Genomic DNA, 72089 nt, shown 5'->3' on the forward strand with positions numbered 1-72089 from the left:
AAGAGACATTCAGGGAATGCTACTGGGAGGTGAAGTTGTTCCAGCCACCTCGATGGGTCTTGGGGCACAAGAGGGGTTGACACTGATCTACCTCAGATCTACTGCAAGATTCAGAGCAAAACAATGTAAAAGTATTTCACAGTGGCAAAGGGAGTGGATGGAATATTTTTCATACATGTCAGGCCATGTATATGGTATAAGCCAAATCCTCACAGTACACAACCAACATGAGCTAGCACTACAAAACTATTATCATCATCATAGGCAGTCCCTCGGAATCAAGGAAGACTTGCTTCCACTCCTGAAGTGAGTTCCTTGGTGGCTGAACAGTCCAATAAGAGAGCCACAGACTCTGTCACAGGTGGGACAGATAGTCGTTGAGGGAAGGGGTGGGTGGGACTGGTTTGCGCTTGATTTCTGCATGCTCTTGGCGTTGAGACTCGAGGTGCTCAGCGCCCTCCTGGATGCACTTCCTCCACTTAGGGTGGTCTTGGTCCAGGGACTCTCAGGTATCAGTGGGGATGGCGCACTTTATTAGGAAGGCTTTGAGGGTGTCCTTGTAGCGTTTCCGCTGCCCACCTTTGGCTCGTTTGCCATGAAAGAGCTCCGAGTAGAGCACTTACTTTGGGAGTCTCGTGTCTGGCATGCGGACAATGTGGCCTGCCCACGGAGCTGATCGAGTGTGGTCAGTGCTTCAATACTGGGGATGTTGGCCTGAATGAGGACGCTGATGTTGCTGCACCTGTTCTCCCAGGGGATTTGTAGGATCTTGCGGAGACATCGTTGGTGATATTTCTCCAGTAACTTGAGGTGTCTACTGTACTGTGCAGCCTAGCAACTTCCAACAGGCAGAAAGGAGTAATTTCAATCTCAGGCTGCAAGTGATCTCCATAAATAGCTTTAACTGCATTGAAGGTTTAATTGCAATACTTAAAACACCTCGATTAAATTACTTCTTTGTTACTCATTCCCATTCCTACATTATTCAATATGGAACGAACAGGTAGATTGCGTGTTGATGTGAGGAGGATCATTGACATTAAGAGTGAGACAAAACTTCTATACAAAATCATTTTTCATTAAACAACGGAATAAAAACAAACGGATAAAAAGAGCAAAAGTGCAGAAAATCTGAATTCTTAACCTTCAAGATAGGCAGAGTTGATTGTTCAACAGTATACCTTTAGGTTGGATGTAAACAGATGATGTCACACAGACACCGAGACATTCACATACGCACTCACAATAGTTGTGCTCATTTTTCATTCCCGTAACCTTAGTTCCAATGCTAAGGTTCTTATTAGCTTAATGAGCAGTTAGTCAAATTAATCCAAGGGTCACAAAACAATCAAGCATAAACAGAGCTGATTGGAAATTAAGTGAAAAGAACACTTGGACTTGAAAGCAACACAAAAGTTAAACTACAAAAGCAAAATATTGCAGTTGCTGGAATAAAAGTAAAACTGTTAAGTCAGGTCACTGGAGGCAGAAATTCAGCTTTATGTCTTTTGAGCATAAGATTGACGTTGGGTCTCCGAATCTCATGATCTTCCATGTCCTATCTATCCAGAAGCCCCATGGTCGCCATATTGAATCGGGCACCTTTTAGTCGTTCAGGACAGCTGCTTCAAAGGAATGGAGGCTTCATGAAAATATCAAAATTAGGGTATGTCGATACAATTCCATGGGGGTGGGATACCGTCCAGTGTCCCACCCTAGTGGCCATTACTCATGTGAAAGAAAAGAAAGACTTGCATTTATATAGCACCTTTCACGACTGCTGGACATCTCAAAGCGCTTTACAGCCAATGAAGTACTTTTGGAGTGCAGTCACTGTTGTAATGTGGGAAAATCTTGATAGTGAGTGTCAGTAGGTTATTCAATAACAACAACAACACCAAATGTATTTATATAGCATCTTTAATATAGTAAAATGTCCCAAGGTGTTTCACAGGAGCGTTACAAAACAAAATTTGACACCGAGCCACACAAGGAGATATTAGGGCAGATAAGCAAAAGCTTGGCCCACAGCTTTCCCCACCCGACAGAGAGCCAAGCCTGTCAATCAGGCTGGCTTCTGGCAGAGAAGAAAACACACACGGAGTTAACATTCCACAGTGTTTGGGGAAACTTGGATTCCCTCCGCTTGGAAATCCCGCTTCAGTAAATATCGGAGCTCGACTGTCTTTTGATCTCAAATGACCCCAATCCAGTCTTTGCATGACATCCACACATGCACTTCAAGGCAGATTACTGAATAGTATTTAGAAGTGGGAATCCTGGCCGAGGGATACTGAGAACAATTGTCTTGTCCCTACCTTTGTCCTGGCTGAGATCAGCGAACTAATCACAGGTTAGGGATCGAACCTGTTACTTTCCTGATCCAGATCGATAATTTCATACCATTTACTCCCAGAATCATCGAGTTAATATTTTAATTTAAAAGAATGAAAGTAGAAGGAAATGATCATTTCCTCCACCACTACAATGGGATCACCCTGTAATCACCCTCTCAATAGAAAAAAGGTCTTTGGAAACAAAAAGCTGCAAAGCAGCAGGATTAAACAGTGCTTACCTCATCCTGACAGTTATAGTTTTCAACATTAAATTTATAATAATCTTTCCAAGTACCCCATCCTACCAGCTAAATAAATTCTTCATCTTTCCCTTGTTCAATTTAATGGCCTCCCTCCAGTGGTCCAATGTTCATTTCAGGAGCTTTCATCTGTGTTATAAAATTAATCAAACATTTTTGAAGTGATGCGTTATTAAATTCTATGGGCATCTTGTGCAAAAAGGCACCTAAGAAAGTGACTTCTATGGCACGATGGTTTTAGAATTGTTCATATATTGCTGTGAAAATTGAAATAATAGTTGGACATTAGCAATGTTTCAGTGACTCACTGAGATCACCATATAGCTCACTCCAGTTTCAGGAGTAATATAAATGAAACATCAAAAAATATATTTTCTTTAGATTTGTTACTTACATTTTAGTAATACTTTTCTCATCCTATGTTGCCGTTGTCTGTACTACACACCATACCAAGGTGTCAGGGTGCAGCACAGTGCCAAGCCTCTTCCATTGCCATTTGAGGAGTTCACCAAAATGAGGGCAACATGGGTTGACTCATTGTAGGATCTACCCTCCCTCTTCCTGGAGGAGGCTCTGATTAGTGGCTTGTTCTGATGACTGATTCAAGATTGGAAGTCACTCTTTTGGGAATGTGAATACAGTTTTGCATCTTTCAACTCTTGTTTTCTTTTTGAACCAATTTGTTTTTGCTGAGCCACATCCACGTGTTATAAATAAACTATGAAATGTTTATCTTTGAAACACAATTTCCTTTCCATTTGAGATTCTAACATATTCAAAGAAATAAAAACTGTATTCCATAGGGAGCCAGCCACAGTTCTCTATAAAAGGCTTCCCCATTCTATGAAACAACTTTTGTGGAACTTACTTGTAGATGTTAAACAATTTAATTCAATATAAAGGTAGGTCTCACAGATTTTCCTGATTATAACAAAACTATGGCCAAGCAAAACATGTACATGGACAGCTACAGGTGATTGAGACCGAACAACGAGGCTTTAACTTATTCAGGGGGTTTAGATGACCACATAAACCACAAGAGGAAAGCTTGAGTAGTTTATGGATCTCATTTGAACCCATGGCATTAAATTACACCCTTACATGCTACAATTTCTACAATAAATATTAAAGTCTTAATAAAATGAAAACAATTCCAGAGACAATTAGAAGCATCCCTGAAATGACATTGATTGAAGACTGTGATATCCTCGTTGCAGAATATTGTCACATGACTCATAAGAAGGTGTAACCAGGAAATGATTTAAGAGCTCTGAAGCAGAACTACATTGAGGCATGTCATGTTGACCGCCACACATTCTATCCAGAATATTTGTAATAAGTTTTAACTTTAAAGATGGATTCATATTAAGTGTTGTTGTGGTGTTTGTGTCCAGGTACGTCAGTTATTGCAATAAATAGTTAACAGCAGAAATCTTCCATTATAATTATATCCACTGATTGTTCTGATTTATAACACTTGTATAGGGAATTAAAACCCTGGGTTTGATATTCCTATAACTTTGCTTTCTGATTCCAAAACAACTCTTGCTTGTCCTCTCCTGTGAATTATGTGAGAGAATGATTCTGTGAAGCCATAATGATAATCTTGCACTGTGTTCAATTAATAGAATTGATAACATTTTAATTGGGGATGTTCGCTGATGCCTGCACAGTGTTCAGTGTCATTCGCAACTCCCCAGACAATGGAGCAGTCCGTGCCCGCATGCAGCAAGACCTGGACGACATTCAGGCTTGGGCTGATAAGTGGCAAGTAACATTCGCACCACACAAGTGCCAGGCAATGACCATCTCCAACAAGCGAGAGTCTAACCACCGCCCCTTGATATTCAACGCCATTACCATCGCGAATCCCCCATCATCAAAATCCTGAGGGTCACCATTGACCAGAAATTTAACTGGACCAGCCACATAAATACTGTAGCAACAAGAGCCAGTCGGAGGCTGTGTATTCTGTATTCTGTGGCGTGACTCACCTCCTGACTACCTTTCCACCATCTACAAGGCGCAAGACAGGAGTGTGATAACATAAGAAATAGGAACAGGAATAGGTCATACGACCCCTCGAGCCTGCTCCGCCATTTAATAAGATCATGGCTGATCTGATCATGGACTCAGCTCCACTTCCCTGCCCACTCCCCATAACCCCTTATCCCCTTATCGCTCAAGAAACCGTCTATTTCTATCTTAAATGTATTCAATGTCCCAGCTTCCACAGCTCTCTGAGGCAGCGAATTCCACAGATTCTAAACCCTCAGAGAAGAAATTTCTCCTCATCTCTGTTTTAAATGGGCGGCCCCTTATTCTAAGATCGTGCCCTCTAGTTCGAGTCTCCCCCATCAGTGGAAACATCCTCTCTGCATCCATCTTGTCAAGCCCCCTCATAATCTTATACATCACGATAAGATCACTTCTCATTCTTCTGAATTCCAATGAGTAGAGGCCCAACCTACTCAACCTTTCCTCATAAGTCAACCCCCTCATCTCCGGAATCAACTTAGTGAACCTTCTCTGAAGCAAGTATATCCTTTTGTAAATATGGAAACCAAAACTGCATGCAGTATTCCAGGTGTGGCCTCACCAATACCTTATATAGCTGTAGTAAGACTTCCCTACTTTTATGCTCCATCCCCTTTGCAATAAAGGCCAAGATTCCATTAGCCTTCCTGATCACTTGCTGTACCTGCATACTATCCTTTTGTGTTTCATGAACAAGAACCCCCAGGTCCCGCTGTACTGCAGCACTTTGCAATCTTTCTCCATTTAAATAATAACTTGCTCTTTGATTTTTTTTCCACCAAAGTGCATGACCTCACAGTTTCCAACATTATACTCCATCTGCCAAATTTTTGCCCACTCACTTAGCCTGTCTATGTCCTTTTGCAGATTTTTTTGTGTCCTCCTCACTCATTGCTTTTTCTCCCATCTTTGTATCATCAGCAAACTTGGCTACGTTACACTCAGTCCCTTCTTCCAAGTCGTTAATATAGATTGTAAATAGTTGGGGTCCCAGCACTGATCCCTGCGGCACCTCACTAGTTACTGGTTGCCAACCAGAGAATGAACCATTTATCCCAACTCTCTGTTCTCTGTTAGTTAGCCAATCCTCTATCCATGCTAATATATTACCCCCAACCCCGTGAACTTTTATCTTGTGCAGTAACCTTTTATATGGCACCTTGTTAAATGCCTTCTGCAAGTCCAAATACAACACATCCACTGGTTCCCCTTTATCCACCCTGTTCATTACATCCTCAATTAACTCCAGCAAATTTGTCAAACATGACTTCCTCTTCATAAATCCATGCTGACTCAGACTGACTGAATTTTGCTTTTCCAAATGTCCTGTTACTGCTTCTTTAATAATCGACTCCAACATTTTCCCAGCCACAGATGTTAGTCTAACTGGTCTGTAATTTCCTGCTTTTTGTCTGCCTCCTTTTTTAAATAGGGGCATTACATTTACAGTTTTCCAATCTGCTGGGACCTCACCAGAATCCAGGGAATTTTGGTAAATTACAACCAATGCATCCATACTCCCTGCCACTACTTCTCTTAAGTCCCTAGGATGATGAACTACTCTCCACTTGTCTGGATGAGTACAGCTCCAACAACACTCAAGAGGCTCGACACTATCCAGGACAAAGCAGCCCACTTATTGGCACCTCTCCACCACCTTAAACATTCACTCCTTCCACCACTGGGGCACCATGGGTGACTTTAATCTACATATAGATTGGGTTAACCAAACTGGTAGCAATATGATGGAGGAGGATTTCCTGGAGTGTATAAGAGATGGTTTTCGAGACCAATATGTCGAGGAACCAACTAGAGAGCTAACCATCCTAAACTGGGTCTTGTGTACCGAGAGAGGATTAATTAGTAATCTTGTTGTGCGAGGCCCCTTGGGGAAGAATGACCATAATATGGTAGAATTCTTCATTAAGATGGAGAGTGACACAGTTAATTCAGAGACTAGGGTTCTGAAATTAAAGAAAGGTAACTTCGATGGTATGAGAAGTGAATTGGCTAGAATAGACTGGCGAATGATACTTAAAGGGTTGACGGTGGATAGGCAATGGCAGACATTTAAAGATCACATGGATGAACTTCAATAATTGTACATCCCTGTCTGGCATAAAAATAAAACTGAGAAGGTTGCTCAATCGTGGCTAAGAAGGGAAATTAGGGATAGTGTTAAAATCCAAGGAAGAGGCTTATACATTGGGCAGAAAAAGCAGAAAACCTGAGGACTGGGAGAAATTTAGGATTCAGCAGAGGACGCAAAGGCTTTAGGAGGGGGAAAATAGAGTACGAGAGTAAGCTTGCAGGGAACATAAAAACTAACTGCAAAAGCTTCTATAGATATGTGAAGAGAAAAAGATTAGTGAAGACAAATGTAGGTCCCTTGCAGTCAGAATCAGGTGAATTTATAATGGGGAACAAAGAAATGGCTGACCAAGTGAACAAATACTTTGCTTCTATCTTCACTAAGGAAGACACGAATAACCTTCCGGAAATACTAGGGGACCGAGGATCTAGCGAGAAGGAGGAACTGAAGGAAATCCTTATTAGTCAGGAAATTGTGTTCGGGAAATTGATGGGATTGAAGGCCGATAAATCCCCAGGGCCTGATAGTCTGCATTCCAGAATACTTAAGGAAGTGGCCCTAGAAATAGTGGATGCATTGCTGATCATTTTCCAACAGTCTATAGACTCTGGATCAGTTCCTATGGATTGGAGGGTAGCTAATGTAACCCCACTTTAAAAAAAAAGAGGGACAGAGAAAACGGGGAATTATAGACCGGTTAGTCTGACATCGATAATGGGGAAAATGTTGGAATCAATTATTAAAGATGTAATAGCAGCACATTTGGAAAGCAGTGACAGGATCGGCCCAAGTCAGCATGGATTTATGAAAGGGAAATCATGCTTGACAAATCTTCTAGAATTTTTTGAGGATGTAACTAGTAGAGTTGACAAGGGAGAACCAGTGGATGTGGTGTATTTGGACTTTCAAAAGGCTTTTGACAAGGTCCCACACAAGAGATTAGTGTGCAAAATCAAAGCACATGGTATTGGGGGTAATGTATTGACGTGGATAGAGAACTGGTTGGCAGACAGGAAGCAGACAGTCGGGATAAACGGGTCCTTTTCAGAATGGCAGGCAGTGACTAGTGGGGTGCCGCAGGGCTCGTGCTGGGACCCCCAGCTATTTACAATATACATTAATGATTTAGACGAAGGAATTCAATGTAATATCTCCAAGTTTGCAGATGACACTAAGCTGGGTGGCAGTGTGAGCTGTGAGGAGGATGCTAGGAGACTGCAGGGTGACTTGGACAGGTTAGGTGAGTGGGCAAATGCATGGCAGATGCAGTATAATGTGGATAAATGTGAGGTTATCCACTTTGGGGGCAAAAACAGGAAGGCAGAATATTATCTGAATGGTGACAGATTAGGAAAAGGGGAGGTGCAACGAGACCTGGGTGTCATGGTACATCAGTCACTGAAAGTTGGCATGCAGGTACAGCAGATGGTGAAGAAGGCAAATGGTATGTTGGCCTTCATAGCGAGGGGATTTGAGTATAGGAGCAGGAAGGTCTTACTGAGTTGTACAGGGCCTTGGTGAGGCCATACCTGGAATATTGTGTACAGTTTTTGTCTCCTAATCTGAGGAAGGACTTGCTTGCTATTGAGGGAGTGCAGCGAAGGTGCACCAGACTGATTCCCGGGATGGCAGGACTGACATATGAAGAAAGACTGGATTGACTAGGCTTATATTCACTGGAATCTAGAAGAATGAGAGGGGATCACATAGAAACATATAAAATTCTGATGGGATTGGACAGATTAGATGCAGGAAGAATGTTCCCGATGTTGGGGAAGTCCAGAACCAGGGGTCAGAGTCTAAGGATAAGGGGTAAGCCATTTAGGACTGAGGCGAGGAGAAACTTCTTCACTCAGGGAATTGTGAACCTGTGGAATTCTCTACCACAGAAAGTTGTTGAGGCCAGTTCGTTAGATATATTCAAAGGGGATTTAGATGTGGCCCTTACAGATAAAGGGATCAAGGGGTATGGAGAGAAAGCAGGAATGGGGTATTGAAGTTGCATGATCAGACAGGATCATATTGAATGGTGGTGCAGGCTCGAAGGGCCGAATGGCCTACTCCTGCACCTATTTTCTATGTTTCTATGTTTCTATGGCTGCAGTGTGTACCATCTACAAGATGCACTGCAGCAACTCGCCAAGGCTTCTTCGGCAGCACCTCCCAAACCCGCAATCTCTACCGCCTAGAGGGACAAGGGCAGCAGGCGCATGGGAACACCATCACCTGCAAGTTCCCCTCCAAGTTCCACACCATCCTGACTTGGAAGTATATTGCCATTCCTTCATCGTTGCTGGGTCAAAATCCTGGAACTCCACTCCTAACAGCACTGTGGAAGTACCTTCACCACACGGACTGCAGCGGCTCACCACCACCTTCTCAAGGGCAATTAGGGATGGGCAATAAAGTCTGGCCTAGCCAGTGATGCCCACATCCCATGAATGAATTTAAAAAAAGGAGGTTTTAATTGTTCGTGAAACCCATATCTACATTATGATGGAGAATAACTTAATTTAAACTTAAGCTTCAGGTGACATCCCCAACCCACTTCATTTTCACGGTTTATATTTCCAACAGAAACCCTTCAGAAAATTTTAGCCTTATTACCTGCTCTTAACGCTTATGTTTGCCCTTACCCAATATGCATTGCGGCTTTATTATCAGGTGTAGGTGCATCAATTACAAATTTGAAGGGTATGTAAACATCCAGGCTCATTTTAGTTTTAATAAATTCATAAAACAAAATATTTTTGCCACCTACCACCTACCACCTATTGGATTAGTTGTCAAAAATCTTAATCTTCACAAGTCTAAAAATTATCAGCCTGCATTAGTGGTCAAAGGCCATAATAATTTGTGCTGTTATTTAAAAAAAAAACATTTATACAGACTGACATCCTGACATAACAAAGAATAATAAATCAGAAATACTCCCCTCAAGATTACATTGTAAATGTCAAGCTAGACAGTAAATTGCAATTAAAGAAAGGAAATTGCTTCAAAGAAGCACTTGATTTCTAAATGAACAGCGAAGGATTTCTTAAGCATTTAATGATGGTTGAATTTACTCAGCTATTTTTAGGCAGAAGGATGATGATATAATTTTAATGTGCTTTGTAACTATGTTTTGTTCCAAAAGAATCATTTCAGAAACTAACCACCAACTACCTGGGAAAACATCACAACACATCAACAGCTGTTAGAGCTGACTTGAAGGTTAAATATTAGGAACAAATCCAATTTCTCTTGTCTGTTCAGCCCAGCAGTGTGTTATATTACAGTTGGATTGTGCTTATGGAGTGTGGGATATGAAGTAGGCTAATCAATCCCCTCTGCTCCTGTTCTCAGATTCCTCTCATATCAGGTCTGTGCCTTCGGGCATCTTTGTGGTTTCCAAAAGCTAATTCCATAAAAATCAAAATTGCGACCTGCAGCCAAAGGGGGAAGTTCCGTTTTTCCCTCATGATTAATCCCCTCTTGGTGGCTTTCAAAATAAAAACATGCAAGCTGCTGACTCATGGATGAGAGCTTTCCTCTTCCAACAAACCCTGATCTCTGGAGCCAGATCACCAGAAAAAGAGTGCATTTCTGATGGTGCCTCTCCTTGACATTGAGGACATTAACTATAAAATGCTGTTCACCAACTTCTGCCATGCTTAACTTGTGAAGTCAGTGAAGTCAGTATCTATTGCAGCTGCAAATTAGGACTGCTTCAAAAAAAAAACATAGGCAAAAGGAGACTTCACTGGGCAGTTGATACCAGTAATTGGGAAATGTTTAATGGAACATTTTGTTTATAAGGAGATTTTCTCCCCAGTCAGTTTTCTGTGTATTTAAATCAGTTTCACTATATAAATGGGTGTTGATTGATGGGATAATCTGAAAAATAGGGGTCATTTTATTGCCATAAGGATTTACTGACTGACAGATTTCAAGCACATGGTGTTAGACACAATTGAGTTATTTGTGTCAATTTGTAATCAGGTTTATATCTTTATTATTGTAATGTTTTAGTGTTAAATTCAGATATTTCACCAACCAACATACTTGTGACAGAGCATGTCAAACAATTAGAGTTTTATTAGAGTGAGTGATTGGATCTTTTTGGATTTCAGTTTCTGCTTCAGAAGCTAACATGCACCTTCCCAGATCAGGAGGAGCTGGCAAGCAAATTATTCCCTATTAAACCTCCGGGAATTAGATGCATACTGTGAGTCCCAACCTTTTCAGAACAGACATATACCCACCATCAGACTCCCCTTCCCTAACTTGTCCATTAGGGGTAAAACACTCAACAACAAAAAATAAAAGGCCTACTGTTCATAGTTCAGAAAAGGCATCAGATGACCACCAGCCAGGGTAACAGGAAACTTGTCTCAGGAACCGGCTTTGATGAGCACAACATTAATCAAAAATCTAAATTTATAAAAAATATAACCATGTGTATGTGTGCATGGAACATCTTGTTCTTTGGTGTATATGCACTGGTACAGCAAGACTGAAAGTTATTGCATATTATGCAGAGGAATATTTGGTTCTATTGATGTGCAGCTTTACTTCTTTTATTTTAAAGGCATAAGTCCCTCTAAATTCAAAGCTCTGATTTTGAGTTAAACTTAATGCTCTGTAAAGGTACTTGAAATGGTCAATTTAGGACCATCCTAGGTTTGCTACTTAACTCGGCACGCATCACTTGTTTATTTGTGTAAAGAATGAGACCTTTTCCTATATGACTCACTTGGGCATGTGTAATGTATGTAGATTATGTCCTGCAATCATCCTCAGTATGGGTAACGTGAATGCTCTTTCTCCATATAACCCACCTAGTTTTGTGTAGTTGTCCTACATCTGTGTCCAGATAACTCAGTTGGGTATATGTAATGAATGGGTCTTTCTCCATCTTGCTCACTTGGGTGCAGTGGAATGGATGAAGTCTTTCAGCAGCTTCATCCAACAGCTAATTACAATCCCAGCACCACACAAAGAACCTGTTGGCTAGTTATGTGCTGAATGTTAACTAAAAATGGACATTCTACCCTATAATACGATCTGTAACAACTGACACAAATTAAAATTATGAGCACCATGCAGTCACAATGCACGAGAACTCAATAAAAATACACAATATACTCTCACAAAAAACAAAAGGCCAGTTTTATGATGAACGCAACACTCAACACACTACAGAATTTCCAATGAATAATGACACCAGGTTGACACAGGAATACTTAGTGCATCTTCAGATAGAAACACGGACTAGAAAGACAACAGAACAAGCCTCTCATACAGCAGCACAGGATGAAGAAACACAAGGGGCCAGAATTTGCGTTGGGTATGACGGCGTGCTGTCAGAGTATGCCATCAAACCGCTTTTGAAATGGACAGCAAGTTCGGGATTTCCGTATACGCTTGCGCATGTGCTAAATCCCGTACTTACGATCTGTCAAGTTCCGACAGATGATCCGCACCGACGGGGAAATCCTCATTGCTGGCGCAGAGTTGGGCTAATCGCCCACCAACTGCCCGGCAATTACGTACAAACATTTAATGGTTGATGCAAACAAGCATCGAGCCTGTTTGCATCAGCGTAAAGGGATACCTCAAAAGATCCATATGGCATGTTTTAACATTATTTAGCTTACATAAAAGTGCAATTGCAACATGACCACAGCTCCATTTGAATAATTTAGCCGTGAGCTTCGGAGAATTGCGAAGAGCATTTTTGTTACTTTGTTTTTAGTGTCTGTGTGTTTCTGTCCAGTAAAATTGTCAGAATAAGTATCATTCTCACCAAATGGGGATTAATAAAGCAGTTCATCAATTGTTTCAATTTCGTTAAGGACATTCATAATGCACTGGATCCCAACCGTGACCAGAGGGAAAAAGAGCAAGTTCAGCACTTCCACCGAGTGAAACATGTATTCCGTTCTGAAGTCGTGCTGCTGTTACCTGTAGGGAGTTGGGGAATTTGTAATACCCGCTGTATTTTAAGTAACTATGTGTTTATGCTCTAGGAATGAGCCCCTGTGATCCGTGGACCATTAAGTTGCCTTCTAGTATGCAGCGTCAAACAGCAAGTTCGCGAAGGGGGGGTCCCCATCAGGTAAGTGAGCATTCTATCCCGATGCTGGCGCCGTACTCGGTACAGACGGCACCAACCGCAAAATCCAGGTCAACATTACAGGAACAGCAGAAATATACAGGAGGGAAATAGACCAGGGAATTCAATTGGATCAGCTCAGGATGTAGAACAGGTACACAACGTTCAAAGGGTCAATGAGGAGGGGTAACTGGGCTCACCAACAAGTGCAGCCGAAAACAAGACAAAGGGTGTAAGCCATTCTATTACTAACTCAAAACTTGGAAGCACACGAAGAAGGGACAAGCGAATGCTGAGTAATCGCCTCACAGAAACAAAAAGGTCAGTAGTATTAATACCACCTGACCACCTGGACAAAACATTACAACAGTTCATCTTCCCAGTAAAGCAGACAGATGACACAGATTATGAACCTGGCCTCACCGGGAGCAGCACTATGAAGCACAGATATTTGAAAGAGAATCACTAACCATTTGTCAAAGCGCCAGGCAGAGAATTCACAAAAGTCTAGCAGCAAAGAAGAAATGAAGAGAAGAAACAAACTGAAGCTCAGAGGAAATCACAAATGACATAACTGAACAATTATTTCAGAAAGAATAACGAAGCAACTACAGACCAAGACTGGCAATAAATCTCCGGAGATTCATTGCTCTATTTTGTAACAAGGAGCAATGATACATGGGATGACAAACAGTGAATTAAAAGCAGAAACTAAAACAAATTAGATCAAAAGAAAAAAATACCAAGGCTGGAAATCTGAAATAAAACCCCTCCCCTCTCAGAAAATGCTGGTAATTCACAGCAGGTCAGTCAACATCCACCAGAGAAAGACATGTTAACATTTCAGTAGGCAGCCTTGATCAGAATTGAGGTTAGAGTAAATGCAAAAAGCAGCAGAAACAGCCATCATAACAGAGAAAAGATCAGGAGCAGGACAGATTGGATTGGAGCAAGTGGTGTTCCACATACCCTATGAAATTGTCACCATTGGATTCCTTTGATCTGGTGAAAGTGTGTGCAGTTGTTTGGGGCAGAGTCCCACCCACAATATAAACATATCTTCCCTTTAAGATGCCAAGTGACCTACTGTACATTTGCAGCATCTCCTACATTTATTTCAATAAAGAAAATGAATATCTTAAACAAAGCAAAAACAAGTGAAAACTCGACGAGAGAACACATAATATAAAAAAAACATAAGATATACATCCATCCAGAGGAAAAACCATTACAGCATATAAAAGTTACAGAGACAAATGACCAGCACAGAAGCAACACAAGGACACACTATTTTATACATCAATCAAACCACAAAACCCACACACTGGATGGGACTAGTACAAAAAAACACAGGAGTCATGGATAGCAAAATAGAGAAGGACAAACCAACACGAGGCACACAAATCACTCAGTATGCAAATGCCTCTTGAAAAAGTCAAAATATCAGGCAGGCACAGACAATGCCAATCTGCGATGTTTAAAAAACTGAGCCATTAACACTCAGCATCAAACTCCAAATCTAACACAGACACTTAAACATGCTCAGCCACACAAACGTCCTAATTATTAACTATTGTATATTTTTGTATATTTGCTGGCATGACAGCACACCGCTGAAGGCAACTATCTAAATAATTTGAACCTAGCAGTTGGTAGGATTAAAAAAAATGGGAGGAATTGTACCAAAGTACCAAAGAATCAAATCATAAATTTCCTGTAGCTCAAATCATGGCCCAACGTTAGTTTAGCGTACAATAACTGAGGCTACATTTTAACTTCTGCATGTAAGTTTCATAAGTAGAGGTGTTGTGTGAAGCTTCACCACTGGTATTATGAATGAACTTTTGGATTGATAGAATGTTAAGTGCAATTTGGGCAGTAGTTCCTCTTGGTGTAAACAGAGAGGGCTGGTGTAAACACACGCAGCTGTTGTGGCCATTCTTTGCACTGCAGAGTTCAACATACGGCCATACTTATCTGAAAAAGCCTGATCTCGGATGCGAAGCAGAATAAGGCCCGGTTATTACTTGGAGGGGAGACAGACTGGGGCTACCAGGTGCTGTAGACTTTGCGGAGTTCACTGGTACGCTCGCGGCCTTCCGCGAGAGGTGGGCGCCGGAGGGACTGGAGTGCATCATCACCTCCGGCAACCAAATTTGAATTTGATTTTATGTCTAAAGTTTAATTTGTTTAATTTGCCGGTTTTAGTGCCCTCCCCTCTTTTAGCCAGGGGGCACTTGTATAATTTTTCTTTTTAGTGCCCTAAACAACCCTCTCCCCCCAAAAAAGGGGTACTGGAAAAATATGTATTTTGGAGTGTGACCCCCCCCCTTGCAGGGGGCATTTGTTTAAAGTGCACAACTAAAATAGTTGAACTGGTAATGTGTAGTGTGAATGTTAAACCTTTGCTCATACTGCTACAACTACAGTGAGAGTGAGAGTGAACCCAGGACCCTGTGAGAGGAGGAGGAAGGAAAGCTGCACAGAGTTCATGATCAAGAAATGTTTTATTTTCTGCAGTCTGCCAACCAGAGCTACAATGTTCCGTGACTGGGTGAATGTAGGTTGTGCAGAACACGGAATTTTCAACAGTCATAAGTAGACCTGAGTTTTCTTGAGGGTGTCCATGTGCTTATTTAAGTAACTTTGCTCCCTGTTTGACCCATGTCCTTAGGATCCAAGTATTAGATCAAGAAACTGATTACTATAACAACAACTTGTATTTATATAGCACCTTTAACGTAGTAAAACGTCCCACAGAGCTTCACAGGAGTGTTATAAGATTACTTTTAACTGTACAAAACATCGTACCTGTATAGCGTAGTTGAAGATCTGGTGGGGGAGAAGTAGGAAATCGCGGAAGAGAGGTGTGTGTATGTATTTGTAAGTGAAGCACAAAATATATTTTATTTTTTCTGAAGATGTCCTAGATGTCTTTATCATCGTCATAGGCAGTGCCTTGAATCGAGAATGACTTGCTTCCATGTCAAAAAGTTCACAGGTGTTTCCAATGAAGGACCTAATATTCCCAAACTAAATCTTGAAGGGTGTTGGATATAGGTTATGGCGAATATACCACGCAAGGATGTAGTGCGAAGGAAAAGAGATCAGGTATGCGACAGGAGAGAGGGTGTGGTAGCCAGGGCAGGGAAAACGGTATGTGAGCCATTGGGAGTGAGAAAGTGAGGGGAAGCAACAGGGATGGGTGAAGCGGTAAGACATGTGTAAGAGGCCTATCGGAAGATGTGACCGATGGACATTATCAGTTCACTTCTCCATCACTGCCAACCTGAGAGAAAAGAAGACATAAAGATTGAAGCAGATGAATGCAGAGAGAGAAGGAAAAAAGAAAAGAAACTTAATGATGAGCAGAAGAGAAACATAAAAGAAACAGAACCAGATGATGCAAGAAACAGAGAGCAAACAGTAATATAAACATATCAGAGACTGTAAGAGAGACTGCATCCTCTGAAAATTAACTGGTATTCAGTTTTTTTTCGAAGATATCCGAGATATAACTATGGAAAAAGTTGTTTATACTTAGCAGAATAAAATGTTAAACTTCCAGTTAAAAAAAACTTAATTGGAAAACCATGTTCTTATTGAACACCGTAAAAAGTTCAAAACTTTACTTTATAAAAAACACGCTGAGAGAATGCACTGAAAACATGAAGCCTCATGCCCAGTGGTAACGAACATTGCAAATTATCAGCACTTTACAATATGTGCACCTCAATAACAACAAGAGAAGTGACACAGCTTCTAGGCTCTCACAGCAGGCTACCATATTGATAGAACCTTGAAATGGAGTACTTTACTGAATCTCAGACTCCATGATGGTAAGACACACCTTAAAAAGTGTTTTATCTCTTGAGAAACCTTTTACAGATTTATAAAAAAATAACAGCTAAAAACACCACTAGTAAACGAGCAGATATATGACTGTGCTGTATAGAGAAAAAAAACAACACAATACCAGTTCATATGACTCACTCTTTCTTCGGACTTATGGCTCACTGTAGTTTAATGGTTTAAGAGTTTAATGAACCTTTCCACTTCCATTGGGCTCAATTTTCCCTGGTCATTTGCACCGTTTTTTTGTCGCGTGCTGCTTTTTTTGGTGTATTTATTTTTTTCAAAGATTCCCCCTGCGATCTGCGCCGGCGTAACTGACTTAGTTACGATTTTTCTAGGCCAGTTTTTTTTTTACATCGCAGTTTTTTCAATTATTCACAGTTTGGCCAACATTTTTTCCTCCTAGGTCGGCGTATCTGACCATTCCCGAAAAGTCTTCTGGTGAGTTAAGAAAACCAGCGCACACTCACAAATCTGCGCTGAAAGACGCCATTGTTTTTTAATTGAAGATTTTAGAGGGAGTCAAGAAGACTGTCACAATCAATAATAAAGTTCAACTTTTTTTTACCTGTCCACGTAGAAGTGTAAATTTGTTGTATTTTAGAAGTTTTCTCATTTTTTACTCACTCACACGCCACCACTGAATGTCTTGCAGCAGGGCTGGAGGGTTGTAGCTTTGGCCGACAGAATCGGCCCCGTGCCCAGATACAGGGGCTCAGGGCTTGGCTAGAAAACAAGCCGAGGGGGGGGTGAAGGAGAGAGAGCGAGCGAGGTGCCGAACAGAAGGCTTCGAGCCCGGGGAGCAAGGTGCCTTGTGCACTGAAGGTGCAATGAGTGGGGGTGGGGAGGCTGGAGAGAGAGAGAGAGAGAAGGGGAGAAGTCACAAGACTCCAATTAGTTAAGAGGAGGGCAGAGAGAGGAGAAGTCACAAGATCTTTGGGTGTGGTCCATCCATACAGACATTGGGGAGAGAGAGAACTGCAAACCAATCCTGCCTGTCTGCTTTCCTGCCGTTTTGTGCTTCTTTCACTGGGTAAATTTAAGTATGGGGGCTATACTGACAATGCCATACCTTGTGCGAGTCTTCTGCATCATGGTTCTACGTAGGAGACAATTGATTCAACTTCATCGCATCAGGAACATCAGAGCCCATAGGTTGCTGGGCAGGAGGCCTTACCCACCTCGGGTTTGTATCTCCACCTGAGTGATGCAGTCTGTGTCAGAAGGCTGCGTTTCCGCACAGAAATTGTAAGTGAGATCTGTGAGTTGGTCAGAGCAGACCTGCAACCTTGAAGTGTCAGGAGGACTGCTTTGTCAGTTGAAGTGAAGGTTACAGCTGCACTTTCATTCTATGCCTCCGGATCGTTTCAAGCTACAACTGGGGACGTGTGCGCAATCTTTCACCATGCAGCACATGTCTCTATTCACCAGGTCACGGCTGCACTGTATGCGCAGAGGAATGACTTCATAAAGTTCCCCATGACCGCCCAAGCAATCCATGACAGGGCTGTGGGCTTCTCCAGGATTGCTGGCTTCCCAAAGGTACAGGGCTGCATTGATTGTACCCACATCGCCTTGCGAGCACCTTTTAGGATTCCGGGATGTACAGGAACAGAAAAGGCTTCCAATCCATTAATGTGCAGCTCGTGTGTGACGACATGCATCGTATCATGTCAGTCGATGCAAGATACCCTGAAAGCACCCATGATACGTTCATCCTATGCGACAGCGTTATATCAGCCATGTTTCAGCAGCAGCCAGAAGGGCACAGCTGGCTACTGGGAGACTCAGGGTACGGCCTCGCCACCTGGCTCATGATGCCCCTACACGTAACCCGGACGGAAGCTGACCGTCAATACAACATGTCGCACATTGCGACGCACAGCATCATAGAGAGGACCATTGGCATCTTGAAACAGCGTTTCCGATGCCTGGGTCATTTCGGAGGCTACGCGCAATATTCCCCTGAGATTGTTGATCAGTTCACTGTTGTGTGCTGCATGCTGCATAACTTAACCATCATGAGGCAGCAGCAGCTGGTAGTGGAAGACCCATCTGTGGTGAGAGTGGCTGATAACGATGTGGAAGATACAGGTGATGAGCAGGAGGAGGAGGAGGATGAGGAGGAGGAGGAGGAGGAGGAGGATGAGGAGGAGGAGGAGGAGGAGGAGGATGAGGAGGAGGAGGAGGACGAGGAGGAGGAGGACGAGGAGGAGGAGGAGGACGAGGAGGAGGAGGAGGAGGAGGAGGAGGATGAGGAGGAGGAGGAGGAGGAGGATGAGGAGGAGGATGAGGAGGAGGAGGATGAGGAGGAGGAGGATGAGGAGGAGGAGGACGAGGAGGAGGAGGATGAGGATGAGGATGACGAGGAGGACGAGGACGAGGAGGATGAGGACGAGGAGGAGGAGGAGGAGGAGGAGGATGAGGAGGAGGAGGACGAGGAGGAGGAGGACGAGGAGGAGGAGGATGAGGAGGACGAGGACGAGGAGGAGGAGGAGGATGAGGAGGAGGAGGAGGATGAGGAGGAGGAGGAGGAGGAGGAGGAGGATGACGAGGAGGAGGATGACGAGGAGGAGGATGAGGAGGAGGAGGAGGAGGAGGAGGAGGACGAGGAGGAGGAGGACGAGGAGGAGGAGGAGGAGGAGGACGAGGAGGAGGAGGACGAGGAGGAGGAGGAGGAGGAGGACAAGGATGAGGAAGCCATGCAAGTGCCTGAAGCCGGAACATGACGGCGGAGGAGGGCGGGGGCCATTGTGCCCCTATAACGATTGCTCGAGCCTTGCACCAGCAGCTCATCAGTCAGGGCTCAGCGACAACTCTTCCACATGGATATGTTTACTGTTTGAAGCTGCTCCGTAATGTTGTGTTGTGTTAATGGAACAGGATTCAGTTTTAATGTAAAATATATTCTATTCAAAAGTTTCCAATGTACTTAACATTAACAAAATTATTCTTGTCTCAAACTTTACTTTAGGATCACTCTTTAAGATCACTTATAAACTTGTAAATTTACATAACTTACAAAAAACTTTTAAGTTGAGAACAGTTACAACAACAACAACAACAACAGCAGAGAAAGGCTGCGCCCATCTCTCCTCCCCATTATTCTCAGACCGCCCGCTGCGCTTGGTCTTAGACACTCACCACCCCTGCCCGCAGGCGGTGGTGCACTGTTTCTGGGCTTGATACCAAACTTATTCTTGCTAACATCTCAGGTACTGCGCACCTCTTGAAGAGGGGGCGGGGAGGAGGCAGGGTGTCGGTGTCATGCAGCAAGTTGGAGGGCCCGGCTTTGGGCTCTTCAGAGGCTGATGTGGGGATTGCAGTGGGAGTGGCAGTTGATTCTGTCAATGGACGCGGGTTCTGGGTGTGTTCCCTTATTGCAGCAGCTAGCTCCAACATGCCCTCCCTCATGCGCCCCGACAGTGTCTCAACAACCTGCAAAATTCCTCCCTCATATGTTGAGCAAAACTGTCTGAACTACCTGTGACATTCCCTCCCTCATGGTCATGACGTGGTTTGCACGACTTCTCACATTCCCTTCCTCAAGGCCACTACTCCATCATTGATGGTCCCGGATATCATTCCCATTTCTCATGTCATTGCTGTACTTCTCCCAACAATCCCGCTACCTCATCACTCACCCCACTGATGGCGTCCAGGAGTGATCGGGTAAGGTCAATGCTCTCCGCACTCAATGACATCATCTGAACCACATCTGTTAGATCCTGCACATCAGGAGAGAGCGGTCGAGCTCTCCTTTCCCTCCTCCCCACGGGTGTGGCTTGCACCCCAACACTGGGATCCGTAACCCCGGATGGTGGGGCCCTGGGTGTGCCTCTCTTTACCCCACCACTGGGACCTGCAACCTCGGAAGGTGGAGCCCTGGGTGTGCCTCGCTGCACCCCGTTACTGGGATCCGCAACCTCGGGAGGTGTGAAATCATGGAATGTCCCACCAACACTCAAACCACTAGTCACGGAAGGGGCTGTCACCTCCATGAGCGGCACCTCCTCCAAAGTCAGTACAACAATGGGAGCTTCATCCAGCTCCATCCCCTCCCCCTCTCCCCATGTTGGTCTGGAGGGTTGGATTGGAAGATGTTCTCTTCAGGCTCACCCGCATCTGAATTATCTTCTGCATCTTTGGGTTGGCCTCAAGTTCTGCAAAATATAACCGAACAGTCAAATGGTTAACAGCAGAGGAGGGGGCAGGGTGGGTGGCATGTGTAGGCTCACACAGCGCAGGCTGATTTGGAGGACTACGATGAATTTACAGGACTTACTCTCTCCCTCGAGTGTGGGCGCAGCTTGTGCAGTACTGATTGTTTTTTTCCAGGCAGGACCCATCAAAGCAGCGACCCTCTCTTCCACGGGTGTCAGTGGCTGCAGATTTGCCGGGCCTCCTCCTGTTCGAGTTCTTTCCATTTTATTATGTGCCACCTTCCTCTGCAAAGATATGAAAATGCAACTTGTTAGAGAAGGTGTCTTTCTGCTGGGTGGGACATACAGATGGTCACATTTACAATTGCAATTCTATTGAATAAATGAAAATATTACTTACACTAACTACGTCCTGCCATTTTTTTTTACACTGACCTCCAGAGCTCGGGGTGGTCACCATTGTACAGTAATCTTCTGCAACTTGGTTCCAGCGTTTCTTCATTTCTTTGGGTGGAACTTTTATGTGGCCTCTGCTGGTGCCCAGCTCCTGCCATCTGGTCTCAATCACTGTAACTAGTGCCTCCACTTCATCCTGTAAGAAATTCTTGGTCCTTGCACCGCGTTGTATCTTGTATTGCTGCAGCTGCGATTTTTCTAATGCTGTCACACAGCACCCAACATTCTCACACACACAACTGGCTCTTTAAAAATGGCCGATTGCCAACTCGGAGCTGTAGTGAGCATGCGTGTCCGTTGCAACGATGTCAAAAACGTAACTTTTTTTCCTGCGCATGCGCAGAAGATGCGGCTTAGTTTTTTGGCACAGACAGTAGGCTCCACCCCCGTGGTGACTGGGCACGCTGTACGGTACCAAATTCTAACAATACATCGGGGAAACTTTGGCAAATTATTTCTGGCGCATTTCTGGCCTAGAAAAACGTGCGTAACTCTGGCAATACGCCAGAAAACAGGCTTGGGGAAATTTGAGCCCATTGTGTGGTCTTTAAGCCACTTCTATTAATTCTGCCAATGTTTCTGTGATTTGCAGGAAAACAGTTGGGGATGTAGGCCAACCATCAGCGTAATAAACCGACACTCAGTGTTTCAACCCTGATGTCAATTTCTTAATATTTCACAAGGAAAATCACCTTTTCCCATCAGCGTCAAAAGCTGTCAGTATCAACCAAGCAAATTGGTTGGAGGGCAGGACTGGAGCCTCTTTTTTGAGATAAGTTGGATGTCCCCCAATATGAATGTACTAACTGGCTTTATTTAAAGTATTTGTGCCATTGCATTTTCAGAATGATTAGGGTTTGGCTATTAAATACTAAGTGAGATTGCAGTGGCGAAATTGGTCAATGCTAGAAACGTGAAACAGGCTGATTGTGAATTTGCAGCCCATTTTACACCATGCCCAATTTTCTTTTCTATTGAAGTGAATCGCTATGAGCCTCATTTCCGTTACTGGCATAGACCAATTTCACCCACAATGTGTTTTACTTCACATTAAAAAAATTATACTGCGATTCGTATATTTACAATTTTACCACAGTATACGACTGTGATGTTTGATGCAGACTGTGTTTGGTTAAGGTCGTAACTTTGAACGTGTTTCCAATTTGTTTATGTGCTCATGGTGGCTGCCCCTGTGTTACCATGCACCACCTGGGGGAGAGATGCATGGGGCAGAGAAATTGGTAGTTCATTATTGGTATTATCCAACTTCGCATGCAGTGATCAGTTAAAAGTGATGGTTGAAACTTGAGAGTGCTGCACTTTATTTTGATGTCCTTCTCTAATTCTCTCCCCTTGATGGTGAAATTGGTTTCTGGTGGTTGCGTAAAACAGATTTGGCAGCCTGTTTTAACTAAACCCCATTTTCTTTTACACTGACTTAAATCCCCTCCCCCCACCCCCCAACTATCTCTATTAGCACGATCAATGGCCATAGCAAAATATGAGGAGTGGGATTAATAATCAATACAAGTATAATAGATGGTGAGAGGTGGGAGCAGTGTCGGAGAGGCCTATAAAAGGCCCAGTGGGAGCTCGAGTACCAGCGGTAGTTGGGGAGAGGCGGGAGCAGTGTCGGAGCGGCCTATAAAAGGCGTACCGGTGCAGCTACAGCGGGAGAGAAAGCAAAATAGAAGTAGAAAGGAAACAAAAGGTGACGTCGCAGCCAATGGGGTAAGTGATTGGCTGGTGATTGGTGAGTAGCTTTTCTTTTTCTTTTTTATATCAGTAAGTGAACTGTAACATTGTTATTACCAATTTAAGGGTATCTAAGGGTTAAGGCATGGCAGGAGAGATCGGTCACGTGATATGCTCCTCCTGTGCCATGTGGGAACTCAGGGACGCTTCCGGTGTCCCTGACAACTACGTGTGTGAGAAGTGTATCCGCCTCGAGCTCCTGACGGTCCGCGTTGCGGAGTTGGAGCTGAGGGTGGATTCACTCTGGAGCATCCACGATGCTGAGAATGACGTGAGTATCACGTGTAGTGAGTTGGTCTTACCACAGGAGAAGGGTCCACAGCCAGATAGGGAATGGAAGACCAGCAGGAAGAGTAGTGCAAGGAAGATAGTGCAGGGGTCCCCTGCGGTCATCCCCCTGCAAAACAGATACACTGCTTTGAGTACAGTTGAGGGGAATGACTCATCAGGGGAGGGCAGCAGCAGCCAAGTTCATGGCACCGTGGCTGGCTCTGCTGCACAGGAGGGCAGGAAAAAGAGTGGGAGAGCGATAGTGATAGGGGATTCAATTGTGATGGGAATAGATAGGCGTTTCTGCGGCCGCAACCGAGACTCCAGGATGGTATGTTGCCTCCCTGGTGCAAGGGTCAAGGATGTCTCGGAGTGGGTGCAGGACATTCTGAAATGGGAGGGAGAACAGCCAGTTGTCGTGGTGCACATTGGTACCAACGACATAGGTAAAAAAAGGGATGAGGTCCTACGAAACGAATTTAAGGAGCTAGGAGCTAAATTAAAAAGTAGGACCTCAAAAGTAGTAATCTCGAGATTGCTACCAGTGCCATGTGCTAGTCAGAGTAGGAATCGCAGCATAGCGCAGATGAATACGTGGCTTGAGCAGTGGTGCAGCAGGGAGGGATTCAAAATCCTGGGGCATTGGAACCGGTTCTGGGGGAGGTGGGACTAGTACAAACCGGACGGTCTGCACCTGGGCAGGACCGGAACCAATGTCCTCGGGGGAGTGTTTGCTAGTGCTGTTGGAGAGGAGTTAAACTGATATGGCAGGGGGATGGGAACCAATGCAGGGAGACAGAGGGAAACAAAAGGGAGGCAGAGGCAGGAGACGGAGGGGAGATGGGGGGGGTGGGGGGCGGAGAGGCCCGGGGCGGGGAACAGGATGGGCCACTGTGCGGCAGAATTCTAAAAGGACAAAGGGTGTTAAAAAAACAAGCCTGAAGGCTTTGTGTCTTAATGCAAGGAGTATCCGCAATAAGGTGGATGAATTAACTGTGCAAATAGATGTTAACAAATATGATGTGATTGGGATTACGGAGACGTGGCTCCAGGATGATCAGGGCTGGGAACTCAACATCCAGGGGTATTCAACATTCAGGAAGGATAGAATAAAAGGAAAAGGAGGTGGGGTAGCATTGCTGGTTAAAGAGGAGATTAATGCAATAGTTAGGAAAGACATTAGCTTGGATGATGTGGAATCTATATGGGTAGAGCTGCAGAACACCAAAGGGCAAAAAACGTTAGTGGGAGTTGTGTACAGACCTCCAAACAGTAGTAGTGATGTTGGGGAGGGCATCAAACAGGAAATTAGGGGTGCATGCAATAAAGGTGCAGCAGTTATCATGGGTGACTTTAATATGCACATAGATTGGGCTAGCCAAACTGGAAGTAATACGGTGGAGGAGAATTTCCTGGAGTGCATAAGGGATGGTTTTCTAGACCAATATGTCGAGGAACCAACTAGGGGGGCGGTCATCTTAGACTGGGTGCTGTGTAATGAGAGAGGATTAATTAGCAATCTCATTGTGCGAGGCCCCTTGGGAAAGAGTGACCATAATATGGTGGAATTCTGCATTAGGATGGACAATGATACAGTTAATTCAGAGACCATGGTCCAGAACTTAAAGAAGGGTAACTTTGAAGGTATGAGGCGTGAATTGGCTAGGATAGATTGGCGAATGATACTTAAGGGGTTGACTGTGGATGGGCAATGGCAGACATTTAGAGACCGCATGGATGAATTACAACAATTGTACATTCCTGTCTGGCATAAAAATAAAAAAGGGAAGGTGGCTCAACCGTGGCTATCAAGGGAAATCAGGGATAGTATTAAAGCCAAGGAAGTGGCATACAAATTGGCCAGAAATAGCAGCGAACCTGGGGACTGGGAGAAATTTAGAACTCAGCAGAGGAGGACAAAGGGTTTGATTAGGGCAGGGAAAATGGAGTATGAGAAGAAGCTTGCAGGGAACATTAAGGCGGATTGCAAAAGTTTCTATAGGTATGTAAAGAGAAAAAGGTTAGTAAAGACAAACGTAGGTCCCCTGCAGTCAGAATCAGGGGAAGTCATAATGGGGAACAAAGAAATGGCAGACCAATTGAACAAGTACTTTGGTTCAGTATTCACTAAGGAGGACACAAACAACCTTCCGGATATAAAAGGGGTCAGAGGGTCTAGTAGGGAGGAGGAACTGAGGGAAATCTTTATTTGTTGGGAAATTGTGTTGGGGAAATTGATGGGATTGAAGGCTGATAAATCCCCAGGGCCTGATGGACTGCATCCCAGAGTACTTAAGGAGGTGGCCTTGGAAATAGCGGATGCATTGACAGTCATTTTCCAACATTCCATTGACTCTGGATCAGTTCCTATGGAGTGGAGGGTAGCCAATGTAACCCCACTTTTTAAAAAAGGAGGGAGAGAGAAAACAGGGAATTACAGACCGGTCAGCCTGACATCAGTAGTGGGTAAAATGATGGAATCAATTATTAAGGATGTCATAGCAGCGCATTTGGAAAATGGTGACATGATAGGTCCAAGTCAGCATGGATTTGTGAAAGGGAAATCATGCTTGACAAATCTTCTGGAATTTTTTGAGGATGTTTCCAGTAAAGTGGACAAAGGAGAACCAGTTGATGTGGTATATTTGGACTTTCAGAAGGCTTTCAACAAGGTCCCACACAAGAGATTAATGTGCAAAGTTAAAGCACATGGGATTGGGGGTAGTGTGCTGACGTGGATTGAGAACTGGTTGTCAGACAGGAAGCAAAGAGTAGGAGTAAATGGGTACTTTTCAGAGTGGCAGGCAGTGACTAGTGGGGTACCGCAGGGTTCTGTGCTGGGGCCCCAGCTGTTTACACTGTACATTAATGATTTGGACGAGGGGATTAAATGTAGTATCTCCAAATTTGCGGATGACACGAAGTTGGGTGGCAGTGTGAGCTGCGAGGAGGATGCTGTGAGGTTGCAGAGTGACTTGGATAGGTTAGGTGAGTGGGCAAATGCATGGCAGATGAAGTATAATGTGGATAAATGTGAGGTTATCCACTTTGGTGGTAAAAACAGAGAGACAGACTATTATCTGAATGGTGACAGATTAGGAAAAGGGAAGGTGCTACGAGACCTGGGTGTCATGGTACATCAGTCATTGAAGGTTGGCATGCAGGTACAGCAGGCGGTTAAGAAAGCAAATGGCATGTTGGCCTTCATAGCGAGGGGATTTGAGTACAGGGGCAGGGAGGTGTTGCTACAGTTGTACAGGGCCTTGGTGAGGCCACACCTGGAGTATTGTGTACAATTTTGGTCTCCTAACTTGAGGAAGGACATTCTTGCTATTGAGGGAGTGCAGCGAAGATTCACCAGACTGATTCCCGGGCTGGTGGGACTGACCTATCAAGAAAGACTGGATCAACTGGGCTTGTATTCACTGGAGTTTAGAAGAATGAGAGGGGACCTCATAGAAACGTTTAAAATTCTGACGGGTTTAGACAGGTTAGATGCAGGAAGAATGTTCCCAATGTTGGGGAATTCCAGAACCAGGGGTCACAGTCTAAGGATAAGGGGTAAGCCATTTAGGACCGAGATGAGGAGAGACTTCTTCACCCAGAGAGTGGTGAACCTGTGGAATTCTCTGCCACAGAAAGTGGTTGGGGCCAATTCACTAAATATATTCAAAAGGGAGTTAGATGAAGTCCTTACTACTCGGGGGATCAAGGGGTATGGCGAGAAAGCAGGAAGGGGGTACTGAAGTTTCATGTTCAGCCATGAACTCATTGAATGGCGGTGCAGGCTAGAAGGGCTGAATGGCCTGCTCCTGCACCTATTTTCTATGTTTCTATGTTTCTATATACGTGCAATCAGTCAGGTTTACCTGAAGGTACAACATCCAGCTCCCCGTGCTTGTCACATTTTGTGTACTTTTGGTTTTTATAACGATTGCTGTGTGAAATGGTTTTTATTTCCAGTAGAAGAAAATAAACCTTTTGAACAGCAATATAGATTAGGAATCATCATTAGCAATTACAATGGAAATATGCACAATTCATTCACAACATTCCTCTGTCTGATACATTAATGGGGGCATTAACCCAGTTATTTCTAATGGCAGGTTAATGTTAGGAACTCATCAGAACTCAGTTGTAAAGAATTGCATTTGAATTGTGCTTTGTTTGTTTACATTAAGATCTCATAAACAGCAATGAGTTTGAAAACAAGTTAACCTGTTTCCAATGGTGTTTTTAAGGGAGGGATATTGACTGGGAGAACTTTTGTTCTTTTTCAAAATAGTGGCAGGGGCTTTTTGAGGCAATATTTTGCACTGGGAACACACTGATTCAGGGCTGTTAATGGGGGGTGTGGTGGAGAGGAAAATGAGTCGGGGATCTGTTAAATCATGTAATGACCCATTTCCCCATCTGTCAGATTTTCCACCAGAAGTTATGATGGGTGCTGGAAGTGCTCTGAACTTTGAGTGGATGCAGTACAGTATCAGCTGTGCCTCAGTGGGTAGCAATCTCTCCTCTGAGTCATGAGGTTGTGGATTCAAGTCCCACTCCAAAGATTTGAGCACAAAAATAGCCAATATTTATTCCTCAATCAACATCTAAAACAGATGATCTGATCATTATCACATTGCTGCTTGCTGTGTGCAAATTGGCTGCTGCGTATCCTACATTGCAACAGTGAAAAAAGTACTTCATTGGCTGTAAAGCACTTTGAGACATCCGGTGGTTGTGAATGTGCTATATAAATGCAACTCTTTCTTTCTTTTAAGGAAGTGGCAACGATGCTGTGACATCATACACCACATTCTTCATCATTACAGCTTCATTTACCTTTGTTATAATTTACGGCTGTTTAAAATTTTAACCACCATTGCTAAGTGCAACAGTAAAGGCAGAAGTGAGTTTTAAGAGGAGCACCTGGTAAACATTTCACTCAATTTTTATAACATTTTGGCTACTGACAACTACTTTCGAATGTACCTTGGGATCTTTTGCTGTATTGCTCCTAATTTTTAGCCATTTATCTATTGTATAGGATACTATGCCATTCCCTGTGGCAGTAACCCTGTGTTTGTGTTTCATAGAGGCAGAAACTGAGGAGAAGGGACGGAAAGAAAATAGGCTGGCTAGGCATGTGGCAATCACCTACAGAGCTAGCCACCAAAATTAACAGATGCTGGAGCAATGCCCGAGGAGGCCGTGCTTCACAAGGGAAGCCATTAATGAGTGGTGCCACTTGCGGCAAACTGATCTGCAAACCAGCTCTACCAAAGGCACCATATTGCCAGTGACCGTGGAGGCCACCGCCGCCCTCAATGGTTATACCATGGGTTAATTTTGGGGATATTAGTAACATCAGGCAGTCGGCCATGCACAATTGCGTCGAACAGATGCATTGTTTACTCAAGCAAGCGAATTCATCAGCTTCCTCATAGATAACTGACAGCAGCATGAAGGGACTGTATAATTTTACTGAGTGGCAGGATTCCCTAAAGTGTAAGATGTAATAGATTACAGCTACATGACCCTTCATCAATCTGATCGCTTACATCAACAGAATAGGATTTCAATCCCTCCATGTCCAGCTCATCTGTAACCAGCAACTCCACATCATGCAAATCAGTGCTTACTTTCCTGGCAGTTACCACAAATATGTTACATTAAGGCAGTCCGCTCTTCCATCATTCTTTCAACAAGGAAGGTTGAATCCTGGGATCTCAAGGCTACTCTCTGTAGCCTCTGCTGATGATATGTGCACTTCCCCAGGACACCAACTGAACGCTGGCGCAGAAACGCCATTCTTCCACGGGAGTCATCATTGAGCATTCAATTGGAAATTTAATGGCCTGGATTGGTTTGAACAGAGGGGCTCTGCCATATAACCTGGTTCGAGTCTCCAGAATAATGGTGTGCTGCATGCTGTACAATTTTGGTTTGCAGCAAGGCCTCATCATGATGGATGAAGGCAACCAGCAGCATGAGGAATGAAAGCAACATGCAGCAGGAGAAGGATGCTGAGGACAACCTGTTGCTGGTGAGCAGGGACATTCAGAACAAAATATTTAGTCACTGACTCTTGACTGCCACATCAGCCCATGTAATCATCATCATCATCATAGGCAGTCCCTCGAGGCGAGGATGACTTGCTTCCACGCTAAAAAGGGATGAGTTCACAGGTGTTTCAATGAAGGACCTAATATTCCAGATCCAGAACTACATCCTGAAGGGTGGAAGATGCCTGTGCTTGGATTTTTTTAACGTGGAGTGGCCGTTGCACACCAGCCACCACATGGTCTTGACAGAGCCAGATCTTGGTCCAGTGGCAAGGATTACCCAAGACTAACTGGAGACCAGCTCTGCTGCACGGACCTAGTGCGCACACATAGCACAGTGTGAGCTGGCCAGTGCTGCCCCTGGGCCCTCGCCTCTTCTGGGCCAGCACAGGGGCAATGGGTGAACAACAGTTAGTTGCAAATTAGGACATGGGAAGCTGAGAGTGCATTGGAATAGTCAAGTCTGGTGGCAACAAAGGCACAGATTAATCCTTTTATAATATGGAGACCAGAACTGTTCAGCACTCCACTCTTTGCAAGACACACCTGGATTATCTGGCCAATTTTCATGATTTTCCCAGGACTGCTGATGACCAGATCAAAATTAAAAAATATTCTTGAAGTTTCAACCTGTTGAGTGAATACACTCATCTTTTAAACCCATTGATTCCACCATGCAGAGAATTGTTTGTGTGTGCTCCTATGCATGCCACCTTACCCCTGCCAATTTCAAATATTACTAAAAACATTGCTGCTAACCCCATGAACCAAGTCCAACATTAATGTTTAGCCCTGAATATCATTTAGTGCTTTTGTCCATCATGTTTCCCCTTTGTGCCAGTGGCTGATATTTTATATCTTGAACCTAATCCTGTGTTGAATCTAGGTGCTGCTCGAGGGGATGGGATCATGTGAAGTGACTGCTTTCTAAATCTCGAAATGAGCCTCTTAGAACTGAGGTGCCTATTGTCTCAGAGCAGCATGTCCTGAGACAAGCTGTAGGCTGTACCTCTAGTAATAAAACCGTGGCAACTTGGAACCGCCTTCTTTCTGTCATACGTGCAGGCATCTGAAGGGGCTGGCCAGAGCACATACATGAACTCTCATAAGAGACAGAAGCATAATGTGATTGTCATCCTGCCATGCAACTGTTACTGTGCCTGGGCTCTGCATGGCTAATGATTGTGGGTATCGATCAGAGCAGTGAAGCCCTCTGAGTTGCTCTGCTGCATCTCAGCCTTAAGAGTTGGGAGGCTTGAGGATATAAGGAGCTAAAAATTGGGTAGCCCCCGAAAATGGGTGCGGGGATCACAATGTGCGATGAACCGGCACCCGTACAATATAATGCAGGCAGCATGCAAACTTCGTGCTGGTCAAACATAACAGCCACAACAGCCAAATACCTTGAACCACACTCACTGACACACTTCTCTCTCACTTGCAGGACAAGGTTGCACAGAATCGTAGGCAGCGGTAGCTAACCAGAGGGGGACAGGAGCACCTCCATATCCTGACCCCGTTCAAGGAGACAGTGCTTGCCATAATTGGCTGTGATTGAGGCTGTGGGCAGCAGAGGCGTTGAAGATGACGATATGCTCATAACTAATCCGCCTTCTCACATCCCACTTCCCTTTCATCCCAAAATCTCTTCTGACTTACAAGCTGCAGATGGTGTAAGCATGTATTTCTTGCTTTCCTCCCCCTCACCACCCCCCCACCTCACCACAACACTACCCTTGTGCCTTTCCCACTTCAACACCCAAGGGAGTGGAAATTGCGTAACAGCCGTGAGGAGGGAGTTCCTGCGCCAGGTATGGAAGTTCCGTCCCGCGAGCTATAGTCTGATTACCGCCCCGAGAGTAAGTGGAGTGCAAAATATCGCACCCCACTTGCTCAGTGGGGCGGGAGCGGAGCACGAGTGGGGCGGGAAGACTCTTCCCAGTTTACCAGTCAGCCACAAGGTCAATGCTGGATGCTTGGTGATAAAGGATGTGCCTCGCCACCTGGCTGATGACTCCCCCCTGCATAACACCCACACAGAAGCCGAGAAGCAATACTATTATGTCTGTAACGCACTTATGAATGATTCCACGAGGCAATGTGTTGTACTCAAATTGTAATGACCTTGGTCCTTTATTCGTAACTCCAGAGTGAGGCACAAGCATGGTGAGCAGCCTTTTATACTGGGCCCTGCACACCTCTACAGGTGACCCTCAGGTCTCCCACTGCAGTGCCCTCTGGTGGACAGCCTCTGCCACAGGGGCAGGAAACCCCGGTCTCCACCAGTTGCACCCTCTAGTGGTACCAGCATGGTATATACACAGTGTAAATCTTATTGACAGTACATCAGGTAACAAGTCTCCATCTTATGCAACTATACAGTGACTACACAGAGTGTATATCTATGGTTTGCATATATAACAGATACAACGAGAGCCACAGAGCCACACGCAATATCGTCGAGAAAACAATTGGAGTGCTTAAGCAATGCTTTAGATGCCTGGACCACTCAGGAGGCAAGTTACAATACCACCCTGAGCAGGTAGCTCAAGTTGTAGTGGTGTGCTCCATGCTGCACAACTTGGCTATCAGGAGGGGACAAGAATTGCCAGAAAGGACTGCCGGTCCACCTCAGGAGAGAGAGGAAGAGGAGGACGAGGAAGTGGACGCTGACCTTGGGCCTGTCAATCAGGCTGATGCTGAAACCATGACCCTGCCTCCCTCTAGACCGCAGGAAATGGCCCATGGTGGCTACAGAGCTGCAAGATTCTTACGTCAACAGCTTATAAATGAGCGCTTTGCTTGAAATAATGTTGCTGGTATTTACAAAGCTGCAACACTTCTGTGTCTGCAGCTCATACATCAATGGTGTGCATCACCTTGGTGACAGTTAAGGTTTAAGTTGATTCATGTTAAGTTTAATTATCCCCTTTCATGTTAAGGAATCGCCAGTGTGTAACGGTGCAGCTATCTGAGCCAATGCACAATAACGTTATGTGAAATAAAAAAACATTTAATGAGAACATTTGTATGAAATCATAATTATAATTGTAAAAACCACCCCACCCCACCCCCACCCCATCCCACAACAAATTTATAACATTTAGATCAATCAAATGGTCAACATTTTCAACAACACAGAACACAAATGCAAACCAACAAGGTAGCACCCGCTCCCCTTCCCCCAAACCTCCCAACAAAATAGCACCAACAACATAAAAATATGACCAAGACATCCATCATAGGCGGTCCCTCGAAGCGAGGATGACTTGCTTCCACGCCAAAAAGGGATGAGTTCACAGGTGTTTCAATGAAGGACCTAATATTCCAGATCCTGAACTACATCTTGGAGGGTGGAAGATGCCTGTGTGTGGATTGTTTTAACGTGGGGTGACCGTTGCACACCAGCCACCACACGGGCTTGACAGAGCTAGGTCTTGGTCCAGTGGCAAGGATTACCCAAGACGACTGGAGACCAGCTCTGCTGCACGGACCTAGTGCGCAACATATCGCAGTGTGGGCTGGTCCGTGCTGCCCCTGGGCCCTCGCCTCTCCTGGGCCCCAAACTCACGCCTCTCCTGAGCTCCAGTCACTTCCATCTACAATCTCTTGCCGCTCCTTTGCTGCTCCTGCTGTACCTGCCCACACTGCAGTCAGCCGTCGCCCTCCTGAAGCAGCACACGCTGCTCCCTGCAGTGGTATGTCGCATTACGCTGCTCCCTCCAATGGTCCCGACCAAGATAACACCTGCTGCCATGCACCTCACTTTCCTTTCCCCCCCCACTTCTCCTCCCCACCTCTACCCCTTCCCCTCCTGCCTCCAAACCGCCTGGCCGAGGAGCTCCTCAAGTGCTGCTTCATTGGGGGGCTGACGGCAGAACTGATGGTTGGACGGATACGAGAGAGGACGGTCCCAAGGTGGGAACGTGCTCCGAACCAGAAGCAAGATCTTCCTCCTGGCTGTCATGTGTCGTTGACAATAGGAGTGCAACACCTTGGGGTGCAGTGCCGCGCTCCGGGACCACTGGGAGGCCTCTGGCACCAGTGTTCCTGGCTATCAGCTCCAGGGCCTCCGCCATTCGCGGCACGTACTCCATCATGGTGGCAGACATGCTGGCCAGCTGATGGGATATGCCCCCGCTGACCTATGTCAACAATCCTCCTGGACAAGTGTACCGTGTCCCCGTTCAGATCTGCTGCTCATGGAGCAGACCTGCCGCGTCGAACCAACCTCCGCTTGGTCAGCGCCATCCTGGAGACACCTCGGGTGCCCTACGGCAAGGTGCTTGGGCACGGTACCTCCACGGTGGACGTGGGAATGGCCGCAGGAGCACTAGATGTCGTTGGTGTGGATTGCATTATAGAGCTTGGCAACGCACGCTCCACTGTCATCCGTGGAGAAAGGACCCAGCAGATCCATGGGCAAGAATCGGGGCTCTGCAGCACCAGATGGAGGATTGTCCGGCGAGTCCGTCCCCGTGCCCTCACCTTCTGGGCTCGGTGGTCTTGCCTGGGGCCATGTTGCTGGCTGAGCTGCAAAACACAAATGAGGTTATTAGAGGAGAAGGGGTTGCTAGGGTCACAAGGTGATTCCAGCGCTACACACAGCATATGCACGACAAAAACACCACCGCTCTCAAAATCATCACAGACATCACATTTCATGACCATCACCAAATTCTGCATTGCAATGATTCTCATAGGGCCATCATTATTTAGAGAACACTTTTATCAATCATCTATCATATATTATTGGTCGGATATGAGTGGGTGTGGCATGTATTGACTTTACAGCATGCAATGGTGTATACCTTACTCATGTGGCATCACTTCAGGCTCTGCTGCTGCTTGCGTGGCTGACCAGAGGTGGCTCCCCACTCGTGCCAGCACCCGCTCCTTGATGTCGATGAGGTCACTGATAACTGGTGACCCGCCATCCGTTCGCCTCTACTCGGCCCTATTCCTTGAAAGCTTCTTCTGTAAAAGGTAACACCAGCACGACATGATCATTTCATGAGATCATTGCTAGGTACTGCCACAGAGACTGATACAACACATAACCGACAGATGTAATCAAGATTATTATGAAACGCAGGCTTTGAGTAAAACACTCCCAGTATAAGTGCAAGACATCACATCTGATTTTAATCATTCATTACACTTACAATTCAAATGATATAAATATATAAGTAAATGTAAATAAATGTAATACTTACTCTGGCGAATCCGACAAGGTCATTCCAGCACTTGCGGCATTGGTTGCCCTCACGCACCTCTTTGGTCGCCGACAAGACCACCTCGGCTATGTCGGCCCATATCCTCTGGTAGACCTTTGGGGTGGGCTTTTCATGCCCATCCTGGATCAATTGACCCCAGCGTGACTCGACCTCCTGCATGAGGGAGGCATTTGCCTCGTTGAAGAATCTCCTCGCTCTTTTTCATCCTCCCAATTATTCCTCTCCCTCCTCACTGCTTTTGCCAGCATCAGTCTCCACAGCATGCTGTGTTGCCTCCTCCATCCCTTCCAATGCAAAAAATAAATTTCTCCCCAAAACTCGGTGGGAACAACGTTATTTGTGCTCTGAATTCTTTTTGCTGCTGGAAAATCTCCATCCTACCTCCCAAAACTGCCAGACAAGCACACACCACACCCACACATGCTTTCAGTTCCTCTCTGCTCCCTCTCTCTCTCTCTCCTCTTCTGCGCATGTAATGGTGACCCCTGGCCTCCTGAAAAGCGGGAAGTGACCGTTGCCATGCCGTTGCTATGGACGCCGTCACTTTACGACAGAAGGTCAAATCATTTTAACGCTAACGCCCATTTCAGATCGCTCACAGTAACACCCATTTTATAAAATGGAAAGTTGGGGTTTTGAAAATGGGTGATAATCCGGCGATCTCAAAACCCATATTTACCGCTAACGCTGGAAATAACGCCCATTTTTGCCTGATCTGCACAAAAGTGGAAAGTCTAGCCCATATTGGTTTGAATCAAAAAATTAGTTTGGAATGTTTGTTTTGTGGTGGCTTTTATTGTAGCATTGCAGCCAAGAGGACGCTGTGATGGTCAGTAACAGGGGGAAGGTAAGGTGTGGGGCTATTGGTGAATGTGGAATTGGGATTGCGTTCACTGGTACCACAGTCGGATGAGTCGATCACGGGAAGCCCAGGCAGAAAGAGGCTGTCTGAATTGCTTCCTCCTTCTCCTTCTCTTCAGCTGGTCACCATATGTCTGATAGCAAGGGGTCATTAATGCAAACCATAGAGGTTGCATGCTAGTAGAAAAGGCAGTTATGAACAGTTGGTTACTAAATATAGCATCCTGTGGAAATATCAGGAATTACTAATCAGCTATAATTAAGATGTCTTTTGATACATATCAAGTCATTAAATAATGGGCTATTTAAGGTTCTTATTGACATCAACAATGACGACGACTGGACTACCAGCGACGACCGAGCCTCCGGCAGCGGCGACCTGGACCTGGACCTCTTCCCCCCTTCAGCGACCTCCTCCTTCGACACAGACGTCGACTCAGCTGACCCACCCGATTCTCGCTCCTTGACGACGTCCGGTGAGCCAGGTGAGCCTCCGATTAGGCTATCGACATAGCCCAAAAATGGCAAGGGCAGCAGAAGCAGTGCCACAAAAAAGTCAATGCCGGGGCACTCAAAGACCCAGCTAAGAGAACCCTATACAGCCAGTGTCTCACAGCTAACCTGGCGTGCCTTGATGACCCCGAGACGCAGAATGCCCACAGCACTTGGTCTGCCCTGCAGGCCTCCATAACCAGTGCCTGCGAAGAAACGCTCGGTCACTCAACCAGGAAACACCAGGGCTGGTTTGATGAGAACGATCAGGAGATCCAAGAGCTAATAGATCGCAAGCACAGGGCATTTCTGAGCCTCAAGCAACAACCCAACTCAGGAGCAGCAAGGCAGCATTACAGACGGCTTAAGGCTGAGGTCCAACAAAAACCCGGGACCTAAAGAACAGGTGGTGGATGGAGAAAGCACAGGAGATACAGCAGCTGGCCGACAGCCATGATGTGCGAGGATTCTTCATCGCAGTCAAGGCCACCTACGGGCCAAACACCCAAGGCCCCACCCCACTGCTGGCCAAGAATGGGGAAACACTCATCAAGGATACTGAGGCAGTCAGGGCTCGCTGGAAGGAGCACTTCGAAGATCTCCTCAATCGAGACTCTGCCTTTGACTCGAGTGTTCTCAACTCCATCCCGCAGCATGCCACTCGCCACCACCTCAGTGAAACCCCAACACTGCACGAGGTAGAAAAAACCATAAGACAGCTTAAAAACAACAAGGCTACGGGAGCGGATGGAATCCCTGCTGAGGCAATGAAGTATGGCGGAGAGGCACTGTTGGCACGAATACATGACCTCATCTATCTCATCTGGAAGGAAGAGAGCATGCCAGGAGTTCTCAGAGATGCAGTGATCGTAACCATCTTTAAAAAAGGGACAAGTCCAACTGCGGCAACTACAGAGGAATCTCCCTGCGATCAGCCACTGGGAAAGTTGTCGCTAGAGTCCTTCTCAACCGTCTTCTCCTCGGGCTGAGGAGCTCCTCCCGGAGTCACAGTGCGGATTTCGTCCCCTACAGGGCACAACGGACATGATTTTTACAGCGTGACAGCGCCAGCCCTTATACATGGCCTTCTTCGACCTTACAAAGGCCTTTGACACTGTCAATTGCGAGGGTCAATGGAGCGTCCTCCTCCATTTCGGATGGCCCCAAAAGTTCGTCACCATCCTCCGCCTGCTCCATGACAGCATGCAGGCCGTGATCCTTACCAACGGATCCATCACAGACCCAATCCACGTCCAGACCGGGGTCAAACAGGGCTGCGTCATCGTCCCAACGCTCTCCTCAATCTTCCTCGCTGTCATGCTCCACCTCACAGTCAACAAGCTCCCCGCTGGAGTGGAAGTAAACTATAGAACCAGTGGGAACCTGTTCAACCTTCGTTGTCTCCAGGCCAGATACCAAGACCACCCCAACCTTTGTCGTCGAGCTACAGTACGCGGACGACGCCTGCGTCTGTGCACATACAGAGACTGCACTCCAGGACATAGTCGACGTATTTACGAAAGCATGGGCCTTACGCTAAACATCCATGAGACAAAGGTCCTCCACCAACCTGTCCCCACCGCACAGCACTGCCCCCAGTCATCAAGATCCACGGCGTGGCCTTCGGCTGCCTGAGGAAAAGAGTGTTCGAAGACCAAGCCCTCAAAACTGCCACCAAGCTCATGGTCAACAGGGCTGTAGTAATACCGTCCCTTCTGTATGGCTCAGAGACATGGATCATGTACAGTAGACACCTCAAGTCGCTGGAGAAATACCACCAATGATGTCTCCGCAAGATACTTCAAATCCACTGGGAGGACAGATGCACCAACATTAGTGTCCTTGACCAGGTCAACATCCCCAGCATTGAAGCACTGACCACACTCGATCAGCTCTGTTGGGCAGGCCACATTGATTGCATGCCAGACACGAGATTCCCAAAGCAAGCGCTCTATATGGAACTCCTTCATGGAAAACGAGTCAAAGGTGGGCAGAGAAAATGTTACAAGGACACACTCAAAGCCTCGCTGTTGAAGTGCAAAACCCCCACTGACACCTGGCCAAAGACCGCCCTCAGTGGAGGAGTGTATCCGGGAGGGCACTAAGCACCTCGAGTCTCATCACCGAGAGCATGCAGAAACCAAGCGCAGACAGCGGAAAGAGCATGTGGCAAACCTGTCCCACCCACCCCTTCCCTCAACGACTATCTATCCCACTTGTGACAGGGACTGTGGTTCTTGTATTGGACTGTTCAGCCACCAAAGGACTCATTTTTAGAGTGGAAGCAAGTTTTCCTCGATTCCGAGGGACTGCCTATGATGTTGACGTAGCAAGGTGTGTGACCTCATGATGGCAGTTGGTGAGAGGGGAGCGACCTATAAAAGGCCCAGCGGGAGATCGAGAGCCAGCGGCAGTGGGTGAGAGGGGAGTGACCTATAAAAGCCCCAGCGGGAGATCGAGAGCCAGCGGCAGTTGGTGAGACGCGGGAGCGGCCTATAAAAGCCCAGCGGGAGAGAAAGCAAAATAGAAGTAGAAAGTAATCAAAAAGTGACGTCACAGCCAATGGGGTAAGTGATTGGCTGGTGATTGGTGAGTAGCTTTTCTTTTATTTTTTATATCAGTAAGTGAACTGTAACATTGTTATTACCAATTTAAGGGTATCTAAGATTAAGACATGGCAGGAGAGCTCGGCCATGTGATATGCTCCTCCTGTACCATGTGGGAACTCGGGGACACTTTCGGTGTCCCTGGGCGCGACGTGTGTGGGAAGTGTATCTGCCTCGAGCTCTTGACGGTCCGCGTTGCGGAATTGGAGCTGAGGGTGGATTCACTCTGGAGCATCCACGATGCTGAGAATGACGTGAGTATCACGTGTAGTGAGTTGGTCTTACCGCAGGAGAAGGGTCCACAGCCAGATAGGGAATGGAAGACCAGCAGGAAGAGCAGTGCAAGGAAGGTAGTGCAGGGGTCCCCTGTGGTCATCCCCCTGCAAAACAGATACACTGCTTTGAGTACTGTTGGGGGGATGACTCATCAGGGGAGGGCAGCAGCAGCCAAGTTCATGGCACCGTGGCTGGCTCTGCTGCACAGGAGGGCAAGAAAAAGATTGGGAGCGCGATAGTGATAGGGGATTCGATGGTGAGGGAAATAGATAGGCGTTTCTGCGGACGCAACCGAGACTCCAGGATGGTATGTTGCCTCCCTGGTGCAAGGGTCAAGGATGTCTCGGAGCGGGTGCAGGACATTCTGAAATGGGAGGGAGAACAGCCAGTTGTCGTGGTGCACATTGGTACCAACGACATAGGTAAAAAAAAGGGATGAGGTCCTACGAAAAGAATTTAAGGAGCTCGGAGCTAAATTAAAAAGTAGGACCTCAAAAGTAGTAATCTCAGGATTGCTACCAGTGCCACGTGCTAGTCAGAGTAGGAATCGCAGGATAGCGCAGATGAATACATGGCTTGAGCAGTGGTGCAGCAGGGAGGGATTCAAATTCTTGGGGCATTGGAACCGGTTCTGGGGGAGGTGGGACCAGTACAAACCGGACGGTCTGCACCTGGGCAGGACCGGAACCAATGTCCTAGGGGGAGTGTTTGCTAGTGCTGTTGGGGAGGAGTTAAACTAATATTGCAGGGGGATGGGAACCTATGCAGGGAGACAGAGGGAGACAAAAATGAGGCAAAAGCAAAAGACAGAAAGGAGATGAGGAAAAGTGGAGGGCAGAGAAACCCAAGGCAAAGAACAAAAAGGGCCACTGTACAGCAAAATTCTAAAAGGACAAAGGGTGTTAAAAAAGCAAGCCTGAAGGCTTTGTGTCTTAATGCAAGGAGTATCCGCAATAAGGTGGATGAATTAACTGTGCAAATAGATGTTAACAAATATGATGTGATCGGGATTACGGAGACGTGGCTCCAGGATGATCAGGGCTGGGAACTCAACATCCAGGGGTATTCAACATTCAGGAAGGATAGAATAAAAGGAAAAGGAGGTGGGGTAGCATTGCTGGTTAAAGAGGAGATTAATGCAATAGTTAGGAAAGACATTAGCTTGGATGATGTGGAATCTATATGGGTAGAGCTGCAGAACACTAAAGGGCAAAAATCGTTAGTGGGAGTTGTGTACAGACCTCCAAACAGTAGTAGTGATGTTGGGGAGGGCATCAAACAGGAAATTAGGAGTGCATGCAATAAAGGTGCAGCAGTTATAATGGGTGACTTTAATATGCACATAGATTGGGCCAGCCAAACTGGAAGCAATACGGTGGAGGAGGATTTCATGGAGTGCATAAGGGATGGTTTTCTAGACCAATATGTCGAGGAACCAACTAGGGGGGAGGCCATCTTAGACTGGGTGTTGTGTAATGAGAGAGGATTAATTAGCAATCTCATTGTGCGAGGCCCCTTGGGGAAGAGTGACCATAATATGGTGGAATTCTGCATTAGGATGGAGAATGATACAGTTAATTCAGAGACCATGGTCCAGAACTTAAAGAAGGGTAACTTTGAAGGTATGAGGCATGAATTGGCTAAGATAGATTGGCTAATGATACTTAAGGGGTTGACTGTGGAAAGGCAATGGCAGACATTTAGAGACCGCATGGATGAACTACAACAATTGTACATTCCTGTCTGTCGTAAAAATAAAAAAGGGAAGGTGGCTCAACCGTGGCTATCAAGGGAAATCAGGGATAGTATTAAAGCCAAGGAAGTGTCATACAAATTGGCCAGAAATAGCAGCGAACCTGGGGACTGGGAGAAATTTAGAACTCAGCAGAGGAGGACAAAGGGTTTGATTTGGGCAGGGAAAATGGAGTACGAGAAGAAGCTTGCAGGGAACATTAAGGCGGATTGCAAAAGTTTCTATAGGTATGTAAAGAGAAAAAGGTTAGTAAAGACAAACATAGGTCCCCCGCCGTCAGAATCAGGGGAAGTCATAACGGGGAACAAAGAAATGGCAGACCAATTGAACAAGTACTTTGGTTCAGTATTCACTAAGGAGGACACAAACAACCTTCCGGATATAAAACTGGTCAGAGGGTCTAGTAAGGAGGAGGAACTGAGGGAAATCTTTATTAGTCGGGAAATTGTGTTGGGGAAATTGATGGGATTGAAGGCCGATAAATCCCCAGGGCCTGATGGACTGCATCCCAGAGTACTTAAGGAGGTGGCCTTGGAAATAGCGGATGCATTGACAGTCATTTTCCAACATTCCATTGACTCTGGATCAGTTCCTATCGAGTGGAGGGTAGCCAATGTAACCCCACTTTTTAAAAAAGGAGGGAGAGAGAAAGCAGGGAATTATAAACCGATCAGCCTGACCTCAGTAGTGGGTAAAATGATGGAATCAATTATTAAGGATGTCATAGCAGCGCATTTGGAAAATGGTGACATGATAGGTCCAAGTCAGCATGGATTTGTGAAAGGGAGATCATGCTTGACAAATCTTCTGGAATTTTTTGAGGATGTTTCCAATAAAGTGGACAAAGGAGTACCAGTTGATGTGGTATATTTGGACTTTCAGAAGGCTTTTGACAAGGTCCCACACAGGAGATTAATATGCAAAATTAAAGCACATGGGATTGGGGGTAGTGTGCTGACGTGGATTGAGAACTGGTTGTCAGACAGGAAGCAAAGAGTAGGAGTAAATGGGTACTTTTCGGAATGGCAGGCAGTGACTAGTGGGGTACCGCAGGGTTCTGTGCTGGGGCCCCAGTTGTTTACATTGTACATTAATGATTTAGATGACGGGATTAAATGTAGTATCTCCAAATTTGCGGATGACACTAAGTTGGGTGGCAGTGTGAACTGCGAGGAGGATGCTATGAGGCTGCAGAGTGACTTGGATAGGTTAGGTGAGTCGGCAAATGCGTGGCAGATGAAGTATAATGTGGATAAATGTGAGGTTATCCACTTTGGTGGTAAAAACAGAGAGACAGACTATTATCTGAATGGTGACAGATTAGGAAAAGGGAAGGTGCAATGAGACCTGGGTGTCATGGTACATCAGTCATTGAAGGTTGGCATGCAGGTACAGCAGGCGGTTAAGAAAACAAATGGCATGTTGGCCTTCATAGCGAGGGGATTTGAGTACAGGGGCAGGGAGGTGTTGCTACAGTTGTACAGGGCCTTGGTGAGGCCACACCTGGACTATTGTGTACAGTTTTGGTCTCCTAACTTGAGGAAGGACATTCTTGCTATTGAGGGAGTGCAGCGAAGATTCACCAGACTGATTCCCGGGATGGTGGGACTGACCTATCAAGAAAGACTGGATCAACTGGGCTTGTATTCACTGGAGTTCAGAAGATTGAGAGGGGACCTCATAGAAACGTTTAAAATTCTGACGGGTTTGGACAGTTTGGATGCAGGAAGAATGTTCCCAATGTTGGGGAAGTCCAGAACCAGGGGTCACAGTCTAAGGATAAGGGGTAAGCCATTTAGGACCGAGATAAGGAGAAACTTCTTCACCCAGAGAGTGGTGAACCTGTGGAATTCTCTACCACAGAAAGTTGTTGAGGCCAATTCACTAAATATATTCCTTACTACTCGGGGGAATCAAGGGGTATGGCGTGAAAGCAGGAATGGGGTACTGAAGTTTCATGTTCAGCCATGAACTTATTGAATGGCGGTGCAGGCTAGAAGGGCTGAATGGCCTACTCCTGCACCTATTTTCTATGTTTCTATGTTCTATGTTTCTATGTTTCTATGGCAAAGTTGTGGAGCATGCAGCAGACAGCGACGAATTTTGAGACATGCTTTGGTCAGTACTGCAGGGCTCCACCAGAGCGGCCCAGGCAGCCGAAGCTTTATTTATGTGTCAACTGTTGCTTAGGTAGTAGCATCCTCGCCTCTTAGTCAAAAGCTTGTGGGTTCAAATCCCACGCCAGAGACATAAGTATATAATCCAGGCTGACACATCAGTACAGTACTGAGGGAGTGCTGTACTATCAGAGGTGCTGTCTTTCAGAATGAGACGTTAAATCGAGGCCCCGTCTGCTCACTCAGGTGGATGTAAAAGGTTATTTCGAAGAACAGCAGGGGAGTTATCTCTGGTGTCCTGGCCAATAATTATCCCTCAATCAATATCACTAGAACAGATTATCTGATCATTATCACATTGCTGTTTGTGGGAGCTTGCAGTATGCAAATTGGCTGCCGCATTTCCTACATTGCAACAGTGACTACACTCCAAAGAAAAGTACTTCATTGACTGTAAAGTGCTTTGGGACATCCGATGGATGTGAAAGTCGCTCTATAAATGCAAGTCTTTCTTTTCTTTAAGGATGCCAATGGTCTTCGCTTTTGGATTCCGTGTGGCAGCACGGCTTTCAGCTGTGCGTGGGTTGCGCACAGCTCAGGAACCAGATAGCCCTTGTTGCCCAGTGACCACCCTGTGGTTTGTTGTGGTGGCTCAAAGGCTGATGGTGCAGCGCACTGCCACAGAATGAAGGCCTCATGGTTGCTGCAAGGATACCGAGCATTGACTTGTACATTGTGCTGAATACGGCCGCACACCAGCTGGATATTAACGAATACAACCCCCTCCGTTTGCGGTACATCGCTGAATTGAGATGCGGCGCTTGCAAAGTGACATGGACACAGTCAGTGCCTCCCTGCACCATGGGAAAGCCGACTATCCTGGCGAAGCCATGTGCTCACTCAGTCTGCTTCTCTCTGGCAAGAGAGAATGAAATGTGTTTAGCTCTTCTTGCATACAGAGCCTCACTGACCTCCCTTAATATGTCCTTACGATGCAGTATAAATGCACACGAGGCCCATACTTGTGAGAAGGTCACTCTGTGACCAGTTACCTCAAGAGGCCGACGGTGGGTGGAGCTTCCACTTTTATATCGGAAAGTCCAGGCTAGGAGTGTCTCCCACAAGTTCGCCCCCTTGTGGTCAGTGTTCTCACAGTGTACAACTTAGATCAGCTTATACATGGGCTACAATGACAGTTGAATACATGACATCACCTCCCCCCCAAAGTCTTATTGGGATCACAGGTTAAGTCTCTCTGGTGGTTTACGCTCTCTTGTAGAGCGCCTGAGTTGGGGCTCCGGTTGTTGGGCGCTGGCCTGAGTGTCTGCTGTTTGCGGTGCCTCAGGCCTATCCAGACTGCCCACAGTGATTGGGCTCTCCTCCACTTGGTTCCGGTGTTCGGTCACCTGTGGTGGAGTAAACTCTACGTTGTGTTCTTCCTCTGCATCTTCTATGAGGTTGCTGAACCTCCTTTTGGTTTGATCCACATGTTTGCGGCAGATTTGTCCATTGGTAAGTTTAACTGCCAGAATCCTATTCCCCTCTTTGGAAATCACAGTGCCTGCAAGCCATTTGGGCCCTGCAGCGTAATTGAGGACAAAAACAGGGTCATTGACATCAATACATCGCGCCCTCGCATTCCCGTCATGGTAGTCACATTGTGACTGACGCCTGCTCTCAACAATTTCTTTCATGGTGGGGTGTATAAGGGATAACCTGGTTTTGAGCATCCTTTTCATTAGCAGCTCTGCGGGTGGAACCCCTGTGAGCGAGTGTGGTTGGGATCTATTGGCCAACAGAAGGCGTGATAAATGGCTTTGTAGGGAACCACCTTGGATTCTGAGCATCCCCTGTTTGATTATCTGCACTGCTCGTGCAATTTTGGATAATGTTCTTTGTGTTAATGCCTTTTGCTTGCCAAACTTGTCGGTAATTTAAAAAAAATTTTGTTTTGGGGAAACGTTTTCGGTAACTTTTTTTTAACCCCCACCCACCCACTCGCTTATTTTTTAAGGATGGATATTTACTGAATTTGAAGCTTTTTGAGGCCGGCTTGAACGGTGCCGTTCTGACATGGTTGATTCCATTGCCCGCCATGAAGTCCTGGAATTCAGTGCTTGTGAAGCACGGGCCATTGTCGCTGACCAAGATGTCCGGTAGACCGTGGGCGGTGAACATTGCCTGTAGATTTTCTACCGTGGCAGAGAATGTGCTTGAATTTAAAATGACACACTCAATCCATTTGGAGTAGGTATCTACTACAACCAAAAACATTTTTCCCATGAAAGGACCTGCGTAGTCCACATGGATGCGTGACCATGGCTTGGCGGGCCAGGACCAGGGGCTAAGGGGGGCTTCCCTGGGTGCGTTGCCCAGCTGAGCACACGTGTTGCACCTGCGAACACAAAGTTCCAGGTCTGCGTCTATCCCTGGCCACCAAACGTGTGACCTGGCAATTGCCTTCCTCATGACAATGCCTGGGTGCTCATTGTGAAGTTCTCTGATAAACACCTCTCTGCCCTTCTGGGGCATGACTACGCGGTTTCCCCACAGCAGGCAATCGGCCTGAATCGAGAGTTCATCCTTGCGCCTATGAAATGGTTTAAATTCCTCAGGGCATGCCCTGTACGTGGCTGCCCAGTCCCCATTCAGGACACATTTCTTAACTAAAGACAGTAGCGGGTCTTTATTTGTCCAGATTTTAATCTGACGGGCTGTCACAGGTGAGCCTTCGCTTTCGAAAGCTTCAACAGCCATGACCATCTCAACACCATGTTCAGCTGCCCCCTCAGTGGTGGCTAGTGGGAGCCTGCTGAGTGCATCGGCGCAGTTTTCAGTGCCCGGTCTGTGCCGAATTGTGTAGTCATAGGCGGCTAACGTGAGTGCCCACCTCTGTATGCGGGCCGATGCATTCGCATTTATGGCCTTGTTGTCGGCCAAAAGGGACGTTAGGGGTTTGTGATCTGTCTCCAGCTCAAATTTCCTGCCAAACAGGTACTGGTGCATTTTTTTTACTGCATATACACATGCTAGCGCTTCCTTTTCTACCATCCCGTAGCCCCTTTCTGCCCGGGACAGACTTCTGGAGGCATAAGCTACCGGCTGTATCTGACCCTTGGCATTCACATGCTGCAACACACACCCGACCCCAAAGGACAACGCATCGCACGTTAACACAAGTTTTTTACATGGGTCATATAACGTTAACAGTTTGTTGGAGCATAACAAATTATGTGCTCTATTAAAAGCCCTTTCCTGGTTGTCCCCACAGACCCAATCGCGACCTTTGCGTAGGAGCACGTGTAGCGGCTCTAGCAGCGTGCTCAATTTGGGAAGAAAGTTGCCAAAATAGTTCAGGAGCCCCAGGAACGAACGCAGCTCCGTCGTGTTACGGGGTCTGGGTGCTCTCTGGATCGCTTCCATTTTGGATGCAGTAGGGCTGATCCCGTCTGCTGCTACCCTCATCCCCAGGAATTGTACCTCTGGAGCTAAGAAGACGCACTTCGCCTATTTCAGTCGAGCCCTACCCGGTCCAGTCTGCGTAGCACCTCCTCCAGGTTGTGGAGGTGTTCTTCAATATCGTAACCCGTGATGAGGATGTCGTCTTGAAAAACCACCGTCCCTGGAATCGACTTGAGGAGACTTTCCATGTTTCGTTGAGAGATCGCGGCGGCCGAGCGAATCCCGAACGGGCATCTGTTGAACTCAAACAACCCCTTGTGTGTCGTGATGGTGGTCAGCCTCTTCGACTCACTCACCAGCTCCTGGGTCATGTAAGCTGAGGTCAGGTCCAATTTTGAAAATAGTTTACCACCGGATAGCGTCGCAAAGAGGTCCTCCGCTCTCGGTAGCGGGTACTGGTCTTGGAGTGACACCCGATTGATGGTGGCCTTGTAATCACCACATATCCTGACCGACCCATCAGCCTTGAGCACCGGCACAATCGGGCTCGCCCAGTCACTGAATTCGACTGGCGAGGTGATACCTTCCCTCAGCAGGCAGTCCAATTCGCCTTCTATCTTTGCCCACATCATGTACGGCACCGCTCTGGCCTTGTGGTGTACTGGCCTGGCGTCCGGGTTTATGTGAATCACTACCTTGGCCCCCATGAAAGTGCCGATGCCGGTTTGAAATAGTGAGTCAAATTTGTCCAGGATCTGTGAGCATGATACTCGCTCCACAAAAGAAATTGCATTGACATCACCCCATTTCCAGTTCATGACAGCAAGCCAACTCCTCCCCAGCAGTGCGGGACCATCCCCCAGGACAATCCAGAGTGGCAACCTGATCTCCAAATCTTTGTGGGTCACGACTAACGTGGCACTGCCTAGCACCGGAATGATCTCCTTTGTATATGTCCGTAGCTGTGCGTCAATCGGCAATAATTTTGGCCTCCTGGCCTTGGACGCCCACAACTTGTCGAACTGTTTGATACTCATCAGGGACTGGCTGGCCCCCGTGTCTAGCTCCATTGATACTGGGATGCCAGTGAGAAGCACTTTCATCATTATCGGTGGCATCCCTGTGTATGAACAGTATATGGGCTCCACATGAACTCGCTGAACTTCAGCTTCCAGCGATTTCCCCCAGTGTCCATTTGGCCTCGTAGGGCTTACATCGGGCCCGTCCTCCTCGTACATCAACCTGGCTGCAGGCTTCCTGCACATACGCGCCAAGTGACCGCTGACGTTGCAATTTCTGCAGGTATATTGCTGATACCTGCAAACTCTGGCTGTGTGTTTGCCTCCACACCTCCAACATGAGCCGTTGTTGGAAACAAAAGGTCCATTGCCAGTCGGTCGTCTCTGACTGTCTCTGTATCTGTCCTTAAACGCACCATTAACAGGTGTTGATGGCCCCATTACTGGCCGCATTGTCCATTGCGATGGCATGAATCGCCGTTCAGCTAGCCATTGTCTCTGTTGAATTCCCCCTTTGGGTTCGACTGCATGCTGGGGCATGTCCGATTGCCCCTGCCTGCCTGGAGAACTGTGTGCCGCATTAACAATGTTGAACTCCCTGGTCGTTTGCCGCATTTGCGCCAAGATTTTTGCCATAAATCATTCTGGTCTCTTCCTCCCCTGAGATAATTGTCTGGGCTATCAAAGCCGCCACTTCCAAGGTCAAGGCTTTGGTCTCAATCAGTTTCCTGAAAACCCCAGCGTTCCCGATGCCCTTAATAAAAAAGTCTCGCAGGATCTCCGCTCTGCATGCATCTGGGAACTTACATAGGCTCGCCAGTTGCCTGAGATCTGCCACGAAATCTGGAACGCTTTGCCCTTCTCACCGCCGGTGCGTGTAAAACCGGCATCTCGCCATGTGCATGCTGCTCGCCAGTTTAAGATGTTCCCCGATCAACTTACTGAGCTCTTCGAACGTCTTGTCTGCCGGATTCTCCGGTGCTAGAAGGTCCTTCATCAGGGAGTACGTTCTGGATCCACAAACCGTCAGGAGATGAGCCCTGCGTTTGTCGGCCGAATCCTGTCCCAACCATTCCTTAGTGATAAAACTTTGCTGTAGTCTCTCAATAAAGTTGTTCCAATCATCACCAAAACAGTACCTCTCTTCTGTGCTGCTAGTGGCCATGCTCGCGTGGTTTAAATCCCAGTTTCTCGTCGCCAATAATATGTCCTTACTATAGAGTATAAATGCACACGAGGCCTATACTTGAGAGAAGGTCACTCTGTGACCAGTTACCTTTATAACAAAACCTCAAGAGGCCGACGGTGGGTGGAGCTTCCCCTTTTATACCGGAAAGTCCAGGTTAGGAGTGTCTCCCACAAGTTCGGCCCCTGTGGTCAGTATTCTCAAGGTATACAACTTAGGTCAGCTTATACATGGGTTACAATGACAGTTGAATACATGACATCCCTTATACAGGAGTGGACGGCAAACTGGGCGATGTCGCCTGCTCCAGCCTGGAAGGAGCCCGACGTGAAGAAGTTCAAGGCCACGGCCACCTTTACAGCCACTGGCAATGCCAGACTCGCTCTGGACTGAGGCTGCACATCTGCCTACAGCAGGTGGCAGATTTCAATGAGTAACACCTTAGTAAAACAGATATTCGCATGCACTGTCCCTCGCTGAGGTTGAGCTAGGAGAATTGGTCCCTGAAGACCCTAGGTAGATAAAGCCTCCGGCTGAGAGCCTTTCTCCTCCTCCTCCTCCTGCCTTTTCCAGCAGCTTGTCCTGCTGTGTGTCACGTCTGCTCATTCTCCCTATCGTGCTGCAGGCCACGGGGTTACAAACCACTGCACCCATGTCTGGGAACAACTGGTCTGAGTAGATCCATTGCAAGTCAGTGCCAAGCCTTTGAGCACGTGCCACTCTGTAGACTTTAGGCAACTTACAGTCTAGAAAACACCAAAGGATAGAATAAAAGGAAAAGGAGGTGGGGTAGCATTGCTGGTTAAAGAGGAGATTAAGGCAATAGTTAGGAAGGACATTAGCTTGGATGATGTGGAATCGATATGGGTAGAGCTGCAGAACACCAAAGGGCAAAAAACGTTAGTGGGTGTACAGACCTCCAAACAGTAGTAGTGATGTTGGGGAGGGCATCAAACAGGAAATTAGGGGTGCATGCAATAAAGGTGCAGCAGTTATAATGGGTGACTTTAATATGCACATAGATTGGGCTAGCCAAACTGGAAGCAATATGGTGGAGGAGGATTTCCCGGAGTGCATAAGGGATGGTTTTCTAGACCAATATGTCGAGGAACCAACTAGGGGGGAGGCCATCTTAGACTGGGTGTTGTGTAATGAGAGAGGACTAATTAGCAATCTCATTGTGCGAGGCCCCTTGGGGAAGAGTGACCATAATATGGTGGAATTCTGCATTAGGATGGAGAATGATACAGTTAATTCAGAGACCATGGTCCAGAACTTAAAGAAGGGTAACTTTGAAGGTATGAGGCATTAATTGGTTAGGATAGATTGGCGAATGATACTTAAGGGGTTGACTGTGGATGGGCAATGGCAGACATTTAGAGACCGCATGGATGAATTACAACAATTGTACATTCCTGTCTGGCATAAAAATAAAAAAGGGAAGGTAGCTCAACTGTGGCTATCTAGGGAAATCAGGGATAGTATTAAAGCCAAGGAAGTGGCATACAAATTGGCCAGAAATAGCAGCGCACCTGGGGACTGGGAGAAATTTAGAACTCAGCAGAGGAGGACAAAGGGTTTGATTAGGGTAGGGAAAATGGAGTACGAGAAGAAGCTTGCAGGGAACATTAAGGCGGATTGCAAAAGTTTCTATAGGTATGTAAAAAGAAAAAGGTTAGTAAAGACAAACGTAGGTACCCTGCAGTCAGAATCAGGGGAAGTCATAACGGGGAACAAAGAAATGGCAGACCAATTGAACAAGTACTTTGGTTCAGTATTCACTAAGGAGGACACAAACAACCTTCCGGATATAAAAGGGGTCAGAGGGTCTAGTAGGGAGGAGGAACTGAGGGAAATCTTTAATAGTCGGGAAATTGTGTTGGGGAAATTGATGGGATTGAAGGCCGATAAATCCCCAGGGCCTGATGGACTGCATCCCAGAGTACTTAAGGAGGTGGCCTTGGAAATAGCGGATGCATTGACAGTCATTTTCCAACATTCCATTGACTCTGGATCAGTTCCTATCGAGTGGAGGGTAGCCAATGTAACCCCACTTTTTAAAAAAGGAGGGAGAGAGAAAACAGAGAATTATAGACCGGTCAGCCTGACCTCAGTAGTGGGTAAAGTGATGGAATCAATTATTAAGGATGTCATAGCAGCACATTTAGAAAATGGTGACATGATAGGTCCAAGTCAGCATGGATTTGTGAAGGGGAAATCATGTTTGGCAAATCTTCTGGAATTTTCTGAGGATGTTTCCAGTAAGGTGGACAAAGGAGAACCAGTTGATGTGGTATATTTGGACTTTCAGAAGGCTTTCAACAAGGTCCCACACAAGAGATTAATGTGCAAAGTTAAAGCACATGGGATTGGGGGTAGTGTGCTGACGTGGATTGAGAACTGGTTGTCAGACAGGAAGCAAAGAGTAGGAGTAAATGGGTACTTTTCAGAATGGCAGGCAGTGACTAGTGGGGTACCGCAAGGTTCTGTGCTGGGGCCCCAGCTGTTTACATTGTACATTAATGATTTAGACGAGGGGATTAAATGTAGTATCTCCAAATTTGTGGATGACACTAAGTTGGGTGGCAGTGTGAGCTGCGAGGAGGATGCTATGAGGCTGCAGAGCGACTTGGATAGGTTAGGTGAGTGGGCAAATGCGTGGCAGATGAAGTATAATGTGGATAAATGTGAGGTTATCCACTTTGGTGGTAAAAACAGAGAGACAGACTATTATCTGAATGGTAACAGATTAGGAAAAGGGAAGGTGCAACGAGACCTGGGTGTCATGGTACATCAGTCATTGAAGGTTGGCCTGCAGGTACAGCAGACGATTAAGAAAGCAAATGGCACGTTGGCCTTCATAGCGAGGGGATTTGAGTACAGGGGCAGGGAGGTGTTGCGACAGTTGTACAGGGCCTTTGTGAGGCCACACCTGGAGTATTGTATACAGTTTTGGTCTCCTAACTTGAGGAAGGACATTCTTGCTATTGAGGGAGTGCAGCGAAGATTCACCAGACTGATTCCCGGGATGGTGGGACTGACCTATCAAGAAAGACTGCATCAACTAGGCTTGTATTCACTGGAGTTCAGAAGAATGAGAGGGGACCTCATAGAAACGTTTAAAATCCTGACGGGTTTAGACAGGTTAGATGCAGGAAGAATGTTCCCAATGTTGGGGAAGTCCAGAACCAGGGGTCACAGTCTAAGGATAAGGGGTAAGCCATTTAGGACCGAGATGAGGAGAGACTGCTTCACCCAGAGAGTGGTGAACCTGTGGAATTCTCTGCCACAGAAAGTGGTTGGGGCCAATTCACTAAATATATTCAAAAGGGAGTTAGATGAAGTCCTTACTACTCGGGGGATCAAGGGGTATGGCGAGAAAGCAGGAATGGGGTACTGAAGTTTCATGTTCAGCCATGAACTCATTGAATGGTGGTGCAGGCTAGAAGAGCTGAATGGCCTGCTCCTGCACCTATTTTCTATGTCTCTATGTTTCTATGTCTCTATGTCTCTATGTCTCTATGTCTCTATGTCTCTATGTCTCTATGTTTCTATGTCACTATGTTTCTATGTCTCTATGTCTCTATGTTTCTATGTCTCTATGTTTCTATGTCTCTATGTCTCTATGTCTCTATATCTCTATGTTTCTATGTCTCTATGTCTCTATGTCTCTATGTCTCTATGTCTCTATGTCTCTATGTTTCTATGTCACTATGTTTCTATGTCTCTATGTCTCTATGTTTCTATGTCTCTATGTTTCTATGTCTCTATGTCTCTATGTCTCTATATCTCTATGTTTCTATGTCTCTATGTCGCTATGTCGCTATGTTTCTATGTCTCTATGTTTCTATGTCTCTATGTCTCTATGTTTCTATCTCTATGTCTCTATGTCTCTATGTCTCTATGTTTCTATGTCTCTATGTCTCTATGTCTCTATGTTTCTATGTCACTATGTTTCTATGTCTCTATGTCTCTATGTCTCTATGTCTCTATGTCTCTATGTTTCTATGTCTCTATATCTCTATGTCTCTATGTTTCTATGTCACTATGTTTCTATGTCTCTATGTCGCTATGTCGCTATGTTTCTATGTCTCTATGTCTCTATGTCTCTATGTCTCTATGTTTCTATGTCTCTATATCTCTATGTCTCTATGTTTCTATGTCACTATGTTTCTATGTCTCTATGTCTCTATGTTTCTATGTCTCTATATCTCTATGTCTCTATGTTTCTATGTCACTATGTTTCTATGTCTCTATGTCTCTATGTCTCTATGTTTCTATGTCTCTATGTCTCTATGTCTCTATGTCTCTATGTCTCTATGTCTCTATGTCTCTATGTCTCTATGTTTCTATGTCTCTATGTCTCTATATCTCTATGTCTCTATGTTTCTATGTCTCTATATCTCTATATCTCTATGTTTCTATGTCTCTATGTCTCTATGTCTCTATGTCTCTATGTCTCTATGTCTCTATGTCTCTATGTTTCTATGTCTCTATGTCTCTATGTTTCTATGTCTCTATGTCTCTATATCTCTATGTTTCTATGTCTCTATGTTTCTATGTCTCTATGTCTCTATATCTCTATGTCTCTATATCTCTATGTCTCTATGTCTCTATGTCTCTATGTCTCTATGTCTCTATGTCTCTATGTCTCTATGTTTCTATGTCTCCATGTCTCTATGTTTCTATGTCTCTATATCTCTATGTTTCTATGTCTCTATGTCTCTATGTCTCTATGTTTCTATGTCTCTATGTTTCTATGTCTCTATGTCTCTATGTCTCTATGTTTCTATGTTTCTATGTCTCTATGTCTCTATGTCTCTATGTTTCTATGTCTCTATGTTTCTATGTTTCTATGTCTCTATGTCTCTATGTCTCTATGTTTCTATGTTTCTATGTCTCTATGTCTCTATGTCTCTATGTCTCTATGTTTCTATATCTCTATGTCTCTATGTTTCTATGTCTCTATGTTTCTATATCTCTATGTTTCTATGTCTCTATGTCTCTATGTCTCTATGTTTCTATGTCTCTATGTTTCTATGTCTCTATGTCTCTATGTCTCTATGTTTCTATGTTTCTATGTCTCTATGTCTCTATGTCTCTATATCTCTATGTCTCTATGTTTCTATGTTTCTATGTCTCTATGTCTCTATATCTCTATGTTTCTATGTCTCTATGTCTCTATGTCTCTATGTTTCTATGTCTCTATGTTTCTATGTCTCTATGTTTCTATGTCTCTCTGTCTCTATGTCTCTATGTTTCTATGTCTCTATGTTTCTATGTTTCTATGTCTCTATGTCTCTATGTTTCTATGTCTCTATGTCTCTATGTCTCTATATCTCTATGTTTCTATGTTTCTATGTCTCTATGTCTCTATGTTTCTATGTTTCTATGTCTCTATGTCTCTATGTCTCTATGTCTCTATGTCTCTATGTCTCTATGTTTCTATATCTCTATGTCTCTCTGTTTCTATGTCTCTATGTTTCTATATCTCTATGTCTCTATGTTTCTATGTCTCTATGTTTCTATATCTCTATATCTCTATGTTTCTATGTCTCTATGTCTCTATGTCTCTATGTCTCTATGTTTCTATGTCTCTATGTCTCTATGTCTCTATGTTTCTATGTTTCTATGTCTCTATGTCTCTATGTTTCTATATCTCTATGTCTCTATGTCTCTATGTCTCTATGTCTGTATGTCTCTATGTCTCTATGTTTCTCTGTCTCTATGTTTCTATGTCTCTATGTCTCTATGTTTCTATGTCTCTATATCTCTATGTCTCTATGTCTCTATGTCTCTATGTCTCTATGTCTCTATGTTTCTATGTCTCTATGTCTCTATGTCTCTATGTTCCTATATCTCTATGTCTCTATGTCTCTATGTCTCTATGTTTCTATGTCTCTATGTTTCTATGTCTCTATGTCTCTATGTTTCTATGTTTCTATGTCTCTATGTCTCTATGTCTCTATGTCTCTATGTCTCTATGTCTCTATGTTTCTATATCTCTATATCTCTATGTCTCTATGTCTCTATGTCTCTATGTTTCTATGTCTCTATGTTTCTATATCTCTATGTCTCTATGTTTCTATGTTTCTATGTCTCTATGTCTATGTCTCTATGTCTCTATGTCTCTATGTCTCTATGTCTCTATGTCTCTATGTTTCTATGTCTCTATGTCTCTATGTCTCTATGTCTCTATGTCTCTATGTTTCTATGTCTCTATGTCTCTATGTCTCTATGTCTCTATGTCTCTATGTCTCTATATCTCTATGTCTCTATGTCTCTATGTCTCTATGTCTCTATGTCGCTATGTCTCTATGTCGCTATGTCGCTATGTTTCTATGTTTCTATGTCTCTATATCTCTATGTCTCTATGTTTCTATGTCTCTATGTCTCTATGTCGCTATGTTTCTATGTCTCTATGTTTCTATGTCTCTATGTTTCTATGTCTCTATGTCTCTATGTCTCTATGTCTCTATGTCTCTATGTCTCTATGTTTCTATGTCTCTATGTCTCTATGTCTCTATGTCTCTATGTCTCTATGTTTCTATGTCTCTATGTCTCTATGTTTCTATGTCTCTATGTCTCTATATCTCTATGTCTCTATATCTCTATGTCTCTATGTCTCTATGTCTCTATGTCTCTATGTTTCTATGTCTCTATGTCTCTATATCTCTTTGTCTCTATATCTCTATGTCTCTATATCTCTATGTCTCTATGTCTCTATGTCTCTATGTCTCTATATCTCTATGTCTCTATGTTTCTATGTCTCTATGTTTCTATGTCTCTATATCTCTATATCTCTATGTCTCTATATCTCTATGTCTCTATGTTTCTATGTCTCTATGTTTCTATGTCTCTATGTCTCTATGTCTCTATGTCTCTATGTCTCTATGTTTCTATGTCTCTATGTCTCTATGTCTCTATGTCTCTATATCTCTATGTCTCTATGTCTCTATGTCTCTATGTTTCTATGTTTCTATGTCTCTATGTCTCTATGTTTCTATGTCTCTATGTTTCTATGTTTCTATGTCTCTATGTTTCTATATCTCTATGTCTCTATGTTTCTATGTCTCTATGTTTCTATGTCTCTATGTCTCTATGTCTCTATATCTCTATGTCTCTATGTCTCTATGTTTCTATATCTCTATGTCTCTATATCTCGATGTCTCTATGTCTCTATATCTCTATGTTTCTATGTTTCTATGTCTCTATGTCTCTATGTCTCTATGTTTCTATGTCTCTATATCTCTATGTCTCTATGTCTCTATGTTTCTATGTTTCTATGTCTCTATGTCTCTATGTCTCTATGTCTCTATGTTTCTATGTCTCTATGTCTCTATGTCTCTATGTCTCTATGTTTCTATGTCTCTATATCTCTATATCTCTATGTCTCTATGTCTCTATGTTTCTATGTTTCTATGTCTCTATGTCTCTATGTCTCTATGTCTCTATGTCTCTATGTCTCTATGTCTCTATGTCTCTATGTCTCTATGTCTCTATGTCTCTATGTCGCTATGTCGCTATGTTTCTATGTTTCTATGTCTCTATATCTCTATGTCTCTATGTCTCTATGTCTCTATGTTTCTATGTCTCTATGTCTCTATGTCGCTATGTTTCTATGTCTCTATGTCTCTATGTTTCTATGTTTCTATGTCTCTATGTCTCTATGTCTCTATGTTTCTATGTCTCTATGTCTCTATGTCTCTATATCTCTATGTCTCTATGTCTCTATGTCTCTATATCTCTATGTCTCTATGTCTCTATGTCTCTATGTCTCTATGTCTCTATGTCTCTATGTCTCTATGTCTCTATGTCTCTATATCTCTATTTCTCTATGTCTCTATGTCTCTATATCTCTATGTCTCTATGTCTCTATGTCTCTATGTCTCTATGTCTCTATGTCTCTATATCTCTATATTTCTATGTCTCTATGTCTCTATGTTTCTATGTCTCTATGTCTCTATGTCTCTATGTTTCTATGTTTCTATGTCTCTATGTTTCTATATCTCTATGTCTCTATGTCTCTATGTCTCTATGTCTCTATGTCTCTATGTCTCTATGTCTCTATGTCTCTATGTTTCTATGTCTCTATGTCTCTATGTTTCTATATCTCTATGTCTCTATATCTCTATGTTTCTATGTCTCTATGTTTCTATATCTCTATATCTCTATGTCTCTATGTCTCTATATCTCTATGTCTCTATGTTTCTATGTCTCTATGTCTCTATGTTTCTATGTCTCTATGTCTCTATGTTTCTATATCTCTATGTTTCTATGTTTCTATGTCTCTATGTTTCTATATCTCTATGTTTCTATGTCTCTATGTCTCTATGTCTCTATGTTTCTATGTCTCTATGTTTCTATGTCTCTATGTCTCTATGTTTCTATGTCTCTATGTTTCTATGTCTCTATGTCTCTATGTCTCTATGTCTCTATGTCTCTATGTCTCTATTTCTCTATGTTTCTATATCTCTATGTTTCTATGTCTCTATGTCTCTATGTCTCTATGTCTCTATATCTCTATGTCTCTATATCTCTATGTCTCTATGTTTCTATGTCTCTATGTCTCTATGTTTCTATGTCTCTATGTCTCTATATCTCTATGTCTCTATGTCTCTATGTCTCTATGTCTCTATGTCTCTATATCTCTATGTCTCTATGTTTCTATGTCTCTATGTCTCTATGTCTCTATATCTCTATGTCTCTATGTCTCTATGTCTCTATGTTTCTATGTTTCTATGTCTCTATGTCTCTATGTTTCTATGTCTCTATGTTTCTATGTTTCTATGTCTCTATGTTTCTATATCTCTATGTCTCTATGTTTCTATGTCTCTATGTCTCTATGTCTCTATGTCTCTATGTCTCTATGTCTCTATGTCTCTATATCTCTATGTTTCTATATCTCTATGTTTCTATGTCTCTATGTCTCTATGTCTCTATGTCTCTATGTCTCTATATCTCTATGTCTCTATGTTTCTATGTCTCTATGTCTCTATGTTTCTATGTCTCTATGTCTCTATATCTCTATGTCTCTATGTCTCTATGTCTCTATGTCTCTATGTCTCTATGTCTCTATGTTTCTATATCTCTATGTCTCTATGTCTCTATGTCTCTATGTTTCTATGTCTCTATGTCTCTATGTTTCTATGTCTCTATGTTTCTATGTTTCTATGTCTCTATGTTTCTATATCTCTATGTCTCTATGTTTCTATGTCTCTATGTCTCTATGTCTCTATGTCTCTATGTCTCTATGTCTCTATGTCTCTATATCTCTATGTTTCTATATCTCTATGTTTCTATGTCTCTATGTCTCTATGTCTCTATGTCTCTATGTCTCTATGTCTCTATATCTCTATGTCTCTATGTTTCTATGTCTCTATGTCTCTATGTTTCTATGTCTCTATGTCTCTATATCTCTATGTCTCTATGTCTCTATGTCTCTATGTCTCTATGTCTCTATGTCTCTATGTTTCTATGTTTCTATGTCTCTATGTCTCTATGTCTCTATATCTCTATGTCTCTATGTCTCTATGTCTCTATGTTTCTATGTCTCTATGTCTCTATGTTTCTATGTCTCTATGTTTCTATGTTTCTATGTCTCTATGTTTCTATATCTCTATGTCTCTATGTCTCTATGTCAGTATGTCTCTATGTCTCTATGTCTCTATGTCTCTATGTCTCTATGTCTCTATGTTTCTATGTCTCTATATCTCTATATCTCTATGTCTCTATGTCTCTATGTCTCTATATCTCTATATCTCTATGTCTCTATGTCTCTATGTTTCTATGTCTCTATATCTCTATATCTCTATGTCTCTATGTCTCTATGTCTCTATGTCTCTATGTCTCTATGTTTCTATGTCTCTATGTCTCTATGTCTCTATGTCTCTATGTCTCTATGTCTCTATGTCTCTATGTCTCTATGTTTCTATGTCTCTATATCTCTATATCTCTATGTCTCTATGTCTCTATGTTTCTATGTCTCTATGTCTCTATGTCTCTATGTCTCTATGTCTCTATGTCTCTATGTCTCTATATCTCTCTGTTTCTATGTCTCTATGTCTCTATGTTTCTATGTCTCTATGTCTCTATGTCTCTATGTCTCTATGTTTCTATGTCTCTATATCTCTATATCTCTATGTCTCTATGTCTCTATGTCTCTATGTCTCTATGTTTCTATGTTTCTATGTCTCTATATCTCTATATCTCTTTGTTTCTATGACACTTCTACAAACTCTGCAACATCTGATAGAAATCAATTAACAACTAACCTGTCAGTCGGTGATGATCCTTTTAAACATCGCTGGTGGGGGATTCTTCCTGCTGCTGAACACGTTCAGCTGTGCGAGGGTAAGAGAGGGCGTTAGCTCCGTCTAAACTGGCAGCGCTGGCGTCAAATCAGCTTTGCACATTGATTGACGTCACGATCTGCCTACTCTGTATACTTACAGCGTACGCTCCCAGCGCTGATTCTAATGCCCTCAGCAAAATGGTGTCCATCATGGTCCACATCAGAAGTGCGCGTGTTCGCTATTCAGACGTCATTTTCGAGCCAATTTGACACTCGTAGTGCCCAAAAAATGGGCGCAACGCAACTGAATTTTTATCCCATCAACTCTTTAATCTCTCGTCCAAGGCCTGAGCGGCAGCAGTCTGAGCAGCCATGGAGAAAGCTGTGCCTGCTCCTAGAATCTCTGTGGTTGGGCATCTGCTGCAGTTCAGCCTGCTGGTAGCCAATGCTCCAAGGTGGCCAATAATGCTGCAGAGCCATCCATCATCCTGGAGCACATGTTGGTTCTGAACTTCTCCAGCTAGCTTGACAGCTTGACATATTCGGAGACACTGTCCCTGTTGTCATTATATAGATACTAAGTTCTGCAATTATCTTTCCCGTAAAAGCAGGTCCAGTCAGATTGGTGTCCTTAGGCTCCTCAGCCTGGAGAAGGCATTTACTGACCCTTGGCACAGAAGAATGTGCCTCCTAATCTTGTACCCCTGGTTCCTCTTGCCTGCATCACCCTGTACACTATCCTCTCACTCACTTCCTAATGTGCCTCCGGTGTATGTCTCTGGGCTGATGCTTGGCAGGGAAAGGGTGAATGGGGGCATGTGTGATACTGGTTCACAGGTGTTGTGTATGTAAACTTTACCAATGTGTAAGACTTGCCACCAGGGGGCGTACCTGTGGGAGACCGAAGGGTCACCTGCTCACCCTGGACAAGCAGGTATAACAGGCAGTCTACTATGCTGCTTCCTCACTCTGGAGTTACATTGAAGAGACCAAGGTCACAACAGTTTGAGCATACAGTCTTATGGAGTTATTCTGAACATAACAACAGGGCTGCATGCAAAGGGTCCTTCAACATCGACTTCTTCCTTCTCTACACCTTCTTGATCAATTATGCTTCGAGCAGGGGTGAACCAGAGATTAGATTGCGATGCAGAGGAGTCATGTTCTCTTGAGAACTGCAGCAAGAAAACGCAACTGAAGTTTAATCATGATTGAAGAACTCAAGTGATGTATAGCCCTATGGCATGAATTGGAATAGATCCTCAAGAATGGCAAAATAAACCTGCAGCTGCTTTCCCTACATATTTTTGGGAATTTACTCCTGTCTTTGAAGAATAAGTCTGCTAGGATGTTTGGCAGTAGCATATTGGCCGCAGAAATCCCGGTTTCTCCTTCCCGCGGGTGTTCGAATGGATTTTAGAAAAATGATGCCCACCTACCCGAAGCTGCTGCGGCCCACGCGAGATCCCGGTCCTGAGGCCCCCCTGACTGCGCGTCGCAGCGCATGCACGTCGGGACATGCGCAGGCCTGGAACTGGAATCACATGGCTCTGGGCAGCCAATCAGCTGTAGTATATTCTCATTCATAATAATGGGAACTCCGTAAGTTGGAGTTCCCATTATTATAAGAACATAACATAAGAATTAGGAACAGGAGTAGGCCATCTAGCCCCTCGAGCCTGCTCCGCCATTCAACAAGATCATGGCTGATCTGGCCGTGGACTCAGCTCCACTTACCCGCCCGCTCCCCATAACCCTTAATTCCCTTATTGGTTAAAAATCTATCTATCTGTGACTTGAATACATTCAATGAGCTAGCCTTAACTGCTTCCTTGGGCAGAGAATTCCACAGATTCACAACCCTCTGGGAGAAGAAATTCCTTCTCAACTCGGTTTTAAATTGGCTCCCCCGTATTTTGAGGCTGTGCCCCCTAGTTCTAGTCTCCCCGACCATGGAAACAACCTCTCTGCCTCTACCTTGTCTATCCCTTTCATTATTTTAAATGTTTCTATAAGATCACCCCTCATCCTTCTGAACTCCAACGAGTAAAGACCCAGTCTACTCAATCTATCATCATAAGGTAACCCCCTCATCTCCGGAATTAGCCTAGTGAATCATCTCTGTACCCCCTCCAAAGCCAGTATATCCTTCCTTAAGTAAGGTGACCAAAACTGCATGCAGTACTCCAGGCGCGGCCTCACCAATACCCTATATAGTTGCAGCAGGACCTTCCTGCTTTTGTACTCCATCCCTCTCGCAATGAAGGCCAACATTCCACTCACCTTCCTGATTACCTGCTGCACCTGCAAACTAACTTTTTGGGATTCATGCACAAGGAACCCCAGGTCCCTCTGCACCGCAGCATGTTGTAATTTCTCCCCATTCAAATAATATTCCCTTTTACTGTTTTTTTTCCCAAGGTGGATTACCTCACACTTTCCGACATTGTATTCCATCTGCCAAACCTTAGCCCATTCGCTTAACCTATCCAAATCTCTTTGCAGCCTCTCTGTGTCCTCTACACAACCCGCTTTCCCACTAATCTTTGTGTCATCTGCCAATTTTGTTACACTACACTCTGTCCCCTCTTCCAGGTCATCTATGTATATTGTAAACAGTTGTGGTCCCAGCACCGATCCCTGTGGCACACCACTAACCACTGATTTCCAACCCGAAAAGGACCCATTTATCCCGACTCTCTGCTTTCTGTTCGCCAGCCAATTCTCTATCCATGCTAATACATTTCCTCTGACTCCGCGTACCTCTATCTTCTGCAGTAACCTTTTGTGTGGCACCTTATCGAATGCCTTTTGGAAATCTAAATACACCATGAATGAGAACCCCCGCCAAACACTAATAATCAATAATAAAAGATAGAAAAAATGCACAACATATTTTTATTAATTTAAATTTAAGTTATTTATGTATTTAAACATATATATTTTTACGATTTAAAAAAAAGTTTTTTTAATTATGGTTTAAAATAAACTTACCGTGGTGGGGAGGGTTTTTTAACAATAACATGTGTTTTTAAAAATTTATTTTACAATGTTTCTGTGTGTTTTAAAACTCTTACGCCTGTAAAAGTAGACAATGTGCCTGCTTTTATCAGGCGCAAGAGCTTTGAGGACATTTGCTGGGCAAGATATGGGTAAATCCCACAACCTTGCCCTTGCAAATGTCCTCGCTCCCGATATGCGCGAGATCTGTCAGGCCAGAAACTTGACAGATCGGAAAAGCCAGTTTTCAGCGCATGCGCATTGTGTATTGAAGCTTTTCCAATGCCTTCCCAGGTCCGTAGAAACTCGGTACAGACCCGGGAAGACCGGGATTTCCAGGCCATTATCTCCCCCACAATGAAGTGGAAAATTCAATGGGTCAGCTCCAACTTCATGGGATGGACAGAAGTCACATGATGCGCCTGGAGCTGGCTTCCCAATGAAAAGAACTGGGGCCCGAAATTCAGCCCCGCTGTAAAGCTGCTGCTTCCCCACCTTTTTGTAGCCATTAGCGTCGAAATGTTTTCGTGGCTGGGGCCACCCCACATTCAGCTCCAAAAGTGAACAAATGGGTTCCAGCGCTAATGAACCCTTCCAAAGTGGATTTTTCAGCGGTGTGCCTGTCTTAATTTGAACGTTATCACCACTGAGAAATTCAGCATGCAGGTAAGGGTTTCTCATGAGCCAGCTGCTCTTTGGTCTTTTTAAAGGCCAGGGTTTGCAGCAAGGCCCTGAGGGGGGAAGGAGGTTGGAAGGATGGTTGGTGTAAGAGGTGCAAGGAGAGCCAACAGGTTCACTGATATGGAGCTGGAGACGCTGATGGACGGTGTGGAGGACAGAAGAAGAAGGGTGCTGGCCAGTCTGCACCCGGCCCTTCCAGGGTGGGGATCGATCGACGCCACCTAGCTCTGGGGCGACGGGGATCCTCCTTCTCTTCCTGCGCCTCCTCCTCCTCCTCCTCAGGTGGTACTGCTGGCTCGAGCTCCAGCGACTGTCCCCTCAGGATGGCCAGGTTGTGCAGCATGCAGCAGAACACGATGATTATGGAGACCCGTTGAGGAGAGTACTGCAAGGTGCCACCAGAGTGGTCCATGCACCGGAACCTCTGCTTAAGGATGCCTATGCACTGCTCCATGATGCACCTGGTGGTACAATGAGCGTCATTGTAGGCATGCTCTGGCACTGCCCTAGGGTTCCGCAGAGGAGTGAGAGCCATAAGGGATATCCCTTGTGCCCAAGCAGCCAACCGCAATCCTGATTCGGGCCGGTCAAGACGGCGGGCACACTGGTCTGGCGCAGAATGAACGAATCATGGCTGCTGCCTCCCTTGCCCGCTGCCTGTCTGCACGGTGCTGATGGCGATGCCTTCTCCTGCGTGCTGCCCTGTCTCTGCCCAGGTGTACCAGGTGTCACCCTCCCAACACTCCTCCCATCCTCAGGCAGGTCTCTGCAGCCCACACGCCTCCACTAAAGAGTCAGACCTGAAAGTTGTACAAAAGTACCGGGGTATGTGCAAACCCCTGAGCAGCACTCAGCAGGTTGAATGGAGCCGAAACAATTAATAAACTATATGAAAAGCTAAATACTGCGGTCCGTGGAAAATGAAATAAAAACACTAATAACTAATAAAACTTTTTCAAAAGATAAATACTACACATGCTGGAAAATGAAATAAAAACAATAATAAGTAATAAAATGTTTTACCTACCAAGGGGCCCCAGTGGTGTCGTGTTCGAGCACCACATTGAAAACCTCGCGGGGGCACGACCGGGAAAAGTCCTACCTTTTCCTCGGTGAATTTCGCTGTGGTAGTCCCTTTCCAGTGCCCTGCCGCTGCATCCCTCTCCGCTGGAAACCTTCCTTTACAGCAGCTCCACAGTGGAAGTGAACCTCGCTGAACTCCTCCCCGAGCTGAATCTGGCTCCGGGGGGGAAAAGTACCCGACTGCGGCGGCTGAGCGATTTTTTTTTCAATCGACCGCCCAAACTCCGCGGTAACTATCCCTTCGGGGACGGAGAATTTCGGGCCCCTGGACTCTGTAAAGTTGCACTGAACACCCCATAACTACATTTATTTTTACATTTAAAATATCTCGAATCCTTTCAGGATAGGTTGATTTTAGGTTGAAAGATAGAATTGCAGTAGGTTCCAAGGTGCTGAATGTTACACCAAATTAAATATCAAAAAATTGATGCGGTGGGTGGGGGGGGGTTTATAACAGAAAATAAATCTCTTTCCCTTTTACCTTCCTTTAGTACTGCTGAAAACTGAGCGTTTAGTTTATTTTATTTCCCCTTCAGCAAAAGTGATTGAATGTTGAAGTATATTTTCTGGTTGCTGTGACCAATGGTGTAGGAGTGGAACACGCACTATGTAGTGAAAAATCTGGCTCAGATCCATACAGCCACAGCTGCTCTGAGCATAATCTTCCAGTGGGCCTTTTAGACCAATCTAAAGTGGTGTCACCAAAATGAGATGTAGCTTTATTTAAATATCAAAATACAATTAAAATGAAAACACAACACAATTTTTTCATCTACTTAGGAAGGGTTGCAATGTGCGTACCATTTGCACATCTGGACTGGGCCTAAACAAAGCCTCATGTGAGATGGAGTTCTTAAAGGGTCTGAGGTTTTTAGCCACTTTTACAGTTCCAGTTTTATTATTTATTTATGGAAAACTTTATTTCTATCATAGATCTTTTGTAACCTCGTAGTACATACTATTTATGTGGAAGCTAAAACGACTGAATATTCTCTGTCAATTCTGACTGTAATTGAGGTCTTTACAAGTAGAAAAGAAAGAACTAAAAAAAAAATAAGGGATATGAAAAAGCTCTTATAATATAAATTTCCATAGAGTTCAGGTGGCAATGTTGCATGTATGTGAAGAAATCCATTGTAGTTGACAAGTCAAATTAAAATTAATGATATGGGTTGGTGTTCATGGTCGAAAGGATACAAAATGAAAGAATGCATTCTCAGAAAGCTATCAGCAGGCACTAGAGCAGACTGCACCCCCTCCCCTCCCCACCCACTCACCTTGTGCCATCAACCATATCTGTAGACCCCTACACACCTTCCTTGTAGTAACCATAGGGTCAGCAGAGTCAGTTGCAGAATTGTGCCATCAGCTGCAAGGACTCCAGCAGCCAACCTGTGATATGTGGATGGTCACCTCCTCCCTCAAGTTCATTGCCACCGTCTTCTTACAGGTCAGGAAAGAGATTAATGCAGTATCAGCCAACGTGCTGCCCACATATGTTTCAAAGATACAGATAGCACTTTCATTTTCCTTCCCCACTTAGTAGCAACAGCCGGATGACATGGCTGTCCAATGTTGCTGCATTGCTACATTTGCCACATAAAAGGTTACTGCCCAAGATAAAAGTTCACAGGGTTGGGGGTAATAACATAAGAACATAAGAGCAGGCAAGAACATAAGAACATAAGAACATAAGGAATAGGAGCAGGAGTAGACCACTCAAGTCTGCTCCGCAATTCAATATGATCATGGCTGATCTGATCATGGACTCAGGTCCACCTCCCTGCCTGCTCCCCATAACCCCTTATTCCCTTATCGTTTAAGAAACTGTCTATTTCTGTCCTAAGTGTATTCAATGTCCCAGCTTCCACAGCTCTCTGAGACAGCGAATTCCACAGATTTACAACCCTCTGAGAGAAGAAATTTCTCCTCATCTGTTTTAAATGGGCGGCCCCTTATTCTAAGATCATGCCCTCTAGTTCTAGTCTCCCCTATCAGTGGAAACATCCTCTCTGCATCCACCTTGTCAAGCCCCCTCATAATCTTATACGTTTCAATAAGATCACCTCTCAGTCTTCTGAATTCCGATGAGTAGAGGCCCAATCTACTCAACCTTTCCTCATAAGACAACCTCCTCATCTCCAGAATCAACCTGGTGAACATTCTCTGAACTGCCTCCAAAGCAAGTATATCCTTTTGTAAATATGGAAACCAAAACTGCATGCAGTATTCCAGGTGTGGCCTCACCAATACCCAATACAACTGTAGCAAGACTTCCCTGCTTTTATACTCTATCCCCTTTGCGATAAAGGCCAAGATTCCATTGGCCTTCCTGATCACTTGCTGTACCTGCATACTAACCTTTTGTGTTTGTTGCAGAAATACCCCCAGGTCCTGCTGTACTGCAGCACTTTGCAATCTCTCTCCATTTAAATAATAACTTGCTCTTTGATTTTCTTTATGCTAAAGTGCATGACCTCACACTTTCCAACATTATACTCCATCTGCCAAATTCTTGCCCACTCACTTGGCCTGTCTATATATTTTTGCAGATTTTTTGTGTCCTCATCACACATTGCTTTTCCTCCCATCTTTGTATCATCAGCAAACTTGGCTACATTACACTCGGTCCCTTCTTCCAAGTCGTTAATATAGATTGTAAATAGTTGGGGTCCCAGCACTGATCCCTGTGGCACCCCACTAATTACTGATTGCCAACCCGAGAATGTGTTTTCTGTTTGTTAGCCAATCCTCTATCCACGCTAATATATTACCCCCAACCCCGTGAACTTTTATCTTGTGCAGTAACCTTTTATGTGGCAACTTGTCAAATGCCACATGAAAGTGGACCTGAGTCCATGATCGGATCAGCCAAGATCGTATTAACTAGCGGAGCAGGCTCGAGGGCCCGTATGGCCTACTCCTGCTCCTATTTCTTATGTTCTTATGGTCTTATGTTCTTAGAAGGGTCATTGATAGCAGTCATATAGTCATACTGTAGCCCTTCCTGCATATGACCATGAACTATGCAACTAGTATTATTACAATGATTTAATGTGCGTAGCGTCTTTGAGGATGTGTAGGTCAAGGGTGTCAGTAGTAAGTTCCAACTTGCTGGAGTTTGGACATGCATGATCTGAAATAACATTTTGAGGCTATGTGAGGCCTTGGTATGGGCCAGAAAAAATTAGGTATATTGACATGCAACATTTTCTGACATGCATACCTGATAAATAGTACTGTTGGATATTCTCACCGTGGCAGCTTCCTCAAGGTGTGCCTTCTTATTCCACATCTGGTCCCATGTTATATGGTCCTGTACAAGTGCGGACTCTGGCTGCTAGACCTGCTTACAATACAGCTCTCTGGGAAGGGTGCCCCTGGAGTGCAAACAAGGGCAGTCATGGTCAGACCCATGTCACACACCATCACTTCCACTTCTCCAATGACTACTTGTCAACAGATCCTGTTTCCTGCCTCCGCTATTATTCTGCCTTCCCCTGTGTTTTGCTAGTCACTTCTTCTGCCCCAAACAGACCTGCTAGGCCACATTCCGTTAAATTTTAGGTGAAGCCCTTCAAATTTCTGCTCTCCAACTCTGGTGAGCTCCCAGTCCTTGGTCGAATATGGAATGGGTGATCATCATGAGTAAATAATTAGATTTGGCTTCCAATAGTGAATCCTCCCTTGTTGGGCTTTTTACATATTGGGTTAGAAAGAAGTCCTGTACACATTGTAGGAACTCCATTCCCTTATACTCTTTACCTACCTCTTCTGTCCAATTAATAACAGGGTAGTTGAAATCCCTCATGATTATTATTCTATGTTTTGTACTCATTGCCCTCATTTGTCTCCATATTTCTTCCTCCACCTCCCTTCCACTTAGGTGGTCTGTAGACTATACCTATTAGTGTGATTGATCCTTTATTATCTTTTATCTCTATCCAGATGGATTCTATTTTTGTCTTGCTGATAGCTGCCTCAATTGTTCTACTGCCATTATGTTATCCCTAATAGGTACAGCTATTCCACCTCCCCTTGCTCAGCTTTTGTCAGTTCTCTTGGTAGGCATGAATGTTTCACGGCTGGATTAAGAACAGTACAGTACCAGGGATCGTGTTTTACTGATTACGTACTTAATGTATGCCTCTTTCCTTACCCTCTGACATCCCTTCTGGCTTTATTCATCCATGGAGTCTCATTAATGGGGAATGAGTCAGAGCAGATAAGAGAAGTAAAAGTAGGGGAACATATAGGCAATAGTGACCATAATATAATACGCTTTAAAATGATAATTGAGAAGGACATAAGTATGATGAAAACCAGGGTAATAGATTGGAGAATAGTTGATTTTGAAGGGCTGAGAATAGAACTTGGGAAAATAAAATGGGAAACAATATTGTTGCAGCCATTTCAATAATATATTGTTTCATTTCTGCTGTCAATTAAAATTCCCTTTGGAGCTAGAATGGACTTTCTGGGCCCAGTTTGCCGATTAAGAAACCAGGGGTTAAAAATTAATCTCCTCAGTGCCACACGTTGACACCAAGCCAGCCACTGCTTTTTCAGCAGCTGGTGGCAGGTCTTGTGACTGGCCCCGTTTTTCACCCTCCCTTGGTGCTGCCGGTAACCGGAGAAAAACATGGCGGCGTGGTGACATCAATCGGCGTGCAACGGTGACTTAACGTCACCAATCCGAATGTCAATTCTCGCACTGAATTCAGTGCTGGGTCCTAAGGCTGACAGTGGTGATGTCAGCAGCTCTTAAAGGGCATACACACATCATTCAGGTAAGTTTGGATTTAAGCGTTTGGACTTTTATTTTTGATTTTATTGAAGTAGTGGCTTGCTGCAATAGATATTAAACGTGTTCAAGTGTGTGCTGGATGCTGGCAAGGTATTGGATAGTAATGGAAGGCCTCTCAGAAGACAGAATATTCCGCAAATACGCAACAGGTCAGGCAGCATCCGTGGAAAATGAAACAGAGTTCACATGCCAGGTCGAGATTCTACCTGAGCTGCTGAATATTTTCAGCATTTTACGCTGGCATTTCAGATATACAGCATCTGCTCACAGAGGGAAGAGAAAGACACATAAAAGGAAAAAGCAGAAGTGGTCCTACATCGTTCTTTATAGAGGGTCCCCTGGTCTCTGCAGGTAGAGGATCTCGCTTGCAAACCCCCTGCACAAAGCTGGAGTGCTGCTTGCAAGATGCTGGGTCACCATCTTGCTGTCCGGAGGGGCGGGGGTCCCCAATGGAGTGCTCTCTCTATGCGGGAGTCCTCCCTCTATTTATTGGGGACTTGGCCTGGAGGGTGTTGCATGGGGCAGTCCCGTGCAATCGGTTTTTAAGTCGGTTCACGTACTTCCAGGCCACCTGCAATTTCTGTGGCGTGGAAGAGTCCATGTTCCATGTTTATGTGGAATGTGTCAGGTTGCAGACCCTGTTCCATTATTTGTGGGGGGCTGCTCCTCAAATTCTGGCTGCACTTCAGTCCCACACTCCTGATCTTTGGGCACCCTGTGCGGAGGGAGCGGGCAGGTCAGTAGGCCTCCTCGTAGGACTGCTCCTGGGCCTGGCCAAGGGGGCCATCGACTGGTTCAGGCAGCGGGCGGTCGAGGGGGAAGTTCAGCCCGACTGCCTGCCTCTCTTCCGCGGTTACATCCGAGCCACGGTGTCCCTGGAGATGGAGCACGCGGTGTCCACCGGGACGCTCGCGGCCTTCCGCGAGAGGTGGGCGCCAGAGGGACTGGAGTGCATCATCACCCCCGGCAACCAAATTTTAATTTGATTTGTTTAACGTCCAAAGTTTAATTTGTGAATTTGTTGGATTTAGTGCCCCCTTTTAAGGGGGAGGCACTTGATTTATAGTTTTACTTAAAATAGTTGCAAGACCCTAGGTGCCCCTTCGCTGGCTTGCTGAGTCATTTGTGTTAGGGCTGAAGCATTTCTACATTTTTTTAGGTGTGGAAGCCAATTCAGCTTCAAGAGCTGAAGACTGCCATTTGGGAATTATTTTTAATGTTTATGTTTATTTTGAAAGTCAGTAAGAGCTGAAATGCATTTTTTCACTTGATTTAAATTTTTTATTCATTTTGTTTGCATTGCTCCTTTAATCTGTAGTCCCTTTAATTGGCCACAATCCCGCTCAAACTCCACAGCCTCGCTCCCAGAGACTGTAAGGAGCAGCAACGCCGACTGTGGACGGGAATTTAGGGTCGGAGGCCTCCACTAAGGCCCCCAGGAGGGCGTTGCACGACAAGTTGGCGCTGTGCTCCACATCACCAACCTCCAGAGCCATTTATTTTAATGTTAGCGCTGAGGCCATTTACGGCACCCGTTAACTCGAGTTGATGGTGACAGCAGCAATTCTGTTGCCGCGCATAATATTTTCCCTCCGCAATATTAGTCACTGAAAGATTTCATGGCGGACAATTTTCGGCGGCGTGTTCAGGTGCTAATGATCCTCTGAGGTGGGCAAGATGTCATGTTATTTTGCCCAAAGGGTGAAAACAGGTGCTAAATGGGTGCTGTGCTAATATTACATGCCTGTTTGAAAGTCTGGATTTAGCACACAATTTTGGTCCTATTTGTGATTAGCATCATTTGAACTTGTCTGGAGGTGCTAAACCAGAAACCTGCAGGTTTAGCACTCAAGTGCTGATTCGATGCAATTTTCATGGAGCAGTGTGTGTGTCTCTTCTAAACTTAAATGGATCTTGGAGCTGGAGTACAAGGCTAAACATTTACCTCGTATTCCCATGGCTTCTTTGTTCGGGCCACCTGAAGTATTAGGTCGAAAGTCTTATAAAAATGGATATTTGCCACACTAAATTAACTACTTTGTTCAAATGTCGGCATGGGGGCTAAATACCATAGCCCCCGAGAACGGGCGCGGGCATGGCGATGCACGATTAGCCTGTGCCCGTTGAGGCCAATGCAGGGAGCATGCCTGCTAATTAAAACGACAGTAGTGTGCCAGCCCAGAGCTGAATGCAATGTTGAGTGGCTGCACGCTTCAGCAGGGGGCCCAAGTTTGTGCGAGGCTAGCACCATTAAAGCCAGCCTACACCTCTTAAAGGGGAGGTGCATTTGGGCTGGAGCAGGTGCTGGAAGAGACTGGCAATGACATTCTGAGCAGAAAGAATACATACTAATGGCAGAACAGGGGAGAGCGCGGGCTCCAAGATTTTCCAACGCAGCATTGGAGACCTTGGTGCAGGGGGTAGACAGGTGGACAGCCGTCTTCTATCCTTAGAGGGGCAGGAGGCACTCCAGACAAACTCTCAGAAGGCAATGGGAGCAGATAGCCTTGCGGTCAATGCTAACAGTGTAATCCTGAGAAGCTGAATGCATTGCCGCAAGAAGTTTAATGAGCTCACATGAGTGAATTCATCTCCAAATGCCACATCCTTATATCTGAACCACTAGACTCAGCCATTGCTCAATTCACCACACCCCCATCACTCACATACCAGCAATTTCTATCAATCAGGACTCATACTTCACCCTCACACACCTAGGACTGCTGCAAGCCTAATGTTTCATAGCTTACACACACTACCGGCTATTCAACCATGACAGGCACATCACCCATACACATTGTACCCCACTCACTGACACACTTCCCTCTCTCTTACAGGACAAGGTGGCTCATAATCAGAAGTAGCAGGGGCTACCCGCAGGGAGATAGGAGCACTTGCATGACCTAATCTCCATCAAGGAGACAGTGCTGGAGATTATTGGAGCGGCCATCGAAGAGCCTGTGGCCAGCGGTGGGGCTGAAACCACCGAAGGTGACGGTATCCTCATATCTAATTTTCTCACATTCCACTTCCCTCTAAATCCCACAATTTCTTCTGATTTACAAGCTGCAGACGGTGTAAGCATTGACCACTTGCTTCCCTCCCCACTCCCCCGCATCCACTTCCCCCCTCACCGCAACCCTATCTTTCTGCCTTTCTCCTTTCAGATAGCCAAGAACTGCAACCTGGCTTGGCAATGGTGGGGGAGCAAGAACTGGGAGAGGAAGAAGGCAGTGATGTTGAAGACACAGCACCGTCACTCGATTTCCCACTTGCAGCCACCAGCTCAGATACTGACACCCTGCGTAATTTCGAGGTTAGGTTAGACGCGGGATCTGCACGTAGTGGGTCACAGGGCACGAGTGACCAAAGCCAGGGCAGGGGGCAAGGCTAACGCAGGTGCCAGCTGCCCAGAGGGCGAGTTCCTGCACAAGTTCTGCTGCAGAGGACTTCCATCAGTCGGCCTATATTGGTATGCACAATGAAGTGCTTGGTGCATTGGCAGGCCTGCCAGAAAGCTTGCGTGCAATGATAAGGAGCACAGAGGACTCCGGCACCAACCTTGGCACAAGGTTTTGATCAGAGCTTCGAGCCTATCCTTTCCAGCAGGGAAGTGATGGCCAACTCCATCAGTGCACTTGTGGACCCAGCCAGGATGTAGTGTCTGATGGCCGATGTCTCAGCTTCCATTGCAGCACCAGCAGAAGCCACCCCACGTCTTGATGCTGCAGTGGAAGCTGAGACCTCTGTCATGCAAGTGCTGCTTGCTGCCACGCAAGCTCAGACCGGTTCCATCATGCTGCAGTTACCAGTGTCGAAATGGACTTGCAGGGTGTCATAGAAACATAGAAACATAGAAAATAGGTGCAGGAGTAGGCCATTCGGCCCTTCAAGC

This window comes from Pristiophorus japonicus, chromosome 14 (genome assembly GCF_044704955.1).
Source record: "Pristiophorus japonicus isolate sPriJap1 chromosome 14, sPriJap1.hap1, whole genome shotgun sequence".
NCBI classification, from domain to species: Eukaryota; Metazoa; Chordata; class Chondrichthyes; family Pristiophoridae; genus Pristiophorus; species Pristiophorus japonicus.